Below are 55,000 nucleotides of genomic sequence, written 5' to 3' on the forward strand. Positions count from 1 at the left end.
TTGCAAAACTTTTTTTTTTTTACTTGCAAAAATTGTTTTTTAATACTAGAAAATGATTCTATTACTTGCAGAAAGATGCCTTTTTTAACCTGCACATTGTTTTTAATAGACAAAAAATTATTTTTCTTGTTTGCAAATCATTTTTTACCTGCAGAAATGTGTTTTTTTACTTGCAAATAGTGGTTTTAATTGATGAAAATAGTTGTTTTGCTTGGAAATGTATTTTTTATTGAAAATGATGGTTGTTTTTTTACTAACAAATAATTTTTTTAAATTGGATTTTTTTTTTTCACTTGCAAATAGTTTTTTACTTGCGGAATATTGATTTTACACTTACTTGCGAATTGTTTTATTACTTGCAGAAAATTGCTTTTTTAAAACTTGTAAATCGTTTTTAATAGATGACAATTGTGTTTTTTTACTTGCGAATTGTTTTTACACTTAGATTTTATTTTTATTTTTTACTGCACATAGTTTTTTTTACCTGCAAACATTTTTTTTCCCTTGCAAATAATTTTTTCACTTGTAGAAAATTGTTTTGTTTTTTTACTTGCAATTTCTTTTTTTAATTGATGAAAATATTTTTTTTACTCGCAATTTTTTTTAATTGACTTGGTTTTTTTCACTTGCAAATCGTTTTTTACTTGCAAAATTTAGTTTCTACATTTGCGAATCATTTTATCACTTGCAAAACATTTCTTAATTTTTTTCTTGTTTTTGATTGAAGAATTTTTTTTTTTTTTTACCTGCAAATGTTTTTTTTACTTGTGGAAAATTGTTTTGTTTATTTTACTTGTGAATCGTTTTTTTTTTACTTGCAGAATATTGTATTTTTTTTACTTGCGAATCGTGGTTTTATGGACGAAAATATTTTTTTTTACTTGCAAATTTTTTTTTATCGACAAAAACATTTTTTTTACTCGCAAATATTTTTTTAATTGAATTGTTTTTACACTTGCGACTCGTTTTATTACTAGCAAAAAGTAGCTTTTTTTTCACTTCCAAATCGTTTTTTTAATAGATGAAAATTGTTATTTTTTTACTTGCGAATCCTTTTTTTCAGTTGAAGAAATAGTTTTGCTTTCCTTGCAAATATATATATATATATATATATATATATTTTTACTTGCAAATCGTTTTTTTACTTGTCGAAAATTGTTTTTATACTTGCGAATCGTTTTCTTACATGCAGGAAATAATTATTTTTAACTTGACAATCTTGGTTACATTGATGAAAATAGTTATTTTTACTTGCAAATAGTTTTTTAATTGAAGACAATTGTTTTGTTTTTTTACTAGCAAATTGTTTTATTGAATTGCCGAAAAAACATTTTTTAACTTGCGACTCGGTTTTGTAATTGACGGAAAAAAACTTTCCGAATCATTGGCCGTGAATAAAACTATTTTTGTGTGTTTGTGGAGTTTTGGCACTACTGTAAGATCAATTCACATTAGTAGTACTTTGTCAACTTCTGCCCGAAGTATGGTAAACCAGGGATTAGATTGGAGTTGGGGTTGCTCTGTTTTCTTCTATTAAATTAATCAATATTCTGTGATTTTGGTAAATACAATTATAATTATTATTATTACCAATACTATTATTATTATTTAAAGATCTTTTTAAGGCCAACATTGCACATACAATCTGTATGTCGGCAGCCAAGAGTAGCTTTTTTAACCTCTGACCTGATCTAAAAAGGTTTTATTCTAACTTATACAACAAAAAATATATTATGAGAATCATGCTGAATCGATTCGTCACCCCAAGAATTTGAATCAAATCGATTCCTAGTGACCAGTCAGGTGTCTTTGTTTGATTTACTTTGGTTTTGATGTACAATGGTTAACTTTTTCATTTGCTTGGGTCTTGGTCTTGGGCTTCATGGTCACCCCTCGCCCACATGGCTCTCAATCAATAACGTTGCAATCCAACAAAAGCAAAAACGCCACCTGAGCTGCCTCCGTTTATTTGTGGCACGCAAAGTGAAGAGCATCGCTTCGGTCCGGTCCAACTCCTTCATTTCAACTGGGTTTCTTTTGAAAGGCACAGAATAGGTGACCCGCGTCAATTGTCATCCCGGGGCCCGGGGCCACTTCGGCGGCCAGTATAGCGGGCGAAGTCAGGGCTAATCCCTAGAAAAGAGGAGAATCACGGGAGAGGAGCAAAGCAACAATAACCAAGTCAAGCGTATAAAATGAAAGCGAAATCTCTATTATCACTCCCCGCGATTCCCAGCAAAGTGGTGAAAATCAGGGTTAGTTTGCGATTCGAGTCAGACGCTGAGGGAAGAATATGGGGGTCCCCGCGGGTTGGGAGACTCACACGACGAAAAAGGCCGATATCGGGGGAGAAAAGGGCTAAGAAGAAAGCCCCTCTCCCATCGCGACATAACCATTAAATGCAGTCTGACTTTATGTTGTATAGAAAGGGGGGGACAAGAAAGGAGGCACAGTTCTCCGATGAAAGAATGAGGTTTTGGGCGGATTAGGGACGGCCCGAGGGATGAAGAATAACTTCTGCATAACTTTACAGCTACTTTCCCTCCACCACGCCAAGAGCCAAGTTGCAGGCCTCTGTGGAGTTAACCCGTGTGTGATAGAAGACGGAGAAAGCGGATCCTAAAAAAAAAAGCAAAATATGACGATAATAGTCTTAATCAGGTCTTTTTTTATTTATTTTAAAACTTTTTTCATACTTTTTTCATCAAAATTGGACCTGGGATCAAATCCTATGGCTAATTTACAAAACCAGCACTAATGCCGCACGCCACGAGGGACTGTGAGGATGTAGGGTGGAAATCAGTGACGGAGCAGGAAGGGGCGAGGAATACATTTGCAGTAAAATTTCATATAGCACCCTGTCATTTAATAGTTGACATTTTACATGCCATTCTTTAATGCAAATTGGTGCCCTAAGGCAGGGGTCCCCAACCTTTTTTGCACCAGGGACCGGATTAATGTAGGCATTATTTTCACGGACCGAACTTCCACGTGTGCCAGATAAGTATAGCAAATAAGTGCATTAAAAATTAATACATGAAAAAACTCACCATAACATTCAATTAGTGGGAGCCCCTGGACTTTCCCTTTGCAAAAAAGCTCTCCATAGACTTTTGTGTTTTGCTCATTTTTGCTAGTAGTGGGCTTTTTTTTAGCTTTAGTATCTGATGGGTTTTAGGAGATACATCACATTTAAGGACAAGAGCATGGATATATAATAAATCTAGAAATACTTGCCATTAGTTCCAATAGATTTCTGTGGATTACTATTTCCATTCTAAAAGTTATGTATTCACATTTTGTGCAATATTTCATACATAAATACACTAATGTTAGCTTTTTAGGTCCAATTTTCCAAGCTTAAATACATCTGTTATTGCTAACTACTTGTGTAATAGGACTGTGTGCAATAATACCAGCACTTTAACTTACTAGGCCAAAGGAGATGTGTATTTCCTTTCTTCAGCACAAGTATTATATGCAACAATTTAACACTTCTTATGCACTTTAACTACTATAGTCACTTTGTTCCTGATCCCCCCTGATCTTAGGTCATCAACCTGCTGCGGATTGCAGATGGAACCTAGCTTTTGGCTACAATTTGGCACCTTTACATTTTATATGTTTATTAATGTGCATTGACCCATGTAACAAAGATGTAACAAATTTAGCAAATGGTGACTTCCTATCAGGAGTTTTATAATACATCTATGAACAAGCTTATTGGTGTGTCTAGTGGGACTGGCGAAAATTAAGTATGAGGAAATGCGGTCAGTTATAAATGATTTAATGTCTCTGTGTAGCCCGGTAGCAAACATGTCACGGACCCGTGCCGGTCCCCGGACCGGTGGTTGGATATCACTGCCCTAAGTGATCGCGGGGATACAGTGTAGGTCAACTTATACTATAAACCAGGGGCCGTACTTATCAAGCTTCTCAGAATTACTCCTAAGAAGTCTGCTAAGAGTTGACTTAAGAGTAAATAAATTCTTCGCTGAAAGCTGCACTTAAAAGTTAGTTATCAAGCGTCTTACTCACACTTTCAGCGAAGTGTAGGACTGAATCTTAAGTGTCACACTCAGAGCTGAATTACGACATTACTATGTGCCGTAAATGGAATTTTAGGTGACGTCATTTCTGTGTCCATAGAAATGACCAATCACGGAAGGGAATACGTTGTCTAAGAATAAAGAAATATCTTGGAAATATTTAAGTGGACAATGGGAGTGTATATTTTGACAATAAACTACAAAATAATACAAAACAAACTAGTCCCCGCCGGCACTCACGCTACCGCTCCCTCTCTTCTGTCGCCCACACACTCACTGACGTCACTCACCTCACGGCCACACACATACGCTACTGTCATAACATTTTCTTTCCAATTCATTAATTAGGCAACTAATTTGAAACTGGTGTGGGTGGCTCTATATATACTAGCCCACTGCAGCCACATGCAGAAATCAACATGGAATCGAAAAGTATTAAATCTGTGACAAAAATAATACCCGCTCTGTCTAAACGATACCGTTTGATCAGCTGCTCGTCATCAAACAAATCCAGAACATCGTTCCGCTCCCTGAATGTTCGCGCACGTCTCTCTCGCCTCAGTGCCATCCCCTGCTGGCAACTCCTAACCACTTAAGACACCTCTGAAGGTCTCTTAAATATCGTGGAGAGTAGGAGTGATTCTTAGACTTAAGAACATTGATAAAAAGCTTTTATTCTTAAGTTTGAGAGTAGGACTAAATTTCGCAAATTCTCAGGACTTAAGTGTAAAATGGCACTCTAAGAAGCTTGATAAGTACGGCCCCAGACCTGGGCCAATTAAGGCCCCCGGGGGACACATGCGCCCCGTTAAGCTTTTCAATTTGGTTCGACGGACTATACCAAATCATTTTTTTAGATCTTTAAATGGAAACTGTTGCTGACATTATGATGTGCAGTAATGTTTTCAAACGTCCGTAAGTCTTGAACTATGCAAAGTATTTCAATGGTTGGAATCTGCGCTTTTGCATCATATACTAGTTACTATGGTAATCTAAGTCACAGCAGCTCAGACCAGGTACCAAGGAGTGAACGTGGGGAGCGTTCCCACAGAGTGTCAGCCTGAAGTGCGGGTGTCAGGGACAGACGTGGAAGGAGATTTTTACAACAAAGTTCTAAAGCTTAGTGATATATCAGATACATCAGATCGCAGGTGGGTTGTTTTTTTTACCCTTCGCCGTCATATTTCGCTGTGTTTGTTGCATTTTTGTTGCGTTTCGCTTGATTGTAAAATATGTCGATCGAGAGGGGGTGTGACGTTCATGTTGTCAATATTCAGTGTTTTATCGTTCATAGTTAATATTGTAAATCCCACATTCTTTATTTTCATGTACGTTCTGGGTGTCTCATTCAGTGAACAATTTTTAAATTCCATTCCGTTTGAGGCGGTCTGTCATAGCGTTTTTAGCATTCAATGAGACATTATTGTGAGGTTTTGTATTAGTGTTCCTAAAAATAGATAAACCGGCCCCCAGACTCATGTCTAAATTTGGCCCCCCCGAGTGAAAATAATTGTCCAGGCCTGTGAAATGAAGTTGACTACATACAACAGCACAGTAAAAAACAATACATTTACCTGAAAAATTTTTTAGACTCCAATATGATGCTATAATCTGCAATTATAATATATTATTTTGTAAATAACTAATGAACACATATCACCATGTTTTAAACTTTTTTTTAATACTCTTTTTTTAAGCCATTTATTTCTGAGATAGGCTCCAGCACCCCCCGCGACCCCAAAAGGGACAAGCGGTAAAAAATGGATGGATGGATTTCTATATATTTGATTTTTTTTTAGCTCTAATAAACCAAATTGTGAGGTCAAAAGGATGCTATACTCAATCAACAATTATAGTGCATTATTGTATTAATAATTAATTAATAAATGACACTTTTTAATTTTTTTAATTATATTTTTTCAAAGCGTTATTTAGTTATTTATGTATTTTATTTATTTATTATTCCTCATAATCTGTCATGATCCGTGGTCCGGATCATGTTTTGTTTTGTTCTGTTAGTTTTGGACTCTATTAGTTCCTGTTTTTGTGCACCCTTGTTTGTTTTAGTTACCATGGGTGCTTATTGTTTCCACCTGTCTCTGATTGGTGCTCGGACGCTCACCGGTTTCCAGAGCACTAATCAGAGGGACTATTTAATCCTGCCTTTGCCGGTCAGTCGGCCTGGCGTCATTGTTTGTTTCATGCCACAGTTACGTGAGTATTGCTTGTCCATAGTCCATGCTAAGTATTAGCATTAGCTTCGAGTGTGATTGGCACGTGTTTTCTTTGACTTGTTTTCCGTTTTTGTACTCCTTTGATTTTTGATAATTAAATCGCGTGGCGAAGTTGGTAGAGTGGCCGGGCCAGCAATCGGAGGGTTGCTGGTTACTGGGGTTCAATCCCCACCTTCTACCATCCTAGTCACGTCCGTTGTGTCCTTGGGCAAGACACTTCACCCTTGCTCCTGATGGGTGCTGGTAGCGCCTTGCATGGCAGCTCCCTCCAGCAGTGTGTGAATGTGTGTGTGAATGGGTGAATGTAGAAATATTGTCAAAGCGCTTTGAGTACCTTGAAGGTAGAAAAGCGCTATACAAGTATAACCCATTTATCATTTATTAAATCATGTTCCTAACCTGCACGCCTTGTCCGGAGTTGTCCGTCTGCATTCCGGGAGAACGAACCCCGCAGTAAGCTGTGTAAACCCCATTGTGACACAATCAAAATATTAAAGTGTCCAAAATGATGCTATACTAAACAAATATAATGCATTATTTTGGTAATAGTTAATTAATGTTTTAATATCCATATGAATACGCCATCAGACCCTCCGTGCGAGGCGCTCCTGACTATAATTTATTGCTGTGGTCTTACACAATTAATAAATTAACCCACGCATCCCAACGGTAATAGAATAGACCTTGTCCTTGCCGGGGTGTCACCACCTTCAAAGTTATGGTACTCCCGTACACTAAAGTAATGTCCGATCATTACCTTATAAAATTTGATGTTCTGACTCGTTGTCAACAAGCTACTAATAACCACTGATTTAGCAGCTGCAACATTAATGCTGTCACAACTACGACTCTTTCTGGCCTACTGCCTTCTGTAATGGCACCATTACCAAATTATGTGGGCTCCATCGATAACCTCACTAACAACTTTAACGATGCCCCACGCAACGCCATTGATAGTATAGCACCGCTAAAGGACCCTAAAAGGCGTACCCCTTGGTTTACAGAAGAAACCAGAGCTCTTAAACTATCATGTAGAAAGCTGGAATGCAAATGGCGTGCGACTAAACTTGAAGTTTTCCATCAAGCATGGAGTGATAGTTTAATAACTTATAAGCATGCGCTTACCCAAGCCAAAACTAATTACTACCGGTACTCCAATCTCAACAGCCTCAATAAAAACGATTCTAAATATTTGTTCAGTACTGTAGCATCACTAGCCCAACAACGAACTCCTCCCACTTGGCTGACGACTTTATGAATTTCTTTAATAAGAAAATTGAACTCAATAGAAAGAAGATTAAAGATAACACGTCCCAGCTACAACTGGGTTCTAATAACACAGATACGAATGTATATAAGATGGATATTGCCCTTCAAAATAATCGTTCTCTTTTTGATGAAGTAACATTCCTGCGACTTGTAAATGGGAGAAAACAAACAACATGTTTACTTGACCCACTTCCTGGGAAACTTAGCAAGGACCTGTTTGTATTATTAGGACCATCAATTCTAAATATTATAAACGTATCACTTTTCTCTGGCACTGTTCCCCTAACATTCAAAAAAGCAGTTATTCATCCTTTGCTCAAAAGACCCAACCTCGATCCTGACCTCATGGTAAACTACCGACCGGTGTCCCACCTTCCCTTTATCTCGAAAATCCTCGAAAAAATTGTTGCACAGCAGCTAAATGAACACTTAGCGTCTAACAGTCTCTGTGAACCCTTTCAGTCCGGTTTCAGGGAAAATCACTCTACAGAGACATCCATCCATCCATTTTCTACCGCTTATTCCCTTCGGGGTCGCGGGGGGCGCTGGAGCCTATCTCAGCTACAATCGGGCGGAAGGCGGGGCACAGCCCTGGCAAAAATTACTAATGATCTATTGCTAACTGTGGATGCTGATGATCTACTACTTCTGATCAACTACTTGATCTTAACGCTGCTTTCGATACTGTCGATCATAACATTATATTAGATTGTAGCAAAACACGTTAGATTTAGCCTTTTCCTGGCTTTAGGTGTCTTCCAGGGTTTCTCATTGTGCCCATTGGGTTAATTTTTTTTTGCCCTGAAGTGGCATCTGAGCCGAGGATATCATTGTGGCTTGTGCAGCCCTTTGAGACACTAGTGATTAAGGACTATATAAATAAACTTTGATTGATTGATTGATGACAAATAACACTATTTTTTACATTTTTTAAATTTAATTTTTAAGTCGTTTTTTTAAAATTAATTAGTGATTTAATTATTAATTATCATCCCTAAAAATCCAAATATTAATGTGATCAGAAATACGCTCTATACTCAACAATTGTAATGCATTATTTATGTAATAATTAATGAATAAGTAACAGTATTATAAAAACATTTTAAATCAAATTTCTTTCTGATAATCCAAATACTAAAAAGGCTAATACATTTTTTTTGTTTATTTTTACATTTCTTCTTGAAACAGTTACTTTTAAACATTTTTACAATTTTATAAAAATTTACAAATAATTTTTTGGTTGTCATTTAAAGACAAATATAATGGTAAATGATGGGCTACTATGTTGTTGTTGTCATTTTTTTGCAATTTTATTTTATTTTTTGAATATCCAAATCGAGGCCAATACTTAAAGAAAAACAAAGAAATAATGATAATATTTTGATGCAAACAGTGTTTAATATGTGGGTTTTTTTCTGTTGTTTTTTGTTTTTTATTTGATGGATTTTTGGACACCCCTGTGTGAACATTTTGATTCTGATTTCTGGCTATTTGTCCACTAGATGGTGCTTATTTTACCCATTCAAAGCATGCAGCAAATTGTCTCCCCTTTTTGCAAGGGTTGCCTTAGTACACATTTTTAATTACTCTTTTCAGCCTGTCGCAAATAACTTGTCTTATATTAACACTCGGCCTCAAGGGTTGGAATTGGGGGTTAAATCACCAAAAATGATTCCCGGGCGCGGCCACCGCTGCTGCTCACTGCTCCCCTCACCTCCCAGGGGGTGATCAAGGGTGATGGGTCAAATGCAGAGAATAATTTTGCCACACCTCGTGTGTGTGTGTGACAATCCTTGGTACTTTAACTTTAACTTAAATAGCTGTTAAGAAGCTAGAGGTAAATATATCAATTTTGTAGAAAAAATATGTTTTTTGTCCACGCCAGTGGTATGTTTTGAAGGTGCACAGAACTCACAGATGCTCAAATTGCTGGTGAATTTTCCAGTTTAAAGGTAACGTTAACGTTTTTATGGCTTCCCAACGTTATTAAATGCTATTATCAATCGTTCTAGTGGTCATTTTCTGCTACAATAGACCTCATGTACATTTGCTGTTGGATACCTTTTGAATGTGAGTCGATTTCTTTTGTATTTTCAGGCACTTTTAGATGTGGATGAAGAGAAAGTTCAAGCCTCGCTATGTATAGTTGCACAAGAGCCCTTATCATCATCATCATCCATTTTATCAGTCTAATTGATGATTTTTGTCCTCTTGGTTTCGCTATCTAGCACATGCAAATTAATGCATTTTTTTCTCACCCCCGCTATCTGACAATAACGGTCATCTCAAATAATGATATGCGGATTTTACTTGGTGCTCTCGTGATTATCCCAGAAGAGGAAGAGAGGCAAATAATACTGTAATCAGGATGAACTCCACACTACCACTGCCTTATATGTCAGAGCACTGCTCAAGTTACTACTTTAATGACACGTGTGATAATAATGGTGATCATGGCCGTCACATATAGCACATGCTTCCAAGTGGAATTCTTTATAGAACAAATGGGCTGTCGTTATTTTGTTCTAAGCCGCAATGGAAAATGCTAAAGGAATGAGGCAACAATTAGTTGGCCGAGAGAAGAGTTAATGAGCTGTCGGTGTTGTGTGCAGCGGGAGCAGCATTAGTGGGGCTAGACTCCATATTTACCACTCGAGTGGTGCACGGCCATTAGAATAAGCAGATGATCCTGCGCGCATCCTCTCCCCCTTATTTTCATTAGTCGCTGATGACTGCAGAATTGAAGCGGCCTGCAACTTATCAAAAGCCACTAATTTCACATTAACGGCCATTGACTGCGGTGGCTTGATTCGAGGGCTTTATGACAATTATCACAATCAGGAAGGGGGACCAGATCGTTGACGCTGTGTCTGATTATCGGAAGCAATGGTGTAGGATGTAATAGAGATAGATGTAGATAGATAGACACTTACAGTCCGTTTTAAAAATAGCTATTTATTGTACCTGAAGAGTTTGCAAAAAAAAAAAGTAACAGTACAGAATGATGCAGAGCATATGTACATGCACTTTAAATGTTGGGTGTATAAGAAATGATCATTAGCATTCCAATGACATTTTTATCACGAATAGAGCTACTTTGAAAAAAACATGTGACCTATTTCATAACTATGTGTGGCAACATTTAAATTGTTTACAAAGCAGATCCCCGCTCAAATAGTCTGGTCATTGTATTTATGCTATTGTGTGGTACTTTGTCAATACATGGAAATATAATGTCTGAATTAAAGAGCTATATGAAAAATACACAGCGTTTCAGCAAGTATTATTTGACCTTTTGGTGAGCTGCGCAAATCTGGCGGTGAACTATATTATCTCACCTGTTGTACACCCGTGTTATATATGTAACGGCGACTGTTCCATTGGAAAAGTAGAGATTAGGAGGAAAAGGGCAAAGAAAACAAAACAAAAGAAGTGCAATACAAGTTATTATGAATTCAGTCAATTTAGATAATCTCCTTTATTGTCATTGTAAATAAATACACAACATTTAATTTAAAGCAAAAAGTGACTCCGTAAGTATATGAAATTACTAAATACTAAGAAAATAAATATCATTATTATTATTATATTCATTTATTGCCATTGTAAATAAATACAACATTTATTTTAAAGCACAATGTGAAACCCATAAGAAGCATATAAAATCCATAGAAACTAAGAAAATAAACATTATTTTTGTATTATTATAATTAAAACGTATTGACGTGTTTTAATACAATTGTAAAGTATTTTACAAGTGTATGGTCTCCCGATGTAAATAAAGTAGCGCAGCGCTGTGCTGTACTTCTCAATGATGAAATCTCGCGAGACTAGTAACCAATCACATGATCCACTCTGACCAAACCCAGAAGTCATGTAAATTGTCATTGTAAATAAATACAACGAAAAATTAATTTAGAGCACAATATGAAACCCATAAAAGGTATATTGAATCCATAAATACTAAGAAAATAAACATTATTATTATCCTTTATTGTCATTGAAAATAAATACAAACACATTTAATTTAAAGCACAGCTATAAAAACTGAGAAAAAGAACATTACTATTATTATTATTATTATAACAAAACTTATTATAAACTGACTTGATGTTTTTAAATAACAAAGTATTTTACAAGCGTATAGTCTCCCAATGTAAATAAAGTAGCGCAGCGCTGTGCTGTACTTCTCAATGCAGTATGATGAAATCTCGCGAGACTGGTAACCGATCACATGATCCACTCTAACCAAACCCGGAAGTCATGTCATTGTAAATAAATCCAACGAAAAATTAATTTAGAGCACAATATGAAACCCGTAAAAGGCATATTGAATCCATAAATACTAAGAAAATAAACATTATTATTTATTGTCATTGTAAAAACAATACAAACACATTTAATTTAAAGCACAGCTATAAAAACTGTGAAAAAGAACATTACTATTGTTATTATTATCTATCCATTCATCCATTTTTTTTTTACCGCTTGTCGTTTTTATTATCATCATTATTATTATTACTCACTCAAGAACACAACATCAACCTCAGCAGGTCGTTACACTATTATAAACTGACTTGCTGTTTTTACATATTAAAGTATTTTACAAGTGTATGGTCTCCCAATGTAAATAAAGTAGCACTTTTTGTTTTTTTTTGCCCTTTTCTTCCTCATCTCTACTTTTCCAATGGAACAGTAGTCGTTACAAACACGGGTGTACAACAGGTGAGATAATAGTAATCCACCGCCAGATTTTAAGTAGCTCGCCAAAAGGTCAAACAATACTTGCTGACACGCTGTGTATTTTTCATATAGCTCTTTAATTCAGACATTATAATTCCGTGTATTGACAAACGACCGCAAAAATAGCATAGACACAATGACCACACTATTTGAGCGGCGATCTGCACAGCACAGGACTGTGCGGTACTTTGAATTCAGTTGGCTTGCTGAAGTCTCGCGAGATTAGGAGCAATCACATGATCCCCCTCCTTGCCAAACACGGAAGTCATGGGTTCTCTAGTGGGAACTAATTAAAACAGTCGCACCGAGCTGCCAAGCATGCCTCTTTGTCAACAAAATACACTTTTAGCCTGTTTTTTATTTTATATTTATGCTGCCGCGTCAAGCAAGGACGCCAACGTCCCACCTTCCACCCCGATTGTGGTAAATTATCCCGTTTTTAACCCCGCGCAAGTGGAACCCCCCGCCTCCCTCCTGTTGTCCGCTTTCCCAGGCGAATTGGAGATCAGCGACTACTGCAGCCAGCTGCTCCGCATCTTCGGTCAGCGGTATGTCGCCTATGTCAACTGCCTGGTTCCGTCGGCACGGCCGGTTAAAGTGTGCCAGAACTGTTTCGCCAGCTATGGCAGCCTGGTGACAACCTACACGAACATCTCCTCTGACCAGGTAGCGAAACAACAACTCTATTGTCATGACTCATCAGCCTCATGCCGTTAACTTCCTCCTTGTGGGGTATTCAAGGACCGTAGTTCATTTCAGGTCTCTGTACCCCAAAACCTCAGGCATCAATACCGGCACCAAGATTGTTTAATCTTTATATAAACGACATTTCTAAAGTTACAAAGGACCTAAAGTTAGTTTTATTTGCAGACGACACAACTGCTTTCTGTTCAGGAGAGAACACACAGTAGCTAATACAAATAATAACAGAAGAAATTAACAAATTAAAAAGATGGTTTGACAAAAAAACGACTATCCTTGAATCTCAGTAAGACTAAAATAATATGGAAGTAGAATTGTCTCACATCAACTTCTATCCATCCATTTTCTACCGCTTGTCCCTTTTTGGGTCACGGGGCGGGGGGGGGGGGGGTCCTGGAGCTTATCTCAGCTGCATTCAGGCGGAAGGCGGGGTACACCCTGGACAAGTCGCCAACACAGATAGACAGACAACATTCACACTCACATTCACACACTAGGGCCAATTTTTAGTGTTGCCAATCAACCTATCCCCAGGTGCATGTCTTTGGAGGTGGGAGGAAGCCGGAGTACCCGGAGGGAACCCACACAGTCACGGGGAGAACATGCAAACTCCACACAGAAAGATCCTGAGCCCGGGATTGAACTCAGGACCTTCGTATTGTGAGGCACATGCATTAACCCCTGTGACACCGTGCTGCCCTCCTTGAATCTCAGTAAAACTAAAATAATATGGAAGTAGAATTGTCTCACATCAACTTATATACCAGTACAGTATATCAATATGATATTATACATATGTATATATTAATGAATATACAGATACAAATGTGATATACAAATAAAGAAATATTTTTTATAAATAAACGCGTATTTGTAAATATATTTTGAGATTTGAAAATATATACAAATACAATTTATAAATATAAAAATGTGACATACAAATAAATCAAGAATGTGTATAAATAAACGTGTATTTGTAAATATATTTTTGAGATTTTAATATAAATATGCTTGATTTTGTATTTGTATTGAATTTGCATATGTGGATCGCTTTTTTGCTTTTGTGTCGATGAGACATTCCTCCCACAAACCAGATGCACAAATAAATGTGACCTACACACTCCCCTAAACAACCAGCAGAGGGCACTCAGCTTGATAAGAGATCAGTATCTACATCGGTACAAGGTCAGTAAACGGCATTGATACAATAAAATAAGCAGCTAGCACGGTCTTTCAGATTAACTGGATAAATTAGAATTAGCTAATACAACGTTAACGTTACATAGCTCAGGCCCGTTGTGCGTTCTCTCTGTAAAGACGTGGGTTGTTTTTGTGCAGAGAACTCCGGGCATTTTGCGTATAATGCATATAATGCTCTGTGACCCGGGACCGCTCTGGCTGCAGTGCCCTCTGCTGGTTGTTCAGGGGAGTGTGTAGGTCACATTATTTGTGCATCTGGTTTGTGGGAGGAATGTCTCATCGACACAAAAGCAAAAAAAGCGATCCACATATGCAAATTCAATACAAATACAAATACAAAATCAAGCATGTTTATATTCAAATCTCAAAAATACATTTACAAATACGCGTTTATTTATACAAATTATTTATTTATTTGTATATCACATTTGTATTTGTATATTTATTAATATATGCATATGTATTAATATCATATTGATATATATATATATGTTGATGTGAGACAATTCTACTTCCATAAAATAATGCCTTTTGGTAACAGTAGAAAAGAGCACCATACACTAATACAAATAGACGGAGTAGATACTGAAAGGGTAAAAGAAACTACAATTTTGGGAGTATTAAATGATAAAATGAACTGGAAATCTCATATAAAAAATATACAACATAAGGTGGCAAGAAACATTTCAATAATGAATAAAGCAAAATACATCCTGGCCCAAAAATCACTTCATGTTCTCTACTGCTCGCTAGTGTTACCATATCTGAGTTATTGTGTAGAAATATGGGGAAATAATAACAAATGTGCGCTTCATTCATTAACCGTGTTACAAAAAAGATCAATTAGACTGATACATAATATTGGATATAGAGAACATACAAACCCTTTATTTATTGAGTCAAAAATATTGAAGTCCAATAGTATGGTAAAATTGCAAACAGCTAAAATTATGTACAAAGCAAACTATAACCTGCGACCCAAGAATGTACAACAATTCTTCTCAACTAAAGAGGAGAAATATAACCTAAGAGGAAAAACTCATTTAAAACATGTGTACTGTATGCTCGTACAATGCTAAAAACCTTTAGCATATCAGTATGTGGAATTCAATTATGCAATGGATTAAGTAAAGAAGTTAAACAATGTACAGATATGACCCAGTTTAAGAGGTTGTTCTAATTAATAGTGCTTACAAAGTACAAAGAAGAAGAATTATGAGAAACACCTTCAACCTTATCGAAAACGGTATATTCTTAATTTTAGTATGTTTATCATGACTGACTTAATTATCTATTACAAGAACGGCTGTATTAATCATTCACTGATGTCATTGTGCTATAAAAAGAAGTCAGTAAATGAACGTATGTATTTGTAAACACTCTGAAGTGGGAAATAAGCTTTAATAAGCTTTGCTTCTTCCTACTCCTTTTCGGACACCATGTAAAGAGAAATTATATACAATTGTGTGATGTATTATGCTGTAAGTGTGTTCATGTTCGAAATAAACCAAACAAAGAAGAAAAAAAAAAGGCCATGTTAGGGTTGTCCAAATTTTAAAAAGCATGACTAAACTGCATGTTTTGTGCTCAGATGGGTCCTGGCAATGAAAGCTGCAGGGACAGCCTTCTGCGAGGAGACCGTCTTATGCTGGTTTATATGCTCTTCAACAACCTGAAGGATCTGTGGAGCAAATCAGCCTGCGACCGTAAGGACATTTAAACACCTCATTTTCATCAGGGATAGCCAAAGTAGGACCTGGAAGTAGCGCTGGACAATTAATTAGGTTTTATTGTTTATTTCGATTATGGCTTCTCACGATTATGAAAATAGGTCAGTATGAATGTGTATTTGATGAGCCAAAAGTGGCCCTCAGCACCTAATTTACTAAAGTTTTGTGTGTACTAAGTAGAGATGTCCCGATACAGGTTTTTGCACTTCCGATCCGATACGATGTTGTTTTTGCACTTTCGATCCGATACCGATACTGGCCGATACTGGCCTTATCCGAGGATGTATTAAAGTTTAAAGTTATTTTGCCTACTTAGTTGTCAGGTGTGGAGTTTGCATGTTCTCCCCGTGACTGCGTGGGTTCCCTCCGGGTACTCCGGCTTCCTCCCACTTCCAAAAACATGCACCTGGGGATAGGTTGATTGGCAACACTAAATTGGCCCTAGTGTGTGAATGTGAGTGTGAATGTTGTCTGTCTATCTGTGTTGGCCCTGTGATGAGGTGGCGACTTGTCCAGGGTGTACGCCTTCCGCCCGATTGTAGCTGAGATAGGCTCCAGCGCCCCCCGCGACCCCGAAGGGAATAAGCGGTAGAAAATGGATGGATGGATGGATAGTTGTCAGATTCATGTTGAAAAGGGTTTTAGTACTCTTGATAACAACTAGCCAGCTGAATTAGGTGAGTTTGAATAATACACAATGGAGATGTTGACGTGCAGAGTTTCAAGCACGCTTCATTTTCTAGCAGGTGACTTTTCAAATGATGCTACATATTAGCAGTAATGCTACTTTTTATAGCAACGCTTTTGCCCCACACTTGACAAATTACGGTTGTCTGTTCGACATATTCCCACTTGAAGCCAAACCACCGCCAGACGATGGACCCCCTGCTTTTTTTGGGGGGAATTAATTAATTCTTCCTTCATTATTACCGCTCACACGGCTGCGCTAGCATCACAGCTAACTTTAGCCATGCTGCTACCTCTCTGCTCCGCGAGGGTGTATACGTATGTGACGTATGATGTGACAGTATGTGATGTATGACGTGACAGTATGTGACGTATGTAGAAGGTGCGCTTGCTGTCTGTGAGAAGGAGACACAGGAAAGAGCGAGGAGAGCCTGTAGTGTAATGCCAGCAGCTAAAAGCAACTGCGTGAGAACGTATACTCGAATATCACGATATAGTCATTTTCTATATCGCACAGAGACAGCTGACATTTTTACCGGTAACTTTTAATTCACATGGCCGTCTTAACGGTTAGGACACAGACCTGTGTATGTGTTGAAGGTGTGCTGGAAAATGCGGAACGTAAATTAGGGAGCAGCAGAAAAGTGGAATGTATTATTTAAATCGGTGCATAGAAAAACACGGACCGGACTTTTTAAAAAAACTGGATCTGGATCTGCATTTTCCATGCCTTGCCGATACGCATTTTTTGGCAAATATCGGCGGCCGATCCGATCCAAATATCGGATCGGGACATCCCTATGCACGCCTTATTCTGCTCACCTAACTGACAATCAACATTGCACATTTTTGAGTGTGCTATCAAGTTTGAATGTCTTAGTAGTACTTAGTAGTACTAAGACATTCAAACTTGATAGCACACTCAAAAATGTGCAATGTTGATTGTCAGTTAGGTGAGCAGAATAAGGCGTGCAATCAATTTTTTGTCATTAATATGCAGATTGGCAAAATACCCACAATACTGGGAGAAGATGCCAATATACCCTACGCGCAATGTGATTTATAGACAAATGACTGTTTTGCGAGCACTATTTTGCAACTCTGAAAGGTATGTGCAAACTGACAGCCCAGCTGGGGGTGTGGGACTAACCCAGCCGCCTCTGCCGCAAAGACTGAAGAACAGTGTCAACATATTTGCATGGTTTGTTGAAATAAAAAAGACATATCGTCTTTTCAGCAACATCATTTAATAATTTCGTAGCTGCATGCAGGGTTGAGTTAAAGGGCTGACTAAAACAAATTCAATTGATATTTTGGTGTCTGCTGGCGTTTTTTAATCACATTAATTTTAGAATATATATTTAAGTCTATGAAAACTAGGGATGATACTCGAAACCGGTTTTCCCGGTTGTTCGATAAGAAAAGAACAGAGTCCTCGGACTCGAATCCCTTTTTGAGAACCGGTACCCGTTATCGAGACCACTATAGTAAAGAAAAAGAGTTGGTTCTTTATTCGAATCCCTGGGAACGAATCCCGTCCCGACCAGAAATGCCCCGTGAGACATCACAAGAAATGACGTCACGTAGCTCAGTCAATAGGAAGGAGCCGATAGGGAAAGCAGGAAAAACAATGCACCGGAAAAAGCGCTTCAAGGTGTAATAAAGTTCAAAACAAAAGGTATAATCCAATGAATAACTTTACTGAGAGATTTGAGCAGGGTACAAACACATGACGAACACTTTTACGACCAACCGGAAACATAGCAACCAGGCTAGCAACGCACCTCCTTTACGGCAGCTGTCGCAACGTTCTTAAAGCAACCGCAGCACATACATATATGACATCTCCCTTTTTTAACTTTTATTTTTCTTTCCTTGTAAACAAAACAAAATCACACTGTATATGTGTTGTCTGTCTAATTATAAATACCGGTAATGCAGACGAGGCGTGTTGGCTGAGTTCTTGACTGTATATATTTGTTTTTCTGAAAAATCCCACTTAATATACTTTGGGTAACAGTCAATATTTGTTTATTTTATTTTATTTTTTTAGGGGGGTAACAGTCAATATTTATTTATATATTATATTTTATTTTTTTCTTATATAATAAAAGTGAGCTTTTGTTAAACCAAATATTGTGTGTTTTTTTCCATAGACAACAACCTATCTGGACTCGATAAGAGAATCGATAAGGAATCGGTTCGATAAGAGGATTCGATAATAGACTCAAACTCGATAATTTCTTATCAAACATCATCCCTAATGAAAACTCCTTGAAGTACCGTATTTTTCGGACTATATGTCGCAGTTTTTTTTCGTAGTTTGGCCGGGGGTGAGACTTATACTCAGGAGCGACTTATGTGTGAAATTATTAACACATTACCGTAAAATATCAAATAATATTATTTAGCTCATTCACGTAAGAGACTAGACGTATACGATTTCATGGGATTTAGCGATTAGGAGTGACAGATTGTTTGGTAAACGTGTAGCATGTTCTATATGTTATAGTTATTTGAATGACTCTTACCATAATATGTTACGTTAACATACCAGGCACGTTCTCAGTTGGTTATATATACGTCATATAACGTACACTTATTCAGCCTGTTGTTCACTATTCTTTATTTATTTTAAATTGCCTTTCAAATGTCTATTCTTGGTGTTGGGTTTTATCAAATAAATTTCCCTCAAAAATGCGACTTATATGTGTTTTTTTCCTTCTTTATTATGCGTTTTCGGCCGGTGCGACTTAAACTCCGGAGCGACATATACTCCGAAAAATACGGTATTTTTTGGGGGGGCTTTTTGAGCTCAGTAAGTGTAGCTCCTCATGAGTGCATCTGCAGCACATAAAAGTGGGTTTCATTATGGCTGCACCCGACTGCTTCTTAAATGCCCATTTAAAAAGTGGTACATGTGTGCTGTTAGCAAAACGCTACAGGTAAGAGCAAAACATGGGTGTGCACTAAAAATAATAAAAATGTTATCCAATAGCACTCTTTTATCCCCGACACATTAACCTCCCCGTCCTAAACAATGTGGAGACGGTCACTTGAAACAGCGACTAAACTAGGAAGCTAAAGCTAGCAAGAACAATCCATGCACTCACAACACATCCTATCTGCTTGTGTTGTGAACAACATCATGGATGTAACATGTACAAGCAAAACAGCAGTAGCAACTTCAGAGGCTCTCTCTCTTTTTTTCTTCTTTTTATTTTTTTAATTTTTTAATTTTTTAACAGCCTGGAGTGTGTCGCCTCTTTACTCGTCAAGCTGAGAACAACCGCACAGCACACTTCTTCCCTTCACAATAATAGTGCGATGCGCCACATCCGGTCTGACAAAATAAAGGTTTCAAAAAAGTACCTTACACAAGCATAATGTACCTAGAGCACTTATTGATACATTTACCCAATAATTAGGCTTTGACCTAAAATACTGGTCAAAATTGTCAAAAGATGTATTGCACCAATAAATGTGAGTATTTTGGCATTTAATTAATAAACATTTTATTAAATTAAATTTTACAAAAAAAGCACACATTCTTTGGTGGAAAAAGCTGAATTAAAAGCAATTAAAACGGAAAAACTAAATTATATTGTTTTGTTATATTGCTATTATTTAAATTGATTGTTATTGCAATTATTATTATTATTATTTTACTTGTTGTGGTTTATTCGTTACCAATTTATGCCAGGTTTTTGTTGTGGCAAAAGTAAGCATATTGCTTGAACGTTTTATGACGGTGATGCTGTACCTCTGAAGTGTATATGATCTTACAACCTTTGTGAAGTTTGCCCCCCAGCCCACCTTGTGAAAATCTCCCCAGACTTGTCCCATTCATTTTTGCTGTACATTTTTTATTTTGTGCCGTTGTGGTTTTTAAGTTACCGGGTATTTTTAAATACATTTTCTGACTAGTGATGTCATTTGGCCCCCCCCCCCCACCTTGTCAAAATCACCCCAAACTTGTCCCATTCGATTGTGCCACATTTGTGCTGGTTTGTGTTGCAAACATTTTTTGTTAATTTTTATGTTAACATTTTATGATTCATAACCAGACCCAATAAATGTTAATAACATAAAACTATAATAGACAAAAACATTTTGTGCTGCAACCATTTTTTGTCTAAATTTTGTAGTTTTTATTTTATTAATGTTTTATGATTCATAACTCGCACAAATGTAACACAAATGACTGAGACAAGTTGGGGATGTTTTGGCATGGTTAGGGGGCTGGTTATGAATAATAACATTTTAATAACATAAAAACGGGAAAACAATGACAAAAGCCATGATAGTTAGACAAAAATAATTGCAGCATAAATGTATTACAAACAAATTGGACACATTTGGGGAGGTTTTTACAAGTGGTGTGCCGTTTATGAATAATAAAATGTTAATAACATAAAAACTATAATAGTTAGATAAAAAAATTCAGCACAAACGAATGGAACACATTTGGGGTGATTTTGACAAGGTGGGGTCTGGTTATGAATAATAACAGGTTAAGAATTTAAAAACTGTAAGAGACAAAAAAAATGCAGCAAAAACATATGGGAAAATTTTGGGGAGATTTGGACAAGGTGGGTGGGGCTGGATGACATCACTAGTCAGAAAATGTATGTTTAAATAACTTAAAAACCGCAACGGCAGGAACTAAAACATTTTACAGTGCAAATGTAGCAAAAACAATTGGGGAGAATTTGGGGGAACCAACAATCTTACTGGCTTATTTTGCCCCAAAATTTGGTTAATTAGGGTTTTTGCATTATAAAACGGTATAATGATAAACTTCACACGGTTCGTGTTACCGTTTCAAATTAAAATTATCTTAAAACAGTGATTGATAACACTGATAAACTCACGGACCGATAACCGTGCTCATTTACTGGAGAAGCAAGCAAGTACTATTTAGCTTAAAGCAGTTGTTTGCAACATTTTCACAGATGCCTAGAGGATGCCAACTTTCCATTGTATTTTACACAGTACTGTATATCCCATGCTCTCACAGCTTCTCCTATGTAATGACACAATTACGTACCTACGTAACACATGCATGCGCATTAGCTGTAGGTCTTGTTAGCTAATAATAGCAATTTGAATAGCTAGGGCTAGCTGTCTTTAAATGTATATTCTATCATAGCCACAACATGACTGTAAATTGTTTTTTGCTTCTCTTGGACAGTTTTTGTATGTGTTGACGAGACCGGGTGAGTGACTGCCGTAAACACCAATCATTTTATCCGTGCAAGTAAAAAAAATGATTGCATAAACTGTGGAATTGTGAAAAATATGGCGAACTGTCAAACAAATGTGTTCTGTTAAACCACTAATGGTAACATAAGCTAGCCAGGGAAGTTCTTGTTATATTTTTTTGCATTGAAAAATGTTACTGCAAGGAAGTTGCAAACGGCACCTGAAGTGCTATTATGAAAACAAGATACATTAAAGTCTTTCTTCGTTAAAGAAAACGACATACCCCAATCTTAACTTGTATTAAAACATTTTTGTCTGAGCAACTAAGATATTGAATTGTGCACATTGAACCTACAGGGTCGAAGCAATATGACAACAGGAAGTGAATTTGTGTGACGTTCCATGAACGGACGTGACGCACCCAACCCCACTAAAACTTTTACAGATTAAAACAGAAGAAGATAAACCTATTTAAACACTTAAATAGAAATACATTTGGCTTTTAAGTAGTTTGAACAATATTATTATATAACATATTTCTTCTGCCAAGAATGTATATTGTGTGGCAATTCATTGTATTTAATTTTTAAAATAAAACATTTTGAGCACATTCAACAATACTGTGATAATAATGATAACCGTGATAATTTGATGACAATAACTGATATGACATTATCATATCGTTACATCGCTAATGCCACTCTTATGACCCTTACTGCCACTTTTGCTACCGCTATTTTAGTTTGCCTCTTTAAGTATTCCTAAACCTGCTCAATGTAGGACATGCCTTCAGATGACCTCTGAAAACTACTTTTGTTTGCAAGATGATGCTACTTCTGAGTACTCACTCAAACTGGTGTTTATTTCCTGCAGGCTGTATAATGGATGGATTCCAGAGCCTAACCAATGACACGCTATACTTCATGTCCACCCTCAACCAAACTCTCAGCTGTTTTGAGAGGTACCAATTGGTATGTTACAAAGGGTTTGCATCCTTTTCACAGATTGATAAGTGGGGGCTGAGAGTGTGGACCTTTTACGTGCAATGTCTCCACAGGGGAACCACACAGAACTGTGTACAAACTGTAAGAGCGCCTACAAGAACCTCAATGCTCTATACAGCGGCATGGAGAGCAATCAGACTTTGTGTATCGACATTGAAGACGGGGTACGTATGCCAGTGGATGTCGTAAAAAGTAGGTTTTTGGTTTGTGTGTTTTGAGTGCACCAAAATTCATCAAAATACTTACATCTACATTTACTGTGGTAAATACACATCTGTTTTTAATACGTTATTAACAGTATGTCTAGTAGCTAAAAGGAGGAAATTCAATAATATTGGCCTAACCTCTAATAGACTATTTGTCTCAATTAAATACAGTGATGGGCAAGCTACACAGCAAAATTACATTTAACAGCATTTATATCTTTAGGCCCACATGTATAACATCAATGTTAGTGTAACTGAGTTTACAAATGGTCCTACACTATTACCAGTAACTATCTGTCACTTAGCTGGGGCCAACCTACAACTACCTCTAAGGGTCCCCGCACCCCACGTGTATGTATTTATTTTAGTCAGCCTTTTCTTTGGCTCACTTCTATAATGTTGTTCATTTTCACTACCTACAGTAAAAAAAAACAGGGGAACAGTTGGTAATGGTTATGCGCAGTAAAACTTTCATGAACTTAACTTAATGTGTGTTCCTAAATTTGTGTTGGATGTCGTAGATGAAGGGAGCAGTTATAATTTTGGTTTACAGAGTAAACAACTAAAAACTTAGGTTTTGGGCATTGTTTTCTCTAAACCAGGAGTGTCAAACTCATTTTAGCTCAGGGGCCGCAAGGAGGAAAATTGTTTTTCATGTGAGCCAGACTTGTAAAATCATGGCATTAAAATTAAAAAATAAAGTAAACTTCAGATTATTTTCTTTGTCTTACTTTGGCTAAAAATAGAACAAGCACATTCTGAAAATGTACATATTACAAATAATGCTCTTGGCAAAACACTTCGTTAGTTCTTAGGAAAAAATGTGTGCGGTTTCAAAAACACTGTGAAGAACACAATTAACTTAGACATTGTCTCAATGTTTTTACAAAGCCATAAGCTTTAAGCACTTCGTGTTTAGCAGTTCACCATTAAAAACGTTTGGAAAAGCAATCAAGTGTTTCCTCAAACCGCCACATTAGTGACTTGCACAACTGCCACAACACATTCATTTATCATCATTCAAATATTACAATTATAATATAAACAAAACAATTATCAGAGTGACACCATAGCCAAAATCAAAGTAACATAACTACAAACTTAACCAATGTGAACATAGTACATTTGAGCATAAAATATAATAGAACAAACACAACAATTGTAGAAACACACATTTTTACAATGGAGTTCAGGGTGCACATCGTGCATTCAACCAATTGCGAGTGCTGCATGGAACTCTAGATGATGATCAAGTTGACTTGAGTCTTTGATACTGTGCCATCTGTTTCCAGCCACAACAGGAGCATCTGATTGCTTACACATGCGCTTAGTGGATTAGCAGCAGCCAATCCAGATCCATGTGTGACATGGGTTACATTTGAAGTGCTATTGCGACATCCAGTGGACACATTTAGAACAGCAGTTTCTTCCACCAAAAAAATGCAGCTCATTTTTATATTTAGCAACTTTATCTTGCGGGCCAGCGAGCCGGATTAATAATAATATTAATAATGGATTAGCCAAAGTAGTTCCACCCGCCAGATCTGAATAATGGTGGACAATCTTGGATTTCAGTTATATTTGAGGCATTAGCCATGTTGCAACGAGCTATAGAAGCTATAGCTTTGCATGTAGCTTCTGTCTCAGCAGCTTGTTTTGGTCTAAATGAATGTGGGAGGCACAGCTTAGTAGATCTACATGGCTTAGTCGAGCGCAGATCCACTAAGATTTCAGCACAGAGCGTACCGTCAGAAGTTGATAAACCAAACCGAGACCATGTATCAAACGGTTCAATACAAATATGTGTATTGTTGCACCCCTCGACAATATGAAGTGTTTTTTGGTCCAGAACATATTTTGCTTAAAGGCCTACTGAAATGAAATTTGCTTATTTAAACGGGGATAGCAGATCCATTCTATGTGTCATACTTGATCATTTTGGGATATTGCCATATTTTTGCTGAAAGGATTTAGTAGAGAACATCAACGATAAAGTTTTGGTTGCTGATAAAAAAGCCTTGCCTGTACCGGAAGTAGCGTGACGTCACAGGTTGAAGGACTCCTCACATTTGCACATTGTTTACACCAGCAGCGAGAGCGATTCGGACAGAGAAAGCGACGATTACCCCATTAATTTGAGCGAGGATGAAAGATTCGTGGATGAGGAACGTAAGAGTGAAAAATTAGAGTGCAGTGCAGGACGTATCTTTTTTCGCTCTGACCGTAACTTAGGTGCAAGGGCTCATTGGATTCCACACTCTCTCCTTTTTCTATTGTGGATCACGGATTTGTATTTTAAACCACCTCGGATACTATATCCTCTTGAAAATGAGTCGAGAATGTGAAATGGACATTCACAGTGACTTTTATCTTCACGACAATACATCGGCGAAACACTTTAGCTACGGAGCTAACGTGATAGCATCGTGCTTAAATGCAGATAGAAACAAAATAAATAAGACCCTGACTGGAAGGATAGACAGCAGATCAACAATACTACCAAACTGTGGACCTGTAACCACACGGTTAATGCTGTACCGCTTGGCGAAGCCTAGCAATGCTGTTGCTAACGACACCATTGAAGCTAACTTAGCTACGGGACCTCGACAGAGCTATGCTAAAAACATTAGCTCTCCACCTACGCCAGCTCTCATCTGCTCATCACGACCCGTTCTCACCTGCGTTCCAGCGATCGACGGTGTGACGAAGGACTTCACCACGATGATCGGTGCGGTCGGCAGCCCGGAGACGGAGGAAGTCAAGGTGAGGACAGCGGCGCGGCGGCGGGCGTTGTAGCTTTCGACGACACCCCGGCCGCCATCAGAGTCGGCAAGAAACATATATTTCCCCAAAGTTACGTACGTGGCATGCACATAGTGCCACGCACGTACGGGCAAGCGATCAAATGTTTGGAAGCCAAAGCTGTACTCACGGTAGCGCGTCTGCTATCCAACTCAAAGTCCTCCTGGTTGTGCTGTAGCCAGCCGCTAATACACCGATCCCACCTACAGCTTTCTTCTTTGCAGTCTCCATTGTTAATTGAACAAATTGCAAAAGATTCACCAACACAGATGTCCAGAATACTGTGGAATTTTGCGATGAAAACAGAGCTGTTTGTATTGGGATACAATGGTGTCCCAATACTTCCGCTTCAACCCTTGACGTCACGCGCAACCGTCATCATACATAGACGTTTTCAGCCGGAAGTTTCCCGGGAAATTTAAAATTGCACTTTATAAGTTAACCCGGCCGTATTGGCATGTGCTGCAATGTTAAGATTTCATCATTGATATATAAACTATCAGACTGCGTGGTCGGTAGTAGTGGGTTTCAGTAGGCCTTTAATGTATTATTGATATACTTCTTGCCACTTCATGTTGTGTATTTTTTATGGGATTTCCAGTTAGTTTTCTTATTATTACACCCAAAATGTGGTTTCTTTTACTCATTCAATGTCTGTCTATTTGTGTTTGTGTTTGACTTGATCTTCTACTGTTACCGAATTGCACTATTTTAGTTTTACTGCGATTCAAAATTAGACTGTTTTTGTCAAACGGTACCATCTCTTTTATTTTTGTTCATTTCTTCTGGTATTTGTATTAGCTTCTGTGAGTTCACTGGGTGGTGTGTTTACCTCGTACAAGACAAGACACTGAAGTTCTCAGTCTCCAGTGTTGATCGCAAACCTTCACTTTCCATACTTGTCTGCTTTCCAGGTTGTGGGGAAAGCCATGGGGAAACGCCACAAACAAATAGCATCAGCTCAAAGTTAGTGGCAGTCATGGTGCCCTGCAGTCACGTGCGTGCCTTTTGACCGTTCATTAAAGTGCCAATAGAGTGGAAAAACAAGTTGCCTCTATATTGAAGCTATTATCATATACTGTATGTCTGATTTATGACACCAAAAGACTTCCAAAGTTTGAGAATAAATAGTTATGATCAAAATAGTATCAATCTCACAGAGATTCCTGAGCCATTTTGAGCGATAATTAGGAAGCCAGTCACGTCATCCCTTCAACAACAATGCTAATCAAGCTGATTTTGTGAGAGCCAGCAACTATCACTTTTTGAAAAAATTTGATCCAGGACCTTATATTTGTGCACCAGAACACAAAGAGGATGGGCAATAAGTTTTAGAAGCCGAGTGATTGATGCAGTGTCATTGTGACACTAGCATCCGCAGCATTGCTAGGGGCTAAACATACAAACTAACTAGAGGTGGGAATCTTTGGGCATCTCACGATTCAATTACGATTACGATTCAGGAGCTATGATTTGATTAAAATTGATTATTGATGCATCTTTAATTGATGTATATTAATGCATTTCTACATTTCTTCAGTGGCCTCGTGGTTAGAGTGTCCGCCTTGAGATCGGTAGGTCGTAAGTTCAAACCCCGGCCGAGTCATCCAAAGACTGCTTGGCACTCAGCATCAAGAGTTGGAATTGGGGGTTAAATCACCAAAATGATTCCCGAGCGCAGCCACCGCTGCTGCTCACTGCTCTCCTCACCTCCCAAGGGGTGGAACAAGGGGATGGGTCAAATGCAGAGGTTAATTTCACTTTCCATTTCTTTAAATAAGCGTTTATCCCTTGCAACCTTTAAAAACAGTGCTATGGTAATAAGAAACAGTTAAATAATTCCCATCACAATTATTAAATTAATGAAAACGTGTACAGAACTGGAACAGAAGTGCTCTATGATAAAGGGCTGGTCGGATATCTCGGTGAGGTGGCTCGCTGCAGTCAGCCAAATTTTAGAACTGTATGCATTATTTTATTTACAATAAATAAATCGATTATCGATTATTAACGTTTACTAATCGATTTTATAATCGTCCATGTCCGAATTGTGACGCATCTAAAAAAATGTATTTCCCCCACCTCTATAACTAACCATAACAAACCATAATAAAACAAACACTTACTGTAATATTTCCACTCTCGCTGGGAGGCCGACCGACGGGAGGCTCACACAATTCCGTTTCGATGAAAATACAATCGCAATCTTCACGAAGGGTTAAAAAAAGTTTCTGCAGGAGACGTCTTGTCGGGTCTATTTCGGGGGATGTAAAAGTCGACCAGCCTTGTCAGACCATTGCCGCGTGTGTCTACTACCAGGTGAAAGCTGCATGAATTATGATCTATAATCTTACTTTTAGCAAGTTTGAGACAAAGCAGAAGCAGCCGTTGGCTCAGTGTGTCAACAATAGCAGCGTAAGCTAGCATTAGCTCACTGCTGTCAATAAAATAGTTTGTCTGCATTGGCGCTTATAATAACAATATCACTCATGTTTGGTTAATTTTCATTTCACGACATGTAAATGGCATATTGTTGGCAGTTTCTGGATGTTTTTAGAGAGAGTATAATGAGCGCAACAGAGGACCCTCGGTCTGTCGAATCAATTGTTCGCTATTTATTTATGATTTCAAATGCATTAAAAAAGCCAGGCATATGTGTTTTTGTTTATATAGAGATTGTGAATGACAAACAGCACATCTCTTTCCAATGTTTGCGTATTTCCAGTATGACTGATCTGATAACATTGTCAGAGTGCAGAAACGTTACTATCGTGATGTCAATCTCCGAAAGTATTCAGAGCGCAGTATTCTAAATGGCTGACTAAATTTGTGGTATTTTGGGATGTTTAAACAGTGTTTTCACATACTTTGTAGATTGTAAATACAATTGGATATGATTTAATGGATACAATGAAACATAAATAAGCGTATAAAGTCAACTTGTTTTTCCACTCACTGGTACTTAAAGGAAATCGCCTGAAACAGAGTTGACCATACTCTCCTTATACATCACTCTGGTATCTCTTAGGTGTCACTTTCCATCTACTGGTCACACTTATCATTACACCATTTTGGTAAGCACAACCAGAATTAATATGTACATCAGGCGTACGATTTTTGAGAAAGTGAAACGATTTTAAGTGTGCCTTATTGTCCCAAAAATGCGGTACTAGTGTAAAAGTGGTGCAGACTGCACTATTTAAATGAGGATTTTGCGTGGACTACGAGGCCGTCATCATGGAGACACTCATTTCCCTCCACATTCATGTTTTCATGCTCCTACCTGTGGTGTTTTGCTATGTTTTGAAACATACAGGAGACAACTATAATATGTACCACTTTTTCTGTGTATTGCTGTCCTTCAATGCGATCCATAACGACACCCACAATGTGTGCTTCGAAACATGGCTGCAATGATCTAGACCAGTGTTTTTCAACCACAGTGCCGCGGCACATTAGTGTGCCGTGAGATAAAGTCTGGTTTGCCGTGGGAGATTATCTAATTTCACCTATTTGGGTTAAAAATATTTTATGCAAACCAGTAATTATAAGCCACAAATAATGTGCCGTTGTTGAGTGTCTGTACTGTCTGGAGATCGTCAGACTTACCACGTTATACTCTTCCATATCAGTAGGTGGCAGCAGGTAGCTAATTGCTTCGTAGATGTCGGAAACAGCGGGAGGCAGCGTGCAGGTAAAAAGATGTCTAATGCTTAAACCAAAAATAAACAAAAGGTGAGCGTCCCTAAGAAAAGGCATTGAAGTTTAGGGAAGGCTATGCAGAACGAAACTAAAACTGAACTGGCTACAAAGTAAACAAAAACAGAATGCTGGACGACAGCAAAGACTTACTGTGGAGCAAAGACAGCGTCCACAAAGTACATTCGAAAATGACATGACAATCAACAATGTCCCCACAAAGAAGGATTAAAAACAACTGAAATATTCTTGATTGCTAAAACAAAGCAGGTGTGGGGAATAGCGGTCAAGGAAGACATGAAACTGCTACAGGAAAACACCAAAAAAAGAGAAAAAGCCACCAAAATAGGAGCGCAAGACAAGAACTAAAACACTACACACAGGAAAACAGCAAAAAACTCAAAATAAGTCAAGGCGTGATGTGACAGGTCGTGACAGTACACCTAATTTGAGACAAGAGCTATAGTGATGCATGCTTGGTTATGGTTTAAAGTCATATCCAACAATTGCGACAACGACTTTTTATTGTCAATATCGGCTGCTGAGTTTCAGTTTTTAATGATTTCTGCTGGTGGTGTGCCTCCGCATTTTTTCAATGAAAAATATGTACCTTGGCTCAAAAAAGCTTGAAAAACACTGATCTAGACGCAGTAAAATGCATATTGCCAAACAAAAAATGTATATAAGAGATAGGTCAAACCTGGTAGCAGTTTTATCTAAAGGCTGTATTTTGGAAGTGCAATTTGCCAGTCTGAGTCTCCTCCTTTTGTACTGACGCTTGCGTTGATCTGATCACTGACGTAGAGTGGTTAAGGTAAAAGACCTTGCACGGTCAAAATCAATTGCATGATTAATGTAAGGGTGTACATGATTAATGCAATAATTATTTGTGATTAATCACATGAGTTAACTTGTTGATTTTGACAGCCCTAGGTATAACACATGTACATTTACTGTGGTAAATTTGTATTTTGTACACTAGCTGAAATATGAATGGCACTTCCAAAATAAATGGTAAGCTTTACAGCACAAAATAAATTGAATAACCTTTCCTGCTATTCTAAATTGATTGTTGTAATATCAAATTGAATACTATTACAACCTTGTCGACCGTTTTTGTCTAATAATAACTAGAGAAAGTCGCGAAAAGCCAAGCAATCAACGACACAAAGGTGTTTTGTTTTTTTTAGTTTTAGGATTTGAATGTGATTAACATTTTCTGAAGTCTTGGCTCAATTTTCCAGTTTGTTGCACATTTGAGCGACACTGACGACAGCAATACATTACATTCATTGAATTGTGCAGTGACTTGTCAGCAAATGTGGAAAGCCCTTGCAGAAAACAGCAAATCAAGGCTTTCCGATTCTGGAAAACCCAAGATGGGTCGACTTAATAGCAATATTGTGTCATAATTGTGGTCATCTGAGCCGAAAAGCTTATGTTGGCACTTTGCCTCCTTCTCAGATGAACATGACCCGCAGACTGTGGAGTAAGAATTTCAATTGTTCCTTCCCCCGGGAGGAGACTGTGCCTGTCATCGCCGTGTCCAGCTTCATGCTCTTTCTGCCCATCATCTTCTACTTGAGCAGCTTCCTTCACTCGGAACAAAAGAAACGCAAGCTCATACACCGTGAGTAACCAGCTTAATTCCCCCATTGTCACACGGAGATATTTTGACAGGGTTTTGAGGGCTCTTTGTGGGCTCGTAAGGAGAGGGGGGGGGCGTACCTTTACTGACTGTGATCGTGGAGTTTTGGCTTGGGATGGAAGAGGAGGGGTGAAGGCTGACCCCAGCAAAAATCATAAAAGGATTAAGCATAAGAGGGAAACTTTTTTTTGGTCAAAATGTTGCACATTTAAGGTCAGACACAATCCGTTCTGGGTTACTGCTCAAAAATTATATTTCAAAATAAATGTTCACATAGCTAATAGAAATAATGGGTTCATCATAAAAGACTTTAAGTAACATTTGAGTATCAACTATTGTGAAAATGTAAGAAGAAGTTAACTCCTGTGAAAAGCACACCAATAAAACACGAATGCGGTAATGCTAAGGCACGTTTGACCCAAGACAACTGTGGTTCACTTTTTTAAGTGGTAAAAGAAGTCAACTGTTGTTAATAATGCATATGTTTACATTCAAACTGCTTACTCTGTATAAGGATGTAATAGGGCTGGGCGATATGGTTGAAAACTATGCCGATTTAAGTGTCTTATATTGGTCAATATTGATAATTATTGATATTTTCTATGACCTATCGAAAATAAGTACCAGGAGAAAAATACATTACATGTAAACATTTTTATTTAAAATGTAACCTTCCCCTTATTATAATGCACTCAGCTATAAAGACCGAAAGGAAAGAAAATGTCAACACAACCATGAAAAATACTCGTTAACAAAATTCTAAAACCGCATTAAACACTAAATGGGAAAGAGCATTTAAAAAAATAGCCTATTGGTCACAATCATTATGAAAGACAAGACGACGGATGTATTATTTTTTTTGCATTCTAAATATTAAATAAATGCGATCAAAAGTCCACTTACAATAAAGCATATTGTTAAATATATATATTAAAAAACATCCACACACTTCCATTAGGGTTTTAAATACATGATGTAAGTATATATGTAATATAGTAACAGGCACATTTATAATAACATTTAATATTTACGTATTTTGCCTATTTCAAGCATATGCGGCGCATTTATATTAAAAAAAAGCATCACATTTGCTTTTCCCCCCCACTACATCACTGATTTCTACTCACTGCGACAAACATAATAAAACATCACTTAGTGTACAATATCTGCTGTCATTAGGATGCCAACCGTTAGGATGCTCATATATTCCCATTTAGATGAAGAATGACTCATAATCCTTGCGAAGAAAAGGGGGGGCTGGAAGTAAGCATCTTTTTGTGTCGTTCTCGCCATTTCCGGGTCTAAATTGGCTGTCAAAGTGTTTCAACTTGTCGGAATAGGTCCTCATCCTTCTACTTTCCAGGTGAGAGGCATGATTTATGATCTACAATAAAGTTTGACGAGCAAGGAAACGAGGAAGCAGCTGATCAGTCGATCATTTCAACGTAGCCGCTCAAGCTTATAAATGTCTGCGCTAGCACTTAATATAACAATATCACTATTACTTGGTTAATAGTCAAGTCACAAAATGTAAATGGATTATTGTTGGCGCTTTTTGTAAAAGGTTGTATTGGATTTTATGGGCAGAGTAAGCTGTAAGCTGACTTTTATTTATGTTTATTAACGGGTTAGAATGCATTAAAAAAAATAAGGTCATCGTCATGTCTTTCATAATGATTGTGACTGATGGGCAAAATTCCTCCCAAAAAAGTGCAGTTCCCCTTTAACAATATCCTCTTAAAATTAAAGTGCAAAAATAAGGACTATGTCAGAAATGCTTAATAAAATGCAACAAAATAGTGCAAAGTGTGAAAATGTAAATGTGGAGAAACCAGATAACTATTTTCTGCAGGTTTAGTGCCAGGGAGTGCTCTAAAGGGTGAGCGCGGCTAAGAGGGTGTGGTATTACTGGTCTTCTTGTGGACGAGCGCCTTGCATCATTTACAGAACACTACGGTCTGTTTAAAAAAACAAAACAAAAAAAAAACTGCCATACTGTGGAAGTGACTTTTTCTGCTTTATCAACATTTTTTTCTCTCTGCAGCACTCATTTGTACTTTCTCTTCTCATGCAAAGAATCAACCACAACAAGATCGCGCACCCAAACTACATAGTTGATACTGTTGCCTGATTGGCTGTTAGCGTGTCACACCCACTGATCAGTAATCACTTCCTGCATTGTTCGGTTACCAGAGTGCGAGTGCCTTTGTTTATGCAACCAACCTTGCCTCGCAATTTCTGGTTCCTTCCAAAAAAAGAAGAAAAAAAACTATGGCACCTTTTATCGAACACATTTTATTGATATCAATTACGTGATATCGTTTTATCGCCTAGGCCTAGGATGTAACTGTATTAATGGTAACTGTGGTAAAACTCCTGTTTTAAATCAGAATCATGGAAACCCCGTGATTGATAACTGCACTTTGATAAGCTCACGGACTGACTGGCGCTAGCTCACTAGCTTAAAATGCGAACATGAAAACAGGAGACATTAACGTCTTTCCCCATTAGGAACGACATACCCTAATTTAAACTTATATAAACACATTACTGTCTGCGCAACTAATATAATCAATTGTGCACATTGAACCTACAAGCTGTACTCTCTTAGAACAGAGTGATCGTTCTATAGTTAGAGGATTACGAGACGGGGGTGTTTTACCGGTGCATTTAAGGACCACTAAACAGAGTAAGCATGACAATAAATAATAATTGATTTGAATTGTTATTCACTTTTCATTTTAAAAAAACCTCAAAGTGCTACAGTACAAACCAATATTTTAAACAAAAAAAGCTTAGCCATTAAAACCGATAAAATACTGAGAATAAAACACTATCAGTCAAGCATAAGCAACACAAATCATGCAAAATAGTAGATTTTCTAACAGTGTGTCTTTTTAGTATTTTTCTTGTTTAAAAAAATAACTTGGTCAAAAGATTTCAGTGTATGTATAAGTACTGTACTTTTTGATCACATTCAATAATACCGCTATGATAATGATAACAGGGATCATTCTGGTCACGATAACCATGATGGGAAATTATCGTTACATCCGTAGTCTCATCTGATGTCACATATAATTTTGTATGACTTTAGAGAACTGCACTCACACAGTGTAACACATTATTTCCATTTGCAGCCAAGAGGGCGAAGTCCTACTCCTCCAGTCTGGTGAACATTCAGGACAAGCAGAGCTGATTGAAGCCAACGGGATGAAAATCCATCATTTTGTACATTTTGCAGGTTTGACACTCCTCTGGCCAACAGCAGCTTGTTTTTCACGGGCTGCCTTTACCTGTCAGTATTTAAAGGATGCACATTAACTTCCTGGAATTTTCATTGCACATCAAGTCTTGACTTCGGCTCATTTTTTCCCCTTCATATATTTAATATATAGATTATCTAACAACCGCACACTGTACATTTGTCCGTATAGCCTAAGACTTTTTATTGCAGTTGTAACCAGGCGTCACCATTAAATTAAATTGTTCCCCCCTTTATCAATGTTAGTGCGCTGTTATTACATTTATACACATTCTACACAGATTTAATAGAAAATGAATCATTTTAACTTGATTTCTAAAAGACAGAATCGTTATTTCCTAGTATGTGACTAGTAATTACATAGTTACACATGTTGCTGCACAAAGATCCCACACCATTGTGTGTGTGTGTGTGTGCGTGCGTGCGTGCGTGCGTGCGCACATGAATGAATGCAAGTGTGTGCTGCAGTTATGGATCGAGAAATGGGTTTTATGTCTGTAATGCATGTCCAGAAAAGAGCCACATAAAAAAGGAAGTACTTGATGTCCATTAGCGGTGACATGTGTCTGCTTCATGAAGAGGGTGCACATCACTGCTGTTGGTTATAAAAAATAAAAAAAAAACACCACAAGACATAAGTCATGAGAGCACTCAGTAATGAAAAAGTGCATGAAGATGTTACCTTTCTCCCAAAATTACTCTTTTATGGATGCATTAAGCTTATAATGTGTTTTGAGCCTGTTTTTTTTCTAGCTGATGTTTGGCTCTATTCATTTTCATGACCTGATATTTACACATTAGTTTCATGAATTGCGACTAATGTCTCGTCACCTCTCGGGAGCTCTGAGCGTCTCCTTTTCCTCAAAATCTAATTAAAAATAGGATTTAGTTTATTCATCATTTTTGGTTTCGATTAAAAGAAGCATGCAAAGAAAATTGTAGTGTGTGTGCGATGTTTTCAAAGTAGAATTTAAAAGCCTTTTAAGAAATTTAAACTGGCAAAAATAGCAGAATATAAAAATACCACACCTAAAAATAACCAAACTAGTTGAACGCTTCAATAACTACTTCATAAATATTGTACCAAATCTGGAGGAAAAGATTCCAGATCTGAACGATACCATAGACAGAAATCACATTTGTGAATAAATGTAAATCCAAGACCTCAATGGATTGTACGGAATTGATATAGAAACGATAAAAAAGGTTATTAGAACCATTAAAGTATATCAGATATCAGTTATATATTTATATATACCTATCATTTCAAACAGGTAAATTCCCCAAAAAATGAAAATAGTGGAAAAAGAAAAGTGGAACATTATAACCATTATAGATACAGAGCAATGTGAATGGCATTCATCGAAAATAACAGAGGAAATTACCAACGCAATAGATTGTAGGGTGTGCAGCTGCACGTTTATAGATCTAATTAAAGCATTTGACACAATTAACCATTGCATCTTAATCAACAAATTAAAACGGAATGGCATCAGAGAGTTGGTCTTGAACTGGATAAGAAGCTACTTAACCAACAGGAAGCAATATGTGAAGGTAGGCAAGCACACATCTACAACGCTAAATGTATCTTGCGGCCTACCCCAGGGATCAATAGTAAGACCACAATTGTTAACTGTCATCTGTAAAGTTACAAAGGACTTAGTTAGTCCTACTGGCAGATTACATGACTGTGTTTTGTTCAGAAGCTAATACAAATAATAACAGAAGAAATTAATAAACTAAAGAGATGGTTTGACAAAAAGCAGACTATCTTTGAATCTCAGTAAAACTAAAACTAAATGCTATTTGGTAAAAGCAGAAGAGAAAGTCAAACACAAATACAAATAGATGAAGTAAACATTGAAAGAGTAAAAGAAACCAAATGTTTGGGCCTATTAATAGATTATAAAATGAACTGGAATACAAATATACAACATAAAGTGGCAAGAAATAGGGTGATTCAAAAATAATACACAAAAAATTATCACTCGATATTTCAAAAATGAAAAACAAAAGAAAACCTAGCTTGAACACATGTGTTGTACATAACTTTTGAGTATTTATTTCATGCTTTACAAGGGCTCAATATGGCCACCACCGGCAGCACGGACAACCTCAAGACTTTATGAGAATTCCTCCCAAACGCGCCCAGGATGTCACGATCCACTGTGTTTTGCTGCTGTTATTCAATCTTTCATGTCATCAATATTTGCTGGCAACGGTGGAACATAAATTTGTCTTTAACATACCCCACAGAAAAAAATCACACACAGTTAGGTGCAGGGATCTGGCAGGCCAAGCGCAGAGAGCGAGGTCTTTAGCACTTCTACAAATCTACACTTTCCTTCAGATAAGTTCGAACCTAGAGATACCAATCTTGTTGAAAAACAAAGTTATTTGAATCTGCTTGAAGTGAAGTATATATAATATGTAAATTTTACATTTTATATTGTTACTATGCTACATTTTTAGTCTACTTCATATCTGCATTATCCTTTCCATCCTTTGAAACTGAGCTACTGTACGGAACAATTCCCCTTGTGGATCCATAAAGTTTGTCTAAGTCTAGATGTTGATAATAAATGTATGTTTATAGTATGTTTTGAGTGAAGTGTCCTTGCTTGGATCATCTGTCTTCTTTTTCTTTTTCTTCTTCTGTTATTCCTTCTTTTTCAATTCTGTTATTTCTTATTGATGGCAGTATCGAAAATGACTAGCTCCTTCGGCCTTAAATCGACTCAGCAGCACCACCTGTCGTTGAAGACTGCGAATTACGGCTCCTAAACGCATGAAACAAAAATCTGCGCACGGAACAAAAAGTGGGAAAATGTGCCAAAAGTATTAACATGAAGAAAATAATTTTTCTACTTGCGAATCCTTTACGTGTGTTTGTGAAAACATTTTTTTCAGTTTGCGAAACATTTTTTTTTAGTTTGTGTAACATGATTTTATGGAGTTTTGGCAGTAATTTCCCTCCATATGCATCTTCTTAGTCCTTTTCGTACCTTTTGTATTGAGAAACTGGAAATACGTGATGCACCATATTGTAACTATTGTTCAAAACCATAACCGAATTCCATCCGGCAGACATCATTTTTGGTAACATTTTTGGCGTAAGTCATTAAAGCTGCCCATTGAAGTCCTTATACCTCGGCCAGGAGGTTATGTGCACGCCGTGGTTCGTTTGTTGACTAGTTAGTTAGTTTGAAACATAACTCAAAAAGTTATGGGCGGATTAATTAAACTTTCAGGAAATGTCAGAAGGGGGAACAAAAGAACACCTGATTACATTTTGGGGGTGATCCGTTGCCTTACGTTAACCTTACAAGACTTCATTTCTCTCTCTCTCTCTCTCTCTCTCTCTCTCTCTTTCTCTCTCTCTCTCTCTCTCTCTCTCTCTCTCTCTCTCTCTCTCTCTCTCCTCTCTCTCTCTCTCTCTCTCTCTCTCTCTCTCTCTCTCTCTCTCTCTCTCTCTCTCTCTCTCTCTCTCTCTCTCTCTCTCTCTCTCTCTGTGTGTGTTCTTGTATTTGTACCCTTCTTGAGACAACAAGGAAAAGTACCTTCCATATGAGGAAGTTAGAACCGAAGTCATGGTCCCAATACGGAAAACCATTGCATCTAATAGAGAGCCAAATACTAGAGTCCGTGAACATTGCTTCAAAGTCAGGATTTTTTTGTTGATTTAATGTGCATACAAAAGTAAACATTGACAGGTGCAAAGGCAGCAATATATGATAAAACAAGACGGCAGCCAAAGAAGAACTTCCCTATCCATCCTCGAAAAAACCCGCCAGGTGAACAGCTGATTTTACGACTTACGGTGCTGACGTAACAACCCGCGTCCCATATGTGACCATAGGATGAACAAATACACTAACGTACTAAGACTATAGTGGCCATTAACAGTTAGCTTCTACAGCTGGGTTGCCCAAAGTGCGGCACAGGGGCCATCTGTGGTCCGTGACTTGTTTGTCATCGGCCTTAAGCACATTACAAAAAACAAAAAATAGAGATCTCATTTGCGGTGAAATTTGGTGGTGAAATCTATCAAAATTAGGGTGGTCAAACTGACTGTGTGTCGGTTTTAAAAGTGCTCCCCCTCTGGTCAACATATGAAATAACAAGTGTGTGTAAAAATTTTAAGTGCTCCCCCTCTGGGCAACACATGTAATAACAAGTGTGTGTAAGAAATTTAAATACGCCCCCTTTGGCCAACATTAATTAACAAAAATAAATATGTACATAGAGACAAACTGTAACAACTTGAATTAAATAATGAAGATTAAAAACCAATTACAAGCAAAACATTTAAAACATTTTTACTAAAAGCTTACCTTTTTTATTTTTGCATAGTATGTATATAGTATTAATGTTGTAAATGCAAATCTTTATTTATCTAGAAAGGGTGGTCCTAAAGAGGTAGGCATTTTTTGGAGGTCTCAAGAAGGTAACAAATACAAGAGTGTGTGCGTGCGTGTGTGTGTTTGTGTGTGTGTGTGCATGTCTAGCGGCCCTATCTCCACCCACAGAGACAAAGAGATTGGATGACTGACAAGAGGTTTCACTCCGTTTATTTAATCCCGCTATAGACCAAACGCACCCAGGTGCTGACACTGACGCAAAGAGCGAACCCTCTTGCAGCCTGCTTGGAAGCGACAAGTGCACAAAACAAACACACGTGGCAGACATGGCAAGTTCATTTGTCCTTTGATTAATTTCGTCTGCCAGGAGGTTATGTATTCATCGCTGGGGGTTGTCTGTTTGCAACGTATCTCGAAAAGTGATTGATGGATTTTGATGAAACTTTCAGGAAATGCCAGAAATGCGATATGGAACTGGTGATTACATTTTGGAGGAGATCCCGATCACTGTTTGGATCGAGCAGGTTTGAAAATGGGGTTTCCTTTATTTTTCTTTGCACTTTGAAGACCCCTGTATTATATAGTAAAGTGAATTCATGACAACACAATGCATACTTGTTTATTTTTATTTTTATAATACATACCAACTATAATATACAAAATCCAAAACCAGTGAAGTTGGCACGTTGTGTAAATCGTAAATAAAAACAGAATACAATGATTTGCAAATCATTTTCAACCTATATTCAATTGAATAGACTGCAAAGACAAGATACTTAATGTTCGAACTGTAAACTTTATTTTTTGCAAATATTAGCTCATCTGGAATTTGATGCCTGCAACATGTTTCAAAAAAGCTGGCACAAGTGGCAAAAAAGACTGAGAAAGTTGAGGAATACTCATCAAACAATTTGGAACATCCCACAGGTGAGCAGGCTAATTGGGAACAGGTGGGTGCCAAGATTGGGTTTAAAAGCAGCTTCCATGAAATGCTCAGTCATTCACAAACGAGGATGGGGCGAGGGTCACCACTTTGTCAACAAATGCGTGAGCAAATTGTCCAACAGTTTAAGAACAACATTTCTCAATGAGCTATTGGAAGGAATTTAGGGATTTCACCATCCACGGTCTGTAATACCATCAAAAGGTTCAGAGAATCTGGAGAAGTCACTGCTCGTAAGCCGCAAGGCCGAAAATCAACATTGAATGACCGTGACCTTGGATCCCTCAGGCGGTACTGCATCAAAAAGTGACATCGGTGTGTAAAGGATATCACCATATGGGCTCAGGAACACTTCAGAAAACCACTGTCCGTACCTACAGTTTGTCGCTACGTCTGTAAGTACAAGTTAAAACTCTACTATGCAAAGCGAAAGCCATTCATCAACAACACCCAGAAACGCCGCCGGGTTTGCTGGGCCCGCGCTCATCTAAGATGGACTGATGCAAAGTGGAAAAGTGTTCTGTGGTCTGACGAGGCCACATTTCAAATTGTTGGAAACTGTGGACGTCGTGTCCTCCTGACCAAAGAGGAAAAGAACATCTCCAGACTGTTGTAGGCGCAAAGTTCGAAAGCCAGCAACTGTGATGGTATGGGGGTGTAAGGGTAATTAATGCTGAACGGTACGTACAGGTTTTGGAGCAACATATGTTGCCCTCCAAGCAACGTCTTTTTCATGGACGCCCCTGCTTATTTCAGCAAGACAATGCCATGCCACATTCTGCATGTGTTAAAACAGTGGGTGTTAAAGTTAAACTTATTATTATTAACTTAACTTAACTTTAACTTATTACACTGCCTGTAGTCCAGACCTGTCTCCCGTTGAAAATGTGTGGCGCATTATGAAGCCTAAAATACGACAACGGAGACCACGGACTGTTGAACAACTTAAGCTGTACATCAAGCAAGAATGGGAAATAATTCCACCTGAAAAGCTTCAAAAATTGGTCTCCTCAGTTCCCAAACGTTTACTGAGTGTTGTTAAAAGGAAAGGCCATGTAACACAGTGGTAAAAATGCACCTGTGCCAACTTTTTTGCAATGTGTTGCTGCCATTAAATTCTAAGTTAGTGATTATTTGCACAAAAAAAAATACATTTCTCAGTTCGAACATTAAATATCTTGTCTTTGCAGTCTATTCAATTGAATATAAGTTGAAAATTATTTGCAAATCATTGTATTCTGTTTTTATTTACCATTTACACAACGTGCCAACTTCACTGGATTTGTGTTTTGTACAAATGGTTAAAAATGTATGATTATAGAGCTGAAAGGCCGGAGTACGGGGCGTACACTCCTCCACACACCTGTGGTCCTTGTTCCAGGCACTTAAACGTGGTCGCCCTCCAGTTTCTCGCATTGGGGCTTTTCCTCCGTCATTAGCAACTAATCGCTAACAGTGGGATAAAGATACTTGGCCGTTAAACTCCTTTTTGGCTTTTTGGTCTTATGGAGCGTAGCCACCACGGCCCATCAGCTAAGAGCATTACGCTCACGCCGAGTCATATGAGCTCCTTTACGGCCAGCGTGGAGCGTAAAAACACGGTGTGTGTGTGTGTGTGTGTGTGTGTGTGTGTGTGTGTGTGTGTGTGTGTGTGTGTGTGTGTGTGTGTGTGTGTGTGTGTGTGTGTGTGTGTGTGTGTGTGTGTGTGTGTGTGTGTGGCTCAAGAATGACAGCTTAGATTCGCACTAATCTCTGCTGTTTTACCCCAAGGCAAGCCAGGTCCTTAAGCAGGGCTGAAAGTCAAACAACATTCACGACCTCCCCCCGAGGGCCCACACTGTGCAAGCCTGTGGCCACTTCATTAGGTACGCCGCGCAATCTAATGACATCCATTTCAAAAGTACTACCTTTAGCACGATAACGACACTGCTGAATTGGACATTGTTGAAGACGTATTAAGTGTGTAGTGTTTGCATTATTGTACCACAAGGTGTACCTATTATGTGGCCGTCCGCCATTAATTGGCATTCATGTAGTTAAACTTCAATTTCCGCTCTAAATCTAGTAAGCGCTACTTTAAAAAAAAAAAAAAAAAATCTTTGTTTTTATGCTACAATCAAATCATAGCATTACAAATGTGTTGTTCACAGATTATGACATCAATCAAATTTAGACATTGCGTTGAAACAAATTGTAAGAAATGGGGTGTCAAACATTATTTTCTTTGAGGGCCACATGGCAGAGAATAATTGACTATAAGTCGCCTCACTGTAATATTACACAATTGCCTACGCATTTTATTTTTAGACATTTTTTTATGTACACTGTCAAAAAACAATGTAGCGTCTACGGTAAAAAAACTGGCACCTCCCTAGCCAACATTTTACCGTAGAATATTATTGTTTTTTTTACGGTAAAATTTGATTTTTACCGTACATTTATTGTAATTGATATTATGTACAATTTAAAGGTCTACTGAAACCCACTACCACCGACCACGCAGTCTGATAGTTTATATATCAATGATGAAATCTTAACATTGCAACACATGCCAATACGGCCGGGTTAACTTATAAAGTACAATTTTAAATTTCCTGCTAAACCTCCGGTTGAAAACGTCTATGTATGATGACGTATGCGCGTGACGTCAATAGTTAAACGGAAGTATTTGGACACCATTGAATCCAATACAAAAAAGCTCTGTTTTCATCTCAAAATTCCACTGTGTTGGTGAATCTTCTGCAATTTGTTTAATGAACAATGAAGACTGCAAAGAAGAAAGCTGTAGGTGGGATCGGTGAATTAGCGGCTGGCTGTAGCAACACAACCAGGAGGACTTTGACTTGGATAGCAGATGCGCTATCCGACGCTAGCCGCCGACAGCACGGATGATCGGGGGAAGTCCTTCGTCTTTTCGTCGATCGCTGGAACGCAGGTGAGCACGGGTGTTGATGAGCAGATGAGGGCTGGCTGGCGTAGGTGGAGCGCTAATGTTTTTATCATAGCTCTGTGAGGTCCCGTTGCTAAGTTAGCTTCAATGGCGTCGTTAGCAACAGCATTGTTAAGCTTCGCCAGGCTGGAAAGCATTAACCGTGTATTTACAGGTCCATGGTTTAATAGTATTGTTGATCTTCTGTCTATCCTTCCAGTCAGGGGTTTATTTATTTTGTTTCTATCTGCATTTAAGCACGATGCTATTACGTTAGCTCCGTAGCTAAAGTGCTTCACCGATGTATTGTCGTGGAGATAAAAGTCACTGTGAATGTCCATTTCGCGTTCTCGACTCTCATTTTCAAGAGGATATAGTATCCGAGGTGGTTTAAAATACAAATCCGTGATCCACAATAGAAAAAGGAGAGAGTGAGGAATCCAATGAGCCAGCTTGTACCTAAGTTACGGTCAGAGCGAAAAAAGATACGTCCTGCACTGCACTCTAGTCCTTCACTCTGACGTTCCTCATCCACGAATCTTTCATCCTCGCTCAAATTAATGGGGTAATCGTCGCTTTCTCGGTCCGAATCGCTCTCGCTGCATTGTAAACAATGGGGAAATATGAGGAGCCCTTCAGCCTGTGACGTCACGCTACTTCCGGTACAGGCAAGGCTTTTTTTAATCAGCGATCAAAAGTTGCGAACTTTATCGTCGATGTTCTCTACTAAATCCTTTCAGCAAAAATATGTCAATATCGCAAAATGATCAAGTATGACACATAGAATGGATCTGCTATCCCCGTTTAAATTTAAAAAAATCATTTCAGTAGGCCTTTAATGGATAGTATGAGTCAAGGAGCTATTTGAGTACCTATTTAAATTTTAACACATTTTGTGGAATAATGTATCTGTTGCATTATTAGATAATATTAAAGTTTAAAAGATATATAAAACAGCATGCAGTACATGTATTTTTTTCTGTCAAAATGAATAAATGTAATGATTGACCCACAATATTTCCAGGTTTTTGCGTGCCACATAAAATGATGTGGCCCCCAGGCCTTTAGTTTGACACCTGTGACCTATAAGAACCTACAAATGCTAATGTTTTAGCATGGAAACCTCAACATTGCACATTTAGTCGACGTTTTCCCATTTACAAGTGACTCAGGATTAAGAGCTAAGGAGATAACATTTTATTGATTGAGTGATTGTACAATTTATTCATGTTTGACCCCAAATTAAATGTTTAAGCACTTAAAATGGGCAGTTATGATTATATTGTTTCAGGTAGCAGATTGACTTCCACTTAACTTTTTACAAAAAATAAAAAAAATAAAAAAATCAAATCCAGAGTTAATCAGGGGCCTAATGCCACATATAATAATTGTACAACTAATCCTATAATCACACAGATTTGAAGCAAACAAAAAAAAAATTCTGCTGACAATAATGGGTAATAAATGTTTGCTTGCTCCATAATAGGTAAATGTGCTGAGGTTCACGCTTTAGTGGAAGTGGATGGAAATCTCCAAAGGTGAAATGTCACACAACTAAAACCTGACAATATATACTTATTATCACTATCAAACTTTAACATGTTACTTTTAATACTAACATTTTTGCATAGGCCGAGAGCACTGTAGTGCTTTAATAACATGAATGTTGTCTAATAACCGTGCACACTTGCCACCTTCAGCATCCATTGCTGTGTTGGTTGTAGGGTTGTACGGTATACCGGTATTAGTATAGTACCGCGATACTAATGAATCATTTTCGGTACTATACCGCCTCTGAAAAGTACCGGTCCTGCACCCCCTTGCGCCTGCGTCGTCGTCACGTCATGACATTGCTGGTTATATGAGCAGACGAGCATGTTCGGTGGCACACAATCACAGAGTACTTACAAGCAGACACAGTGTGTAGACAGAAAAGGGAGAACGGACGCATCTTGGCGTAAAAACTAACGATAAAGGTGAAGTTATAACACTGAAACGTCCTTAGGAAGAGGTGCTTTAAGACATGGCTAGCGAGCTAGCGGCTAACGTCGGCAGTGTTTTAGCTACTTCTAAATCACTAATCCTGGTCTCCATGGTGACAAATAAAGTACGTTTCTTACAAGTATCATCCCTGCAGGACGAGGAATAGCGAAATATGCTGTACCACACACCATAGCTCACCGGCATCAAAATGTAAACAAACAGCATTGGTGGATCTACACCTAACATCCACTGTAATGATATCAAGTACAGGCACGTATCTAGTTGATACCACTATGATTACATCTATATTTTTTGGCATCAAAAAAACTTAATTTGTTTTTTTTAAATGTATATTATGTTTATAAACTCAGTAAATATGTCCCTGGACACATGGGGACTTTGAATATGACCAATGTATGATCCTGTAACTACTAATTTGTGGTATCATCCAAACTAATGTAAAGCATCCAAACAACAGAAGAATAAGTGATTATTACATTTTAACAGAAGTGTAGATAGAACATGTTAAAAGAGAATGTAAGCAGATATTAACAATAAATGAAGAAGTAGATTAATCATTAATTTTCTACCACTTGTCCTTAATAATGTTGACAAAATAATAGAATGATAAATGACACAATATATTACTGCATACGTCAGCAGACTAATTAGGAGCGTTTGTTTGTTTACTTAGTACTAAAAGACAAGTTGTCTTGTATGTTCACTATTTTATTTAAGGACTTAACTGCAATAAGAAACATATGTTTATTGTATCCTAAAGATTTTTTGTTAAAATAAAGCCAATAATGCAATTTTTTTGTGGTCCCCTTTATTTAGAAAAGTATCAAAACATTTTTAGTACCGGTACCAAAATATTGGTATCGTTACAACACTGGCTGGTTGTGACAATATTAAGAAACTGTTAGTTGGAGCTAATGTTGTTATGCACCCACTCCCTAAAGCCTCCCACTACCCCCAACGACACCTTAAGCTGTCAGTTAGTTAACTGGCTGGAGGTGAGCTCTCAACGCCCGAGCGCTGAATATGATTCTTTGTTGACTAAGAAGTAAACATATGCCCTCGGGGGTAGGAATTAGCGCGCACACTTACTCATGCATCCGTGCAAGAGTGAATAGGGTGTATTATACACCTGCGAGAGGGGGTCAAAGTCTGTCAATCCAAGGATTACGGCATTATAATAGATTATAGAATCACTCGCTCATGGCAGTCATTCACTTGGTAATCTCAATGCAAAAACGCACTCGGCGTTCCAGCCTTGTAAGAAAATGAGCCCCCTTTTTTTTTTTCCTTATTGCTTCGCCCTCTGCCAGGCCTTGCTCATTGCACAAAGGTCTTATGACAAGTCAGCTGTTGGTGACATCACAGATGCTGGATCATATGTCAGAAGCCTGACTTAACATCCCTGGCAGGGGGCCACTTCAGGTTAAAGGGGGTCTCGTAGGGCAGGAACATATGACCCCCTTTGTGAGCGTGTGTGTGTGCCATCATCTTGACAAGACACTTTCCATGTGTCCATGCCAGAAGCAGGCTTCTGTTTTTGATCAGTCTTCAGAGGCTACTGTACAATGGTTTTTATGTCAGGGCAAGAGCGCCATCTAAAGTCGTTGCTTGGAACTATCTTAAAGTAAACCTGTGAGGACAAGTGGATTATAATTAGTATATAGTTACTAACATACTTCTTCATTTCTTTTTTATTATTATTATTTATTTATTTTGGGGTTGCATCCTACTTAAATACAGAACAACTACACCAGCAGCAAATCAGACCTGTAAAAATTGTGTAATACTCATATCAATATAGTAGTTTTAAACACTTTTATATAGTAACATAATAACAAGGAAAATGTGTATTTTTATTACATTACAAGTATACAATTCATAATAATAAAATTAATTGTTAATACTAAAGTCAGTATTTTAACAGTATTTTTTTCCCCATAAAATAATATTAAAAGTAGCTTATTAAAATAAGTCACAGAACGCTTTTCTATGTTTTTTTTTGTGTGCGTGTTATTTTAAATTGTTAGTATTTTTAGAAACAAACAATGTTTGTTTTTGTATGTATTTATAAAAAAACACATACAGTACAGGCCAAAAGTTTGGACACATCTTCTCATTTCAGTGAGTTTTCTTTATTTTCATGACTATTTACATTGTAGATTGTCACTGAAGGCATCACAACTATGACACCTATGTATATATATAATGTAATATATATACCTATATATATATATATATATATATATATATATATATATATATATATATATATATATATATATATAATGTGTGTGTGTGTGTATATATATATATATATATATATATATATATATATATATATATATATATATATATATATATATATATATATATATATATATAATAATAATACCTGAGATTTATATAGCGCTTTTCTAAGTACCCAAAGTCGCTTTACATGTTAAAAACCCATCATTCATTCACACCTGGTGGTGGTAAGCTACTTTCATAGCCACAGCTGCCCTGGGGTAGACTGACGGAAGCGTGGCTGCCAATTTGCGCCTACGGCCCCTCCGACCACCACCTATCATTCATTCAACATTCATTCACCAGTGTGAGCGGCACCGGGGGCAAGGGTGAAGTGTCCTGCCCAAGGACACAACGGCAGGGTAAGAGGCGGGGAGCGAACCTGCAACCCTCAGGTTTCTGACACGGGCGCTCTACCCACTACGCCATGCCGCCCATATATACATATAATGTGTGTGTGTATATATGTATGTATATATACACACACATATATATATATAATGTGTGTGCATGTATATATATATATATATATATATATATATATATATATATATATATATATACATACACACACACATATACAGTATATAATGTGTGTGTATATATATATATACACACACACACATATATTTAATGTGTCTGTGTGTGTGTATATACTCCACCATGCAGCCCATTTTTAGTCACGTCTGGGTTGCAACTTATTGCGATGGTCGTTCCTCCCAGATGCAGACGGACAACTCCGGATGACAGCGTGAGGTAGGGGAGGATTTATTGCTCATAAATCATACACCGTAGATACAGACAAAAACAAAACTAAAGGGATGCGTGCCGATCGCAGGGGAAGCTAAGGTAACCACTTAGCACAGGAATCATAGAAGCTAAGGTAACCACTTAGCACGGGAATCATAGAAGTTAAGGTAACCACTTAGCACAGGAATCATAAACCCGGAAACCAGAATACCAACTGTTGCAAATGCAAACAAAGAAGCCAGGCCGACTGACCGGCAAAGGCAGGCTTAAATAATGCCTCTCATTAGTGCTCGGGAAACAGGTGAGCGTCCAGAACACCAATCGGAGGCAGGTGGAAATAATAAGTAACTAGGGGTGTGGGGAAAAAATCGATTCGAATTCGAATCGCGATTCTCACGTTGTGCGATTCAGAATCGATTCTCATTTTTAAAAAATCGATTTTCTTTTTTTAAAATTATTTTTAATTATTTTTTATTTTTTTTAACTAATCAATTCAACAAAACAATACAAAGTAATACCATAACAATGCAATCCAATTCCAAAACCAAATCCGACCCAGCGACACTCTGAACTGCAATAAACAGAGCAATTGAGAGGACACACAAACATGACACAGACCAAACCAAAAGTAGTGAAACAAAAATGAATATTATCAACAACAGTATCAATATTAGTTACAATTTCAAAATAGCAGTGATTAAAAATACCTCATTGACATAATCATTAGACATTTATAAAATTAAAAAAAAGAACAATAGTGTCACAGTGGCTTACACTTGCATCGCATCTCATAAGCTTGACAACACACTGTGTCCAATATTTTCACAAAGATAAAATAAGTCATATTTTTGGTTCATTTAATAGTTAAAACAAATTTACATTATTGCAATCAGTTGATAAAACATTGTCCTTTACAATTATAAAAGCATTTTACAAAAATCTACTACTCTGCTTGCATGTCAGCAGACTGGGGTAGATCCTGCTGAAATCTATGTATTGAATGAATAGAGAATCCTTTTGAATCTTGGCAAAAATCTTAGCCACACGATTATCAAATGTAATAGGAAAATTACTGACCAAACGGGCTTCATGGAAGGTCGACAATCTTCAGACAATACAAGGAAATTGTTTAATGTTATTTACTATGCTAGAAGTCTCCCTTATCCCACAGTACTGTTGATGCGGAGAAGGCATTCGACCGCATAAACTGGTCATTTATGTTTTGCACATTACGTAAATTTGGATTTGGAGATAATTGTATACAATGGATTAAGATGCTTTATACAATTCCCATGGCATCAGTCAAAACCAATAATCATATTTCAGAACCTTTTTCGTTAAAAAGAGGAGTAAAACAGGGATGTCCTGCATCTGGATTATTATTTAATTTGGTTATTGAACCCTTAGCTGCAAAAATAAGAAATGAAAATAATATTCATGGTATAAAAATTGGCTCTCAGTATAATAAGCTATTGATGTATTGTGATGACATAATTCTCTACCTGTCACATGTTAACTCCTCTCTTCACTCTATCAATAATGTCATCACTGAATATGGCTGTTTATCAGGGTATAAAGTCAATTGGGACAAATGTGAAATATTACCACTTAATAAACACTGCAAGAAATCACAAGTTCAGAACTCCAAAATTAAATGGAAAGAGGCAGAAATCATATATCTCGGACTACACATTACACCAAACCTTTATACAAGCAGAGATCTAAATCTTAAACATGTAAAAAATAAGATAGAATCCAAAATGGAACGCTGGTCACGTCTCCAAATATCACTTTAGGGTCGGGTGAACATAGTACAAATGAGTTAATTATATACTGAAAATGATGCCTGTTCTATTTAATAAAAGTTGGTTTAAGAAAATACATACAATGATATCACATTTTATATGGTGTGGTTATCTTGTACACAAGATAAAGGAGGACTACAATTACCAAACTTCTTACATTATTATATCCCCTTCGGTTGTGAACAAGCAAGCCACGTATTTCATTCTTCTGCAGATAAGGACTGGATCAACATAGAAAAAAATATGTTAATGAATTTGGACATTGATGTGGGGAGTTTATATTATATTAAAAAAATACCTAATGAATTGAGGCAGAGCCCAATAGAAGCCACCTTTAACATTCTAAAACTGTGTCAGAAATTACTAGGAATCAAGTCAATGAACTCTGTAAATCAACCGCTTTGGTACAATCCTAATACCATAATTAATAAAAATGTGGTTAAATGGACAACATGGAAAGACAGAGGTATTACTAAACCTCATCATATTATTAATAAAAACTCTTTTAAACCGTTCAATGATTTAGTTGATCAATATAATGTACCCAGAAATCATTTTTTAAATTGTATCTCTTTAAAACACGCTGTAAATAAATGCATATCCTCTGAAAGTATGTCTTTAAATAGCCATAAACTGGAAGATGCACTTTTTAATCAAGGTACATTTAAGAAATTAATTAAACTATTTTATGTAATAATAAATGAACACCACGCTAGAAATGCAAATAATGCATGTGTTCGGAAATGGATGACAGACTTAAACATTTTAGATGAAAGAGACATATCATGGAATGATATTTGGAAAAATGCCAATAAGCCCTTTAGAAGCATTAAAGATAAGCTGACTCAATTTAAGATATTGAATAGATTGTATTTTACATCTTCTCAGCTGTTTAAAATTGGTGTAGTAGATAGCAAGTTATGTATGAAGTGTCGGGCAGCCGAGGCAACTCTTGTTCATTTATTGTGGGAATGTCAGAGAATAAAAGAGTTATGGTTGAAAACAACAAAAGAAGCAATCACAGTCCTTAATATAAATATCCCAATGACACTGCAAACTTGTATTCTTGGGGATCTCCATCAATTTAGTAACGTGTCATCAAAGAGTAAAAATGCATTTCTTTCAATATGCATAATAACAAAAAGGGTAATATTAAAAAAATGGATAGATGTTGACAGTCCAACTCATACTGACTGGTATACACAAGCTATGGAGATGATATCAGTAGAAAAAACTGCATTTAGTTTAGATAATAATGAGTCATATATTGGAATATGGGATCCATTATTTAAATTTGTTTTAGCTATTAAATGAACCTAAAATATGACTTATTATATAATTGTGGAAAATATTAGACACAATGTGTTGTCAAGTTTATGAGATGTGATACAAGTGTAAGCCACTGTGACAGTATTGTTCTTTTTTTTACATTTTTTTTAAATTGTTGTTTGTAATGATAATATCGATGAGGGATTTTTAATCACTGCTATGTTGAAATTGTTACTAATATTGATACTGTTGTTGATAATATTCATTTTTGTCTCACTACTTTTAGATTGTTCCGTGTCATGTTTGTGTGTCCTCAATCGCTCTCAATTGCTCTGTTTATTGCTATTCTGAATATTGCTGGGTCAGGTTTGGTTTTGAAATTGTATTGCATTATTATGGTATTTTTTTCATTAAAAAAAAATTAAAAAAATTGCTTTTGAATCGAGAATCGTGTTAAATTGAAAAAAAATCCATTTTGAATCGAATCGTGACCCCAAGAATAGATGTTGAATCAAATCTTGGGACACCCAAAGATTCACAGCCCTAATGGTAACTAAAAACAAACTCAAGGGTGCACAAAAACAGGAACTAAGGGAGTCTAAAACTAACAGAAAATAACAAACACATGATCCTGGCCACGGATCATGACATATATAACCAGAAACTTGAGGGTTCCCGGTTCGAATTATAGCTTTCGCCATCCCAGTCACTGCCGTTGTGTCCTTGGGCAAGACACTTCACCCACCTTTCTCCCAGTGCCACATACTAACAAGAAAACATTTTTTTATTTATTTAATAAAATTAAGTTTTGACACAAAAGTCAGTGTTTTAACAGTATTTCCCCCCACCCTCGTGGGGTCTCAATGATGCTAAGAAAGGTGAGGAATCAGCCCAGGACTACACGGCAGGACTTGGTCAATGACCTGAAAAGAGCTGGGACCACTGTTTCCATGGTCACTGTTGGTAATACACTAAGACCTCATGGTTTGAAATCATGCATGGCACGGAAGGTTCCCCTGCTTAAACCAGCACATGTTAAGGCCTGTCTTAAGTTAGCCAATGACCATTTGGATGATCCAGAGGAGTCATGGGAGAAAGTTTTGTGGACAGATGAGACTAAAATTTACCTTTTTGGTCTTAATTCCACTATGCGTGTTTGGAGGAAGAAGAATGATGCGTACCATCCCAAGAACACCATCCCTACTGTGAAGCATGGGGGTGGTAGAATCATGCTTTGGGGGTGTTTTTCTGCTCATGGGACTGTACTGTATTAAGGAGAGGATGACTGCAGCCATGTATTGTGAGAATTTGGCCAAAAATCTCCTTCCCTCAGTCAGATTATTGAAGATGAGTCGTGGCTGGATCTTCCAACATGACAATGACCCAAAACACCCAGCCAGGAAAACCAAGAAGTGGCTTCGTAAGAACCATATCAAGGTTCTGGAGTGGCCTAGCCAGTCTCCAGACCTAAATCCAATTGCAAATCTTTGGAGGGAGCTGAAAGTCTGTGTTACTCAGCGACAGCCCAGAAACCTGACTGATCTAGAGAAGATCTGTGTGGAGGAGTGGGCGAAAATCCCTCCTGCAGTCTGTGCAAACCTGGTGAAGAACTACAGGAAACGTTTGACCTCTGTAATTGCAAACAAAGTCTACTCTACCAAATATTAAATGTTGGTGTTCAAATACTTATTTTCAGCTTTATCACACAAATAAAATGTTAAAAAATCATAGATTGTGATTTCTGGATTTTTCTTTTTAGGTTATCTCATACAGTGGACATGCACCTACCATGAAAATTTCAGACCCCTCCATGATTTCTAAGTGAGAGAACTTGCAAAATAGCAGGGTGTTCAAATACTTATTTTCTTGACTGTATATAATGTGTGTGTGTGTGTGTGTGTGTGTGTGCGTGCGTGCGTGCGTGTGTGTGTGTGTGTGTGTGTGTGTGTGTGTGTGTGTGTGTGTGTGTGTGTGTGTGTGTGTGTGTGTGTGTGTGTATATATATATATACACACACACATATATTTAATGTGTGTGTGTGTGTGTATATGGCCAGCACGGTGGAAGAGGGGTTAGTGCGTCTGCCTCACAATACGAAGGTCCTGAGTAGTCTTGGGTTCAATCGCAGGCTCGGGATCTTTCTGTGTGGAGTTTGCATGTTCTCCCCGTGACTGTGTGGGTTCCTTCCGGGTACTCCGGCTTCCTCCCACCTCCAAAGACATGCACCTGGGGATAGGTTGATTGGCAACACTAAATTGGCCCTAGTGTGTGAATGTTGTCTGTCTATCTGTGTTGGCCCTGCAATGAGGTGGCGACTTGTCCAGGGTGTACCCTGCCTTCCGCCCGATTGTAGCTGAGATAGGCTCCAGCGCCCCCCGCGACCCCAAAAGGGAATAAGCGGTAGTAAATGGATGGATGGTGTGTGTATATATACTCGACCATCCAGCCCATTTTTAGTCACGTGTGGGTTGCCACTTACTGCGATGGTCGTTCCTCCCAGATGCAGACGCACAACTCCGGATGACAGCGTGAGGTAGGGGATGATTTATTGCTCATAAATCATACACCGTAGATACAAACAGACAAAAACAAAACTAAAGGGATGCGTGCCGATCGCAGGGGAAGCTAAGGTTACCACTTAGCACAGGAATCATAGAAGCTAAGATAACCACTTAGCACAGGAATCATAAACTCGGAAACCAGAATACCAACGTAACTGTTGCAAATGCAAACAAAGAAGCCAGGCCGACTGACCGGCAAAGGCAGGCTTAAATAAGATCAAGAGTCATGGGAGGGCGGAGGGAGGGCTTGGCGGTGGGTCACCAGACCAAGTGTGAACGCCGCTGCACTTGTGGAGGCGGGCGACCACGGAACGGTCACATCAGTGGCCGATGAGGAGGTGGGTGTGAGTGACGCCAGAACCTCAGCAGCCTAAGAGTTTGTGGGCGTCGCTGCTATCTGCGCCCGGAGCGTCCGTGAATTGGCCCTCGAGAGGGCCGCGTGCAGGCGTCTGATGGCCGATTGCGCAGCCGGCCAGCCGGCCAGCCAGAGGTCGCAGAAGCGACGACGCTGGCGACGAGGAGGGTGTCGGCGCCGTGGGAAGGCCCGCCGGAGACGAGGAAGGAAGCGGCCGTGGAGCAGGTACAGGAACTGGTGCTCGCCGAGGAGCAGGAACAGGAACTGGTGTTTGTTGAGGAGCAGGAACAGGAACTGGTGCTTGCCGAGGAGCAGGAACAGGAACTGGTGCTTGCTGAGGAGCAGGAACTGGTGCTTGACGAGAACCAGGAACTGGTGCTTGACGAGGAGCAGGAACAGGAACTGGTGCTTGACAAGGAGCAGCGACAGGAATTGGTGCTTGACGAGGAGCAGGGACAGGAACTGGTGCTTAACGAGGAGCAGGAACAGGAACTGGTGCTTGCCGAGGAGCAGGAACAGGAACTGGTGCTTGCCGAGGAGCAGGAACTGGTGCTTGATGAGGAGAAAGAACAGGAACTGGTGCTTGACCAGGAGCAGGAACATAAACTGGTGCTTGACAAGGAGCAGCGACAGGAACAGGTGCTTGATGAGGAGCAGGGACAGGAACTAGTGCTTGACGAGGAGCAGGAACATGAACTGGTGCTTGATGAGGAGCAGGAACAAGAACTGGTGCTTGACGAGGTGCAGGAACAGGAACTGGTGCTTGAGGAGCAGGAACAGGAACTGGTGCTTGACGAGGAGCAGCGACAGGTGCTAGCCTTGGAGCAGCGACTGGTGCTGGAGAGGATGGCGTCTTTAGGCCCACCTGGGCTGAGGTTAGCCGTGACCTTGGCGGAGGTGGCCTAGCTGGGGGTTGCGGCTTGGCATGCCGACGGACTGGTGGTGGTGGACGGGCCGGAGGTTGCTGCCTGGCTGGGTGCAGCTATGCCACCCCACTAGCACATCTCCCGGCACTATCCCCCCTCAAGAAGCGGATATCAGACGCGCTCCTTGCGGTCTGGAACCGCGGTCTGGAACCTCCCCCCACCCACCGGTGGGGGGAGGTCAGGAGGTGGGTAGACTCCTCCCCTTTAGATTGTCCAAAATGTCTCTTTCTATCCTCCACCTGAGGTTGTGTGGGAGGACAAGAGGAAAAGGTTGATGATGTGGGCAGGGCTTGAGTCTTGGGGGGCAGAGCTTGAAAATTAAGAGGTGGCTGGGACTGACTAGACCTAAACTTCAAAAAAAAAATGTT

The 55,000-nt window shown here is 38.2% G+C and overlaps 1 protein-coding gene across 1 annotated transcript; it reads left to right on the plus strand.

Moving 5' to 3' along the window:
* Positions 1–12,498: 12,498 nt before the first annotated feature.
* On the plus strand, positions 12,499–37,007 carry ostm1 (osteoclastogenesis associated transmembrane protein 1). The gene is made up of 6 exons (XM_062034908.1): positions 12,499–12,961; positions 15,789–15,903; positions 22,693–22,790; positions 22,877–22,987; positions 30,995–31,160; positions 34,319–37,007. Exons 1-6 carry the CDS (start codon positions 12,614–12,616, stop codon positions 34,375–34,377), a joined length of 897 nt encoding a protein of 298 aa, XP_061890892.1. The 5' UTR covers positions 12,499–12,613; the 3' UTR covers positions 34,378–37,007.
* The last annotated feature ends 17,993 nt before the right edge of the window (positions 37,008–55,000 follow it).

Source organism: Entelurus aequoreus, linkage group LG23 (assembly GCF_033978785.1).
Source record: "Entelurus aequoreus isolate RoL-2023_Sb linkage group LG23, RoL_Eaeq_v1.1, whole genome shotgun sequence".
NCBI lineage: Eukaryota > Metazoa > Chordata > Actinopteri > Syngnathiformes > Syngnathidae > Entelurus > Entelurus aequoreus.

Bases quoted from the DNA above. Each gene is read 5' to 3' on its own strand.
- ostm1 (XM_062034908.1), top strand. From the start codon at position 12,614: ATGCCTCTTTGTCAACAAAATACACTTTTAGCCTGTTTTTTATTTTAT. The intron at 22,988-30,994 runs GTACGTATGCCA...CCTCCTTCTCAG, and splicing joins GTATCGACATTGAAGACGGG to ATGAACATGACCCGCAGACT. The intron at 31,161-34,318 runs GTGAGTAACCAG...TTCCATTTGCAG, and splicing joins GAAACGCAAGCTCATACACC to CCAAGAGGGCGAAGTCCTAC.